Raw genomic sequence first — 72,089 nt, forward strand, 5'->3', positions numbered from 1 at the left:
ACCAACTTATAAAAAAAAATCAATTTTGAAGGTATGAGTGTCCCAGAGAATATTAGTTTAAATAAGCAGAGGAAATATATTTTAGTCTTTATAGAAATATAAATTCACAATTATTTCTTTCAAATCCATGCAAAATAAGCAGTTCATTGTGCCAAATGCCACCTCAGATTAGATCCCTAATTTATGTGTTCATCTAGCAAGCAGTTACTGAGAAGCAACTTGAAATCATATCTTATTCAACCCTGGATATACTTATTAAAGAGTAAAATCTATGCTTTATCTGCCAGTGAGGGCAAATTGATTTCATTTCAATAATTGCACATCTCTACGTTTTTGACTAATGGAGAACCTAAATTGTTCTATATGTGGAACCAAAAGAGTAACCCAGAATTCACCAATATTTATGCTCTGGGTAGATCAGCTTCTAATATGTCCTTAGATCCACGGGATTAATAGCCAAATGCTATGAGGTAGAGTTTAGTCCTTTTCTAACTCTCTCTAGGAATCCTGTGGGGGGCAGGCTGAGGTTTTCCAGGAGGTGCTCACATTTGTCCGTAGATAATCTGCTCGCTGCTCTGTAGCTCCTCTCTTCTGGCTCCTGCTCTCAGCACTGTGGGCAGCTTCTTCCTGCCCTGTTGTCTGACGTTCCTTCCATCTCAACTCTCAGTCTTCCCTCCACACTGTTATCCATCTCTTGTTTTTTTTTTTTCCTCATCTCTTGCTTTTTAAGGTATTCTTTGCATAATCATCTGTGGTGCACAGAATAATGCACACTCAAAGGTGTCCAAATCCTAATCCCCAGAACATGTGAATTTGTTACCTTACATGGCAAAGGAGAATTAAATCTAAATTGCAGATGCAATTAAGGTTGCTAATCAGCTGACCTTAAAAGAAGGAGATTATTCCAGATTATCCAGGTGAGCCCAATAAAACTATAAGGGTCCTTACAAATGGAAGAGAAAGGTAAGAGTAAGGCAATGTGAGAAGGACTTGACCTGGCTCTGAAGTTGGAGGAATCCAGGAAGTTCCAGGAATATGGGCAGCCTCCAGAAGCCTAAAAAGGGCAAGGAATGGATTCCTCCTTAGAGCCTTTGGCAAGATTGCAGCTCTGCCTACACACTGATTTTAGACCAGTGAGACCTGTGGTTTCCAATCTGCAGGACCATAAAATATTATGTTTGCAATGTTTTAAGCCACCATATTTCTGGTACTATGTCATGGCAGCCATAGAAAATGAGTACAGCAGCCCGATGGTGGAGATGTTCTGTCTGTCACAGCCTCAGGAAAAGGGGATCCCCACATTCTCCTGGAGCACTCACACTCTTCACATTGAATTTTAGATATTCCCTCTCTGCCGATAGAAAGACTTGTCAATCCTCCTCACAAGCATGCCAAATAGAAGGGAGCTGGTAGTTCCCACAGAGAAATGTTTGGACCCCTGACATACAAATTTATTTTTTAATTAGCCTCCTTATGTCTAGGGCACAGATATTCTGGACTGGTGTGGAGATGACTGATTGGGGGAATTGACCACACCTCTTCTCACTGATGTCTAAAACTACTACTCCCTTTCACACTAGGCCAAGTTGAGGACTCAGGCCCCATCTTCCAGACTTGTACTTTCTCCCGTGATTTTTCTTTCAAAGCCTCCATGGTTCTTTATTGAAGTTTGGCTCTTACTCCCATCTCCACCCCTTTTTCACATATGTCTGCAGATATAAACGCTAATGATGGACAGGTTTCCTGTTCTTTCCCATAGAGTCTTGGAACATCAGAAAAATCAGTCATATAGCCAGACCACTGATTTTGTGAGTCACCACATATTCTGTGATGGGTAATGAGTTTCCTGAGCATTCTAGTCCAAATAAAGAGCTATATATGCTTGACTCCATATGCTATCCTAATTCAGCTCCAGTAGAGCCAATATGCTCTGCGATGTAAAATTAAATAACACATAGACCTTGTCCTCAAGGAGCTTAGGTATTTGTGTCAGTCAAGGCTCTCAGAGAAACAGAATCAATGGGACATATATATTATATATTAAGAGATTGATTTTAAAGAATTGGCTCATGTGATTGCAGGACTTGGCAAGCCCAAAATTCACAGGGCAGGAAGTCAGGCTTGAAATTCAGAATGAAGTTGATGCTGTATTCTTAAATCCAAAATCCATAAGGGAGATTGGCTGATTGGAGACTCAAACAGGCATTGATACTTGAGACAGAATTTCTTCTAATCAGGGAAACTTCCATTTTTTTGTTCTTAAGACCTTCAACTAACTAGATGTATATTATTGAGGGTGATCTCCTTTACTTAAAGTCAACTGATTGTAGATGTTAATCACTTCTGCAAAATATGGCAACATCCAGATCAGTGTTTGACCAAACAACTGGGCACTATAGCCTAGCCAAGGTGGCAAACAAAATGAGCCATCCCAGTACTTATGGGAGAGACATATAAACCAGATCATCAAGCAGTAGATATTCAGCTGGGATGCACTGCTACTGCTGCATGGCTCGGTCTGCTCTGACTGGTCAGGGGCCCTGACTTGTTGAAGTTGAGCCTAACTCATTGTTACAGTGCAAATGGAAGGCTGTTGGGAGACCAGAGTCAAAGCCTTGAAGAATTAATAGAACCTACTATCAGGTGACAGAGAATTCCAGATTCTGAAGTGCTAAGTAAGGGCTTAGGGGAGACAGAGGACCTTAGACAATTTGGGTCTAAAGTAGTTTTGCCAAAAGGTTTAAAAAGCTGATCAAAATAACAGTTTGTTGATCAATATAATAATTTGCTTAATTGTTTTTTTTTTTTATTGTAGATGAAAATGAGTGTCTCTGGTCACACTTTTTTTTTCTCAAACTTTGTTCATTTTGGTGAATTCTGAAATGGTCTCTCATATGGCTTTAAGCATTTTTGATTTGTAAAATGGATTTTTAATTTTAATTTTTAATTTGAAATTTAAGTTAATTTTTGCATTTTGAATTAATTACTTGGTCATTTATTCCTTTCTTGTGCTGTTTGTAATAGTGTAATGCACGACCTAAACCATGAGTAGGAGGGAGGATCAGGCCTCCTTAAGAGCATTGCTTTGGACTCCGAGCAATGGACTCTGGAATGTTACTTAGGCTCTCTAAGTTTCAATTTTCCAATTTATTAAATGAGATTAGTGGTATCTTCCTTAAAGAATTATTGAGAATTAAAACTGAAATTTAGCACAGCATCTGCATGCAGTCAGTCCACACTAATTAAAAGATAGTTACCTTCAGCAACAGTTTCTGCTATTACCTTATCCTTATTGCAAAACTGAAATGAATTATTACTGCAGGAAAAAAAAACACTAAAAACAATGAAGCAAATACAAAGAACACCCTCATCTACCCATTCAAAGATAACTGCTATTAATACCTTGCTGAATGTTTTCTAGATTTTTTTATAATTTCTATATGTTCTTTGTCTTTATTTTGTAAAATGAGATCATGCCAGCTGCACTGCATTATAACCTACTATAATTAATTTAAGCAAACCACCATTTGATGGACATTTATGTTATTCCAAGTTTATGCTATAGAGTAGTGCAAAGCAAACTGAAAATGAATTATAAATTAAGAAGTACTAATGGGTCTAAAAATTTATGAAAACATTAAAATACATAAAAAGTAACAAAATAGTGCACAATTGCCAATGCCTTAAGAAACCAATTTTGTCATCACTTAAACAACATAATCATGTGGACCAAATTTCTTTCCATTAAGTGTTTCTTTAAAAAAAAAAAAGAAAGAAACTATTAGTAGAATTGATTTTGGCCAAGTTGTATGCTACCAGGTAAAACATGAAACTTCAGTGGCAGGAAGAGGTAAGGATGCCAAGGGCTTGTATGCCATGTTAAAGGACTTGACATGGAGAATCCAGAGCCTTTAAAGAATTTCAAAGCAGAGGCTGAGGAGGTTCCTTCCCCATTTTAGACTTTGCAAAAAGGAGACCCTGAGAAGTTTATTCAGGTACCTAAGAAACTTTCAGATGGAGGGTAAATATGAGTTAAACAGAAACTTGGAGCAAGTTGCTTTGAATCCTTTCCGGACAAAATTAAATACAAGTATATAAGGAAACAACTAGGTATTAACCATTCCAAATGGGTCATATCTCTTTTCTGCCATGTTGTGACTTAGAGGAATTCCTCTTTCTGTTGTAAAATGGGTTACATTAACAAACTCCCCATGTCTGTTGTCCACATTTGCTTCCTAAAGGCAAGAGGGAAAAATTAAATGAGCTATTATTCTATTTATGAATTGTACTGACTGCAAAAGGAAACGGTTAATTCCTCATGGCTTCAGGGAAGCACTGTATCTCAAGTGACATGTGTAAGAGTTTCTGTCCAGAGCAAATGCTTTCTCAGGCTGGTTCACGCTTGCACTTCACAGAGCTTCTGAATTGGGGAACTGTGCAGGATGTTTGTCTTCAGACTTGTTTAGTGATCTTGCAGATTTTGTTTTCATCCCATTCCTGAAAAGTATCTATATTTTTTTAAGTACCAGTATCTTTAAAAAATATGTCTCTTTGGCAACACATCTGATTGACCGACATTCAGGCCACAATAGCGCAAGAAAATTGTCAGTAATCAGTGCTGGGAATACACACGCCTACCTGATTCATCTGCTGGGCTCAGCTTGGTACCAGGGCTTTTGTTTTACATTCATTAAAATTCTTATCAGGACACAAAATGCTGAACATCACCCAAAACAAAACCAAACAAAACCAACCAACCAAAAAAAGAAGAGGAAAAAAAAAAGCCTCAGGCACAGATACAGCTACATTGCTCAGATGGAGGTACAAAAAAAAACATTTATATATTATGTTTTGCTTCTTCTTCTTTTGCTCATAAGATAATTTTTTTTAAAGACTGAAGTTTTCAGGCATTATAAAACCCCAAATATTGGTTTCTGCCTATTTAATTTGCCCTTTGCTTCAGAAAGAGTATTGGAAAACAAAACAAAACAAAAATTGAGTTTTGCTCTTTTACACTTAATATTTTCAAAAATAATGGGAATTACTGTTTTCCTTTCAAGTGACGTATTTTGGTCATTAATTTTTTTGGTCATTTTTTTAAATTCTAAAAATAAAACTTTGCTATATGCTAGTTTGGGAAGCACGTATGCGTTAAACTAGGTGTTTTGTTTCTATAAATAAAATAAGTCTATATCAACCCTAAGTTACATGAACAAGCAGGCATTTTGTTCTTTATTTAAAAAAAATATACAAATTCAAGTTACATCTAATTTTAGCAAATGCAATTATATCTTAAGGGAAAATCATAAACTATTCCAGGATAGAACTATCATTTGATAAAAACTGCTGGGTTTTATTATTTTTTTTAATTGAATACCTGTGCACCCACTAGTTTTGTACTTGCTTGCAGTAGGGAGCAATGAGACGGCACTTGCATAGTTCTGTTTTGAACAGATATCTGTGCTATGCTAGAGAAACGACCATTTTCAGTGAAGAAGGCAGCGGCTTCTGGTCATTCCCACAGGTCTGTTCTTCCTCTCTTCTGTGATAGCAGAAAACCCGATTTTTGATTCGGCAAATAACCATTGGAGTAAGGACCAAATTTCCCAAACACCCTTGCTAGGCATGAATCTGTGACATGTCCTGAACATGTATGTATATTCAACTTCTGGAACACTTCCTCCTTTTTCCCCTTGGAAAGTGAGTGTGATGGTTGGCTACTCATTTTGAACTTCAAGGATGAGAGGGTAAACTCTGATGGTGGGCTGGAAAACTGGAGGCAACCTGTGTTCCAAATCTGACTATGGAATCATCATGCCATCCATGAACCACTTGATTCTTGGCTTTTATGCAAAAAAGAAATGAAGATACTTTGTGTGTGTGTGTGTGTTTCTTGGCATGCACAGACTCTGGGAATCAAATCCGGGTCTCCAGCATGGCAGGTGAGAATTCTGCCACTGAGCCACCACCTTGATCCTTTGTGTTTTTGCTCCTGAAATTTAGGATCTCGCTATAAGCGGACAAATATATACCCAAAGAAATACAGACTTTGGCGCATAAACGTGGGGCATTGGCCATGACAGAATCTATAATACATGGTGATGGACTAGTTAGTTGACCAGAAGGTGCTGGGGACTCAAATAATGGAAGTCAATCAAGATGAAAACTCTTATTATGCAATGGCAAAATATTTCATGACCCTATTACCTGTGATATCTAAGAAAGTAGACCACAGGCTACGGCCATAGCATTAGAAAAAATTGTAGAAGAGATTTAGGATGTTGGATTATATTGGCTACTTCTTGCTGCATTGGTAGAGGTGAACACAGAGGTAAGCTAATCAATTTAATAGCATCCTGCATCCTGCAATACAGGTTGATCAAAAGTATAGCAAGCTTACTTTATTAAATTAACAATAACTACATATATATTGTGTTTACTTGATGTTTAATTAATATATTTTAAGTGACAAAATGAGGTAAATACTACTAGCTCGATTTCTAGGATGAGGAACTGAGAGGATAAGTGATTTCTAATTGTTCAGCTAATAAACTCAGAACCTATTCTGAACTAGGTCTGTATTCCTTACCTCTACACTGAACATTCAGAAATTAAGGTCTCATGGGGTAGAAAAATCTAATTGCTTTTGCTCCCCAGACTAAAGCAGTTAGAAGTAAAGGCTGCAAAGAGCAGCTTTTGTAGAAGATAAGACAGTGCCCTTGAGCCTTTTCCAATCATCTGCAGTTGAGAGTTGTCTGCCAGACAATGGGAACCAGCTCTGTAGCAAAGACCAGATGGAGATTGCTGTCTTCCACCTTATGGCTTTGTTTCAAGTGGCTTTCCAAGGGCCAGTCTAAAACATGAAGAAGGGACATGGGCACATCCCAAAAGCAATGAATAAAAGATGTTTGGTGTCTTAAAAACTCTACCTACCAGATCTTTTTATCGGTGATTATTAACATTTGGAACTTGCCAGAAACAAATAAACTGAAGCCCACTTCTTTTCCAAACAGGTATATTTGGTTGTTGTTGTTGTTTTGTGGTTATCTGGTTGGTACGGCAAGGTATTCTGGTGTGTTGGAACGCATAATCGGACCATGAGGGACTGGATTTGTCCCTCATGGACCTTTGGAAAGGCCCATATATAAACTCACAGATCCAACACTGAGGGTGCTGGGCTTTGGGTTTGTCTCTCTCTCTTGGGAAGGAACTAAGTGAAAGGGGCTATGTTGAAAGAAGGGTATATATGGGTATTTGGGTGGCCAAAGAAGCAGGCAGTAATATCCTTCTTATAATATCTCTTCTGCCCTTCTTTTACATAACTCTGAGAACATGATCAATTGGAAAAAAGCTTGAATTTCCAGACTGATTTACAGCTAAAGGTGACCATTTGGCGAATTTCTGGTGAATAGAATGTAAGAGAAAATCATGCAAGTAATTTTTAAAGACATGTCCTTAAAGGAAGATGGTGTGCCCTTTCTCTTTCTCTTTATCCATTCTTTTCTGGGAATAGGGATATTCTAGCTGGAGATCCATCCTAGACCCCAGAATGAAGACTGCGCCCTGGGAAAGGTGGAGTGGCAGTTTGGAAGAAGCAGCTAAGGTCCTAGATATTTGTGAAGCTGTTATTAGTAGTGCTGAAAAGACTCCTTCAAATTTTTACATATGGGAAAGTAATATACTTTTACTTTCTTTCAGTCATGATTATTTGGAGTTTCTGCCATAGACAGCAACCTGAAAACAACCAGAAATTATGTTGTTTATCTTTTGTCTCCAAAACAAGATATATTTAAATCATACAGAACAAAAATAGATGTCTGCCCTAGGGATAAAGTTTAATATAATATTTGCTATTGTCATTCATATAGTAATAGAAGGGAGGTAAGAAAAACATTTTCATCTGAGCTTGGCACCACTGTCCTCCGTGACTAGACTCGAGAAGATATGGGAATGATAGTTTTGCTGCAAAAGGTTTTATAATTCAGAGAGAAAGTATTTCAATGGTGTTAAAATAAGAATGTTACACCACTAATTTTATACTTTATGGCAAACAGAAAGAAATCATGTGCTTCTTGGACACATTGAATCATGATTAAAATAACTCACTCAGCCTTTGATCAGGATTTTATTCTTGTTAATTAGGGACTGTCTCATTGTCACAGGCTTTGTTTCCAATACAATCTGAGATTCATGTGTAGCAAATTATGATATCTCTGTAAACTTGCTTGTTTGCACATATAATGAGACTACTTACAAGTAATGCACCTTAATAATATAATGTAATAATGTATTCATATAATGTAATAATACAGTAAACACTAAATGAAATAAGGGTGTTGTAGAGTATCTGCCACGTTATAAAAATTCATTTATTGGAAGCTAATATTGGTTATTGCTGTTAGGATGAGACAATCCTATTAAGGAACTGGGAAAAGATGTAATAAGTATACATTTTGGTACAACTAACAGAAGGCAGTTTAGGAAGTCAAGTTTTATAACAATCCATGCCAACCAAAAGTTTGTTTCACACAAAATCACAGTCTGTGAAATATTTTTCCTGTTTAACTTTCAATTATCATGAGAATTTTATTTCTGTAAGGTGTGAATCATGAGACATGAAATATTCCTTTTGAAAGTAGTTAAGAAAATAAGATGATTAGTAGCTGTAGAGAGATAGGAGAGTGCAAGATAGAAGGGAAGGAAGGTTTTAGTAATGCAGCTTTGAGAAAGATGGAGAGCCTTTAGGTGCTGAGTCTGTGGGAAACAGGAGAGTTTAAGCATATGTGCAAGTAGCTGAGTGGGCTATGCAACATAGTTTGAAGGATGACATTGCTATGAGAAGTGCTAAACATATAATCCTTTGTAATGGGGTTAAGTTTGAGAAATAGTACTCAGTTAGCTGCAGATGGCTGGAATTTTTTTTACCCATTTCAAACATCTAAATTAGTTTGCATGTTTGGGACTTTGATCAAACAAAAATGAATACCAACAACTTTAGTTTAAAACTTCAGAAAGTCATTAACCTTTTAATTCAACTGAAGACCAAGAAGGAGGAATAGAAAGTTAACATATCTGAAATTTTTTATGTTCAGTTCATTAATATGCCCATCTCATTTAAGCCACACAAACTCTTGCTTCACTACTGTTAAGGAAATTACTCATGCAAGATCAAATACTTAATAATATTGACAAGGTAGGGATTTTAACTTACGTGTGTTAAATTAAAATCTGTGTTTCTTCCATTACGTCATGATGACAGCAGTCTTTGCCAATGGTACTGCTTTGCCTTCCTGATAAATTTTGGATTTTTTCCCCTTGATATTGTCTTCATAGAAGAAGGATAATATAAGTTTCTGACCTATATTAATTTTTCAGAAACATGAAGACAATTTGAAGCCTGTGCTCAATATTGTCTCCTCCTCTGTGCCATAACATTTCTCTTGAGAGTCCATTTAAGACCCTTCTAGTTTTCTTTTCTCTTCTGAAAGACCTTTTTCCAATGATACCACTTGTGTTAAATAATGATGCCTCCCAATGGGGTGAAAGATTTCAGTAAGGGTTGAAGCTAATACTAGATAAAGTTCTATGCAGATCAGGAATCACCTTAATCTCTTTCACTTCAACATGTCAAAGATGGGAGGGATGTTCCAGAATAAACAGTAAAGCAACTTCTATATAACCCAAGAGGGGAAGAAAAGATGGCACACTTCCAGTAATTCCAGACTGTGTAGGAAGGGAAAGTATAATCGACAGAGAGGAGATTGATTTGTAGATTAGAAATGCTTTCATGTAGCTTTGAGCTCTGATTGAACTTGTTGTTTCTGGACTCCAAGAAGTGTCTTTATAACTCAGGGTAATGTTTTTATTTGTTTAGCTTGTCTAATATATCCCAGTGCCTTGAGGAAGTAAATGGTGGCATTATCAATGTAAATGAAGAGTCAACTCTATGCTGTGGTGCTTTGGGGAAGGATACTCAATCCTGATGAGGAGTTATTGGAAAGAAACCATGTGGGTGTCATTTCAGTTACCCCTTAGTCAACTTGTTTTGGCAAGTATAGCAGGGTTTGGATTTTGTACTCCAGTGAAAGACATGCTCCTAATTTTAATCACTATTCCTGTGGGTGTGAAATCATCTGAATATAGAACCTTTTGAAGATGGTACTATCAATTAAGTTATGGCCAACTGAATCAGGGCAGGCTTTAATCCACATTACTGGAGTCCATTATAAGCCAAAGAAATTCAGATGCAGTCAGTCAGAGAAAGCAACAGGGAGGAGCCAGAAGTTGGAAGTCAGTAGAAACCAGAAGACCAGACACAAGGTGGGAGATTGCCATGTGATGGGAGGCAGAAATGCAAGCCAAGGAACCCAAGGATTGTGGCAAGCCAGCACCAGAATGTTAGAGATTTGGGAGAAAAAGTAAACCTTGCCAGTATCTTGATTTTGGACAACTTTTAGGTTCAGAACTGGGAGGCAAGAAATTCTTATTGTTTAAGCCAATAAACACTGTGTGGTATTTGTTGTAGCAGTTCTGGCAAACTGAGATATCAGTGAATATAATAACAAGAATTGTCTAGTTAAAGTATTTGTCCTTACTGAGGAAGGAGGGGAATTCCTGCATTCTTTTCTTGACATCTAATCTCCAAGGAGAGATAGAGATACCAAACAAACAGATTGGCTACCAAAGAGGGAGAAGCGATCTACCCCCAACCATGGGAGCAGCTTGTACCCAAAGGGGACAATGTAGTAGATGTCCTATGAGAACAAAGACTTCCTCTGGTTCAGGGTTGGTGCATGAACACTGGATTGTTAGGGGGGCTGGCAACAGATGGCTATGCATCTTCTGCCAACACAAGTCCTTTTCATTTGATAATAGTATCCAGAACTTAATAGAAAGCTGGGTAAATTTCCTAGGTTTCTGGGTGAGGACTCAAATCAATAAAACTATGACAGCTTTGAAAGATAATCTGGTTCTAGTTAACAGAGTTATCTGTGACACAGTGTTACATAATCTTATGTTTCTTTTTCTTTTTTGATCAAGATCTAGCAAGATCAAATACCCAAAACTATACTTGTCATGCCAGTTAGTGATATTTAAAAAATACAATTCTCCCTAAGATTACAGCAACTCAATATTTGAAATGATTTAGAACGAGATAGTTTATATTAAGTTGGCTGTGGTTTTAAATGTTCCTCTACTGTCTTCAGTTATATCAGTGAGCATGATACACAAATGCAGAGTGAAACATAAAAAAGAAAAAGAAAAACATTTCTAACAATGGAAGAAGTGGGGATCATAAAATCAAACACCAATATCATGTTGAAGTTTAGTTATACCTGTTATAATTAAATAAGATAAACTGAAAAGGACATTATTTTTAATTGAATTATTTGAGATAGAAATGTATAAATATATTTACACCCTATTTGGTTAATTCAGATTATTCTACCTGCAGCATATATGTATCTCAGACCGTAATCTTTGGTGTGAAGGACAAACAGTTATTAAAAAATAAGAAATCTTAAATTTATTTTTTAACCCCCCTTACTTAGTAGAGCAGTCAGCTTGTGTCCCTCCCTTTTCCAGGGTAAGGTTGCAACTATGTTCCAGGGGCATAAGAGAGGTACCTAGGTACACAGAACTTTACTGAGATAGACATCATCTCATCTGCTCCTCAGGAGGCTCTGAGCCTCTGAGGTACCTTTTATTTCCATACACAAGTTTCCTTCCGATGTGGCACTCTACTAGGCAGGCTTGGAGCACCCATACTATCTGCTGGTGCTTCTGCTGAGGCACACGAATTGTTGTCATTTCTTTGTGGTCCTACTTTTCCACAAACACTCAGTTCTTCCCTGTCTGTAGTCCTGCTATTTTCTGAGACAACATCTGCAAACTGGCAAGTAGAGGTGGAGGGAATGCATGTCTCTCTGAGAGCCTAAGGTTATCTCTGTTTTACTTGCTTTTCCCCATCCACCCTTTCTCCCTTGCCATCCAAATCAATAGTTTTCTAAACTGTGGTGAGGGAGAGATCTTAACACTTCTTCCATGTGTTCTTTGAACAGAACATTCACTGTTGCTCAAGCACTGGGTTTCTCAAACCCAGCACTATTGAAATTTTGGGCCAGAGAATATGTGGGAGACTGTCTAGTGCAATCTAGGATGTTTAGCAGCATCCCTGACTTCTACCTACCTGTTGCCAGTAGCATTTCCAGTCATGACAATGGAAAATTATCTGCAGACATGCTAAAAATCCCTGGGGGAGGGCAACTGTGCTGGTTTGAAAGGATGGATGTCTCCTAGAAAAGCCATATTTTAATCTAACTCCCATTTCATCAAGGCAGAACAATTCTTATTCAATATTGTGTGTTTGAAACTGTAATCAGATCATCTCCCTGGAGATGTGATTTAATCAAGAGTGTTTGTTAAGCTGGATTAGGTGACTACATGTCACCCGTTTGGGTGGGTCTTGATAAATTTCTGGAGTCCTATAAAAGAGGAAACATTTTGGAGATTATCTTTTGTGAGATTCAGAGAGAGCAGAGCAGAATGACATAGCCACGAGAAGCAGAGTCCACCAGCCAGCAATCTTTGGAGATGAAGAAGGAAAATGCCTTCCAGGGAGCCTCCTGAAACAGGAAGCCAGGAGAAGAAACTAGCAAATGATGTCATGTTGGACATATGCCCTTCCAGGTGACAGAGGACCGTGTTCACCATGTGCCTTTCCACATGAGAGAGAAACTCTGACCCTGTTCACCACGTGCCCTTCCACTTGAGAAAAAATCCCTGAACTTCATTGGCCTTCTTGAACCAAGGTATGGATGCCTTTGATTGGACATTTCTATAGACTTATTTTAATTGGGGCATTTTCTCAGCCTTAGAACTTTAAACTAACAACTTATTAAATTCCCCTTGTTAAAAGCCATTCCATTTCTAGTATATTGCATTCCAGCAGCTAGCAAACTAGAACAGTGGGAAATAGCCCTTAGTGGAGAACTACTGTTCTAAGAGCTTTTGGAAACCAAAGCCAGTAAGATTCCCTGGAGACAAGGAACAGGGGGCAAATGAGCCACAGAAGAGGTGGGCAAAAGAGAGGAAAGTGGGAGTTTATATTTTAACTTTTCATCCTACTTGACATATAGGAAAAGGAGACAGAAGTGCCTGGAGAGCTATACACAAACCCTCCCATATCAAAATGAGGTATTTAAATGTTGAAAGAGTTCTGACCTTTTTTTATGAGGTAATTGTGTTTTCCTTATCTTCCATAGCTCTTGCTTTTCTAACATAAGAAATTCCTTATATAAATATAACTAGCAGGATTATTTATGCAGACAAGATAAATTTCAAAAGCATGGACATTAAAATATGATTAGGTCTTTAAAATTGTATTCTCCTAAGACATTTACATTTTTCCTAGTATTAATTAATCAAACAGAGGCTATCACCAAGGGCACTGTGGTATCTCATTGGATAGAAAAAAAAAAACACTAAATATAGACTGTATTGTAGCATCAACTATACCACATTTCTTGAGGGAAAATAGCAAAAATAGTAAATTGTGAAGAGTTCCACTTCTGAGGCATCTTGAGTTTCTGAACTTCGAGGAAAAGAAGTCATTTACCTTGTATTTCCCCATGACTAGTCTATTACTGGTCAAATAGAAGTGTCAAAGTCTGTTGATGGAGAAAGAATAATGAGTGTACATTTATGACCTTTGTCAATAGCCCAGGGAGATCAGTTGCCCTGTTGACCAAGACCAAGTATTTCCTGCAAAGGATGAACCATGAAAAAAAAGATGTTTCCAGATATACTTCATATCCAGGGGTCAGGTTGGCCTTTTTGACACCTTCTTAATCACCTTTCCCCAGGCTAAGGAGATTTGAAAACCTGCAAAAATCAACTAGCTTGTGTTCTTCCAGCAATGTTTGATAAGTGGTGGATTGACAGTTGTGTTCATTCAAGTGGCCAGTAAATAGCTTGGGAAGTGCTGGGCAGTTACGTAGGAAGTTTACCATTGAAAACTAGTCCCTTTTTCTACTTGTAAGTTGGTCACTTAAAGAAAGAAACTAAACCATGCTGATGTTTGAACACAGTTCTTCCTTTTGAGGGTGACGGTTTTTAACTTGCCACATTTTTGAAGCTCTGCTTACCCTGGAAAAGAATCCACTTTTGTGAATATGCATCTAGTTATCCTAATGTGACAAACATTTTACTCTGAAATTATTTTACTTGAACACAGTACTGATGTCCGTGCTCCAAGGATGAAAATTTGAAGCTGGGATTTTATCTTTGTATTGAACACTTGGTTCCCCAACACCAACTAAAATGTTTTATATGTTATCAGATTTCATTTTATTTCTTTTGTTGGGTCTCAAAAATTACTGTCATTCACTAATCAATATGAATATCTTGGAATTGAAAGTTAATTGAATTGAATGTCAGCAAGAAATACATAAAAGGAAAAAGTATAGTTCATTAATGAATATAAAAAACGGTTAATTAGAAAATGACAAAATGCAAATTAAAATAGAAGCAAGCTACAGTTTTTTACTTATCATATTGACATAGATTAAGATTTTTAGAATATTCAGTGTTGGATATAGTGTATTGCTAGTGGGAGAGAGAAATATTACAACTTCTTTGTAAAACAATGTGTCATAAATAGAAAAGTTCTTAAAATTCCAAGCCTGGGACAGGTAATTTTAAATCTTGGAGTCTATCCAAAGAAAACAATTTTAAACACAGAAAAGTTTTGTGTACAGAAGTGCTCATTGTAGTACCATTTATAATAGAGAAAAGAAAAGAAGCAAAGTGTTCAACAATAAAAGAGTAAGTAAATGGTGGGGTATCCACTCTATGACTAAGTATATAACCATTTAAATGCTAATGAAGGTTTATAGTAACTGGAATAAATGAAAATACTCATAATATTTAGTAAATGAAGTACTATGCAAAATTATAGATATAAATTATGCACCAAAATCAATGAAATACTTAGAAAAAACCCTGAAAATATACAGTAAAATTTTAATATATGTATGTTTATACAGTGAGATTATGGGTGAATATTTATATAATGAGATTATGTGGGTGAATTTTAAGCTTAACTTAAAATTTTAGGTAAGCTTTCCAAACTTTCCAAATATTTATATTAATCGTTTATTATTTTGTATTTAGAATTAAACACATTTCTTTTACAAAATAATGAGTACACCTTTTTGTTACTCTGTGGCACTAATCTTCTCATGTAAAGTTCCTGAAGTTTACTTTTTTTTTTTCAAATCAGAAACTTCAGATCATAGCATAGGAAAAATGACACTAACCTCATATCCTAGGCACACCATATTTTTAGTTAGTTCAGTTTCATCTGTTTTTAGTAAAATTGATTATCCTTCTTTAAATAAGAATGCCTTCTTCCAATTCCTCTATATCATGAGTTAACTTTAAGTCCAGGACCTCATGCATCCGGTGAACTCTATTAGTGTATGGGGGCCATGGGATACTCTCTGAATCTATCAACAGGCTAAGTTCAGCTGTGGTTTATGTTTCTTTCTCTATTTGTTTCCTAGTACAATGCCTATCTCCTAGCTTGTATTTCAGGAAGCTCTCATTCCTCTGCTTGGTAAACAAGAAGGAAGCATCCCACCTGGAGACTTTCCTCCTTGGTTTTCTAAAGTTATAAGTATCCTGGGTGCTTGTGATGAGAGTTAATTGGACAGTGTTATTGTACCTGTCTTCAGTCACCAGCAATCACAGGATTCCTGGACTATGAAGCAATTTATACATCCTATGGCCTGGTGGGGTGGGAGTGGGGCAGGCTGAGTGATGGAGTAGACGTACCAGAAGAAAAGTGGAAAATACAAAATAAATTGTAAAACAAATGTTTAACGTAAAAAAATCTTAAATAATAAAATGGTTCTTAATGTGTGTTCCCCAAACAGTTTTTCTAACTTGTTAGAAGTGTAAATTCTCAGGCCCTTCGCAGACCTACTGAATCAGAATCCCTAGAAGTAGGATACAGCAATCCACGTGTTAAACAGCCCTCCAGAACACTCTAATACATACTAAACTCTGAGAACCCCTGCTTCAGGGGAAACAAAAAGAAAACTTCAAAATATGAAACCAAGTTTGTATAGCACACTTCAAATAGGATTGAGGTTAGCCAATTTTGGAGGAGATGAAAGATACTCTGAGTTAGGTTTTAGACCACAGGAGGCTGTGGGTTGGTAGAGAAAATGTAAGTGTATCTTTCTGGAGACGGGTGTGGCATGCATGAAGGAAAATGATGTTAGCACAGATGCAGGTGACATTATTTTATGCACATTTGTAGAAGTAGAAATTTACTCAATTTATTTCTCTCTTGGACTGTCATAGTTTTATCCATTTCTCTTCTTTAGTTCTTTGCTCTACATGGTCCATTCTTTTTTTTTTTTTTTTTTTTTAAATATTTTGGTTGCAAAATATCCGCTCACAGTCCAACCCATATTATACAAGCAATGGCTCACAATATCATCACATAGTTGTGTATTCTTCATTATGATCATTTTTAGAATATTTGCATAACTCTAGAAAAAGAAATACAAAGAAAAAAGAGCTCATACATTCTGTACACCTTACCCCTCCCTCTCATTGAGCCACAGTATTCTAATCTACCCAATTTTTATTCTTTATCTCCCCTTATTATTTATTTATCCATTTTTTTTTTACTTATGTGTCCATATGCTGGATAAAAGAAGCATCAGACACAAGGTTTTCACAATCACACACTCACACTGTAAAAGCTGTATAGTTAAACAGTCTTCTTCAAGAATCAAGGCTACTGGAGCACAGTTCAATAGCTTCAGGTACTTCCCTCCAGCCACTCCAATACACCATAAACTAAAAAAGGGATAACTATATAATGTGTGAGAATAACCTCCAGGAAAACCTCTCAATTCTGTTTGAAATCTCTCAGCCACTAAGACTTTATTTTGTCTCATTTCTCTCTTCCTCCCTTTGGTCAAGAAGGCTTTTTCAGTCCCATGATACCTGGTCCTGGCTTATTCCCAGAAGTCAGGTCCCACTTTGCCAGGGAGATTTACACCCCTGGGAGTCCTGTCCCACATAGCAGGGAAGGCAGTGAGTTCACCTGCCAAGTTGGCTTAGAGAGAGAGGCCACATCTGAGCAACAAAACAGGTTCTCTAGGGGTGACTCTTGGGCATAATTATAAGTAGGCTTAACTTCTCCTTTGCAGGAATAAGCTTCATAGGAGTGAGCCCCAAGATTCAGGGCTCAGTCTATTGAATTGCTTTTCCCCACTGTTTGTGAGAATATAAGGAATTCCCCAGATGGGGAAGTTGAATATTTCCTCCTTTCTCCCCAGTTCCCCAAGGGGACTTTGCAAATACTTTTTTTTTTCATTCTCTGCCCAAATTACTCTGGGATATATCAGGGCATCACATCTCATGCCCTATTCAAGATGCCATGTAATTATAGTGTTCAAGTAAACTGCGTATCATCCATTCTTACTGGCCTATATAATTTAAATAGCTTTTCTGGCTTTTAATAATGCCCTACTCATTAATGTCTTCCCCAGTCTGCCCTCAGTTCCAAGGATATTATTCTCCCATATCCTTTGTTATGTTTGCTGGAGCTCAGGGAACCCCTAGTTGATCTCCTTTCTGGTGAGCTTCACTCTCCTCCAGGCTGGTAGCTGAGGGCATTTGCTTATTTCATTTTAGAGGCTTCCTTCTGCTTTCTTCCTTCTCAGTTCAACTGAGGAATTCTGCTTGCACATCCAGTGCTAGTTACTTTTTGCTGGTAAGAACCTTGACATATCCTGAAGCTTTCTTTCTTATCTCACTGTTTCTGGCCTGGCTAATTTTTCTTTTTGGCCTCATAAGTAATAACACCTTGTTCCAGCCCAGCATGTCCCCAAGACCAAAGAACACACCAGGCAGAAAATTATCCATAAGTTTTAATTAGGGGTTTACAAATAGGAGAAAATTCTTTGCAATGGTGGCCAATTGGGAAATGAGAAGGAAGGAGTGTCAAGGTGGTTGCTTATAAAGTTTAACAGAGTTCCACGAGATTTGATTACAACAGGGTTTCAGTAGACCCTCATGAGGTTTCGTTCAGCAGAGTCTTGCAAAAGTAAATTGCCAACAGTGATTAGGGGAGGGGAATTTAATGAATGACATGTAGGCTGCTACATGCTTCCCTATGGTAGGGGGGTCTCCCTGGGTTGCCACATACCTCTTTCTTCAATCCCTTCGTAAGCCCTGTCTTTCCCTTTTTCTCTTTTCTAAGGCAGGTCTTTTGTGGTTAGATTCAGTGGGCCATCATGAGGCTCGTGTCTCCCACTCCTAGGTCCCAGGCAGCATCCATTCTAATAGTTGCCCACACCATATTTCCTGCCACTTATTGGGATGTGCTGAAGTAGTAGAAATCTCTAGATTTTCCTTTCCATATAATCTGGTTAGGACTGCCTTCATGGACTATATGCTGCTATTTCTTACTCTTCATATTTAAAACACTTCACCCTGTTACAAGCCAGGCCTACCTACACCTGTGGCAGATATGTGGCTTCCATAGGTACCCATATTAATAAAGAAAATACAAGATCATCTTTACTCCTCCCCTCATGATTCATCTCCTTAAAGTATTCTCCATTTAGAATATAAATCTCCATATATATTTTTTGCAGTTTTTTGCAGCTGTATCAAGTGTTCCTTTTTTTGATCAGTTTCATGGAAATGTCTAGAAAAAGAGCCTATAATTGTGATTCTGGATCTGTAAAATTGCATGCCTTCCCCAGCAAATCTGTATCTCAATTTCTGAACTAATGTTCCAGCATTCACGATCTGTTTTCAAAATCTGAAGCTTACCCTAACTCTTTTAGGCTTGGGCACTGTTTCAAGTGAATTATTTATTATTCTTTCCTCATAGTTTTTGCAGGATATTTTCCTATCTTTGTTCCATTCATCATATTCTGGCAACCAGAATGGATCTGCTGATAAAGAGGTAATGTGATTTAGATGATAGTAAGTGCCTTCCTTATTTGCATCACACGTGGCCTCTGTTTTAATTGGTATGATCTCTCTTCATATCTCTCCATATATCTTTAGCTTCTTGCTCAACATCAACCACGTGGTTCTGTGTGTTGTCTAACTCTAGAGCAGTGCTTATATAGAGCTTTATAATCACCTGGGTGAACTTGTTAAAACAGATTTCTGAGCCCCATCTCCAGACATTCTGATTCCATAGGTCCTGAGTAGGGCCATAGAATGTACACATCTAACAAGTTCCCAGGTGATGTTGATACTACACAGCTGAAGACAAAGTGTGTGGGGTAATTACTTTTTATATCATTCATTTGCTTGATTGTTTTGTGATTTACCTTTAATTTTTAAATGGGAGATAGACACTGTTGATGCCTCAGCCATCCAATAGTCATTCTCCCTTGTTCCTTAATCACATATCCTAATTCTACTCAAGGATTCACTGAAGTCCCTTGTTTTAGTAAAACCTGCCATCTGTCCAGTTCTAGGATTAGAATCTTGATAAGTTTAAGATAATTCAGGCAGCAATTTAAATTAATAGCAATTCTCTTCCCCTGTGCATGGCTTAGTAAGGAGTATGTGACCAAACCCTTGCCATTCTAAGACATGGAAGAAGTCTAACAGGGCTTTTGAGAAAAGTTTCTTATCTCTTAAGAAGATATACCTGGAAGATAGAACCCATTTTTCTGGTTCTGGGCTGATATAATGTGATTGTCAGAGTGCTATATCCAGTCTGTGACCATGAAGAGAGCTTGCCAAATGCCAAGGGCAGCAGGGTGGGAAAAATAAAAAGAAAGAAAAGAACCAGGTACTTAAAATGATAATGAACCAAAGAATTAATCAACCTGCAGCCACCTAGCCTTTTTTTTTTTTTATGTTTTTTTATTGGGAAATATAACATATACAAGAAGCCATAAATTTCCAATTTTATTTTAACAAGTAGGTACAGAACAGATTTTAACATTTGGTATGGATTACTGTTCCATGATTTTTCATTTTTTTCTTCTAGCTGCTCCAAGACACTGGAGAGCAAAAGAAAAGGACTTCTCATTATATGGAATGTGATAGTTTGCAAGCTGCCAGAATGCTCTATACCAGAACTAGGACAACTTCTAAAGAGGGGAATTTGATAACTTAAAAGTTTACAGTTCTAAGTCTATAAAAATTTCCAAACTAAAACATCCAAGGGAAGATACCTAATTCAAGGAAGACTGATGGTTCTAGGAACACTTTTGTCAGCTGGGTTATCACATGGCTGGTATCTGCTGGTCCCTTGTTCCTGGGCTCCATTCCTTTCAGTCTCTGTTCCTGTGGGAGTTCTTCACTTTGCTTCTCTGAGGCTGTCTTTCGTCTCTTGGCTTCCCTTGGCTCTCTCCAGATCCTAGCTGTTTAACATCTCATGATGGTATCTGCTGGGCTCCAACCATCTCCAAACATCCATGTCTCTGTTCTCCAAGTGTTGGCATCTGTGTCAGCTCTGCTCTGAAGTTTCTATCAGCTCTGTTGTTTTTGACTCTTTCCAAAATGCTTCCTCTTTTAAGGATTCTAGTAAACTAATGAAGACCCACCTGGAATCAGTGGAGTACATTTCCACCAAATCAAAAGTCACACCTACAATTGGGTATGCCACATTTCTATGGAGATAATCTAATCAAAAGTTTCATACTGCAGTGTTGAACCAGGATTAAAATGGCTGCTGCCACAATATTAGGTCAGAATTAAACCATGGCTTTGCTGGGGTACATAATGGATTCAAATCAGCACATGGAATTTCTGCTTCTTGTAGCTAAAAGCATATTAACTGATTTTATCCATCTGTCTCTTTTTCTTTTTCTTTCTCTTTCTTTCTTTTTTCTTTCTCCTTTTTTCTTTCTTTCTTCCTTCCTTCCTTCCTTCCTTCCTTCCTTCCTTCCTTCCTTCCTTCCTTCCTTCCTTCCTTCCTCCCTCCCTCCCTTCATTCCTTCCTTTCCATCTAGTCTTTAACTTGTCACTACAATTAGATTACATTTCCTTAATAAATATTTGATGGTCAGAAAAGATAGTTACAACACTATTAGGACAGTTATGTTTCTTGGGAATGCTAGCATGTGCTTATCGTTTCTCCCATTATGCATAGATTCAGAAGGAATATGATATAGTAAAGTGAAGTCTGATGCAGGGGCATAGGAGGACAAACATTTCATAATCTATTTAAGAAGTCAGGACTCAATAGGGGCACAAGAATGGGGATCTTAGTTTCTGTTTCACAGCAGGAAGCTACTGGGAGTCTCTGTTCAAAATATCCTTTCTCATATCCCCCTACACATTTTATACTCCAGTAATTCATTCTCCACCTTGCAGTCAATGTGATTTAAAAAATCTGATCATATCATTCTCACTAGAACCCTCTAAAGTCTTCCTGTTTTACTTAAAGCATCCTTAATCTTTAACTTGGCCTGAAAGGCCCTGCATGAGCTGACTCCTACTTATCTCTTAGCTTCGTCTACTAAATTATCCCTTACCTTTGTGCTTTTCTGCTCTGGCCTAAAGGCCTGCTTGCAATTTTTGTACACAGCATGTGCTTCCTACCTCATAATTTTTACATATAGCTTTTCCTTTCCTTGGGAAACGTCTCCCATGTCCTTGATACTTTCCCCTTCATCTGTTAATAATTTAATTGAAATGTCACTTTCATGAAAAAGACTTTCTTGAGACCCAACTAGGTCTTGTTCTGACCAGATTGTAAATTCTTTTAATACCATAATTCTCTTCTGTGGCACTTGTCACAATTTTAATAGCATAATTAAATGTGTAGTCAATTATTTAGTGTCTATCTTCCAAATCACCATGTGAGCCCTCTAGGGCAATAACACATCTGTTTAATACCATGTCTTCAGTGCCAGACACTAAACATACGTTGAAGCGATATCTTTTTCTATCAGTCCCCTTCTCCAATGACTGTCAGTGTCTGTCCACTCTTCCTTTATCAAACATTCAATAAGTAATAGTCAACTTGATTTTGTACATGACCTTTCTAATCACTACAGTAAAATTTGCAAAACCAGGCATTAATTTTCCTGTCTTACAGATCGGAGACTGAGGCCCAGAGAAATTAACTCACCTGCCTGTATTTTTCCATCCTTGTTGGTATTTTCACACAGGGGACCTGACACCCACTCCCTGACTTCTTGGACTCTGCAAACATCATCACTCAGCCTGCTCCAGCAAGAGCACGCTCATCCTTATACAGACTTCAGATCTGGCAAAATCTTTGCTTGCAAATACTTTTTGCATTCCTCTGCATCAGAATTCTATGCAGCTTACTCTTTGCCTGACTCATTTGTAGAACACACTGAACCTGAATCGAAACACACTAGCTCACCCAGGAATGTCCTTCCTTCTCTCTGGGCACAAAGAGTGAATAGAATATTCTAGCAATATCTTTGACTAAGAATATCTTCGAAAGGGAAGCAAGAGCTTGAGAAAGAACATTTCCCCCTAAACTCTTCACATTATTTGTCTGTAGAATATCTGGCATGTGCTTAAGTATAAAAGTCCTGGGAAAACATGAGAATGCGTAAATGTCCCTTTTGAAAGATGCATTACTGCAGTCATGAAAATTAGAATTCCTGCTGTGGCCCTGAATCTCTTAAAGGCAACTAAAAGACCTTATGTGCTAGTACTGAAGAGAAAACTAGCCGAGTGGTTTTACATTCACTTAAATGACAATTAGCTTTGGAGAGGCTCCTATAGAGGTCTTCTCTTCTTCCTCCTAAAACGCGACTGACAATAATAGCTCAAGGGTGAGATTCTTCAATATGGGCACTAATGGCTGCTTAAAGATTGCATGCCTTCACTTTTATGTGAGCAAACAGTGTAGTCCTTATCCAGGAAGTATGAAGACAAGGAAAGGACAAGGCACCAAATTAAAGAGGGAAAAAGATTCAGTATAGAAACCATTGGAGTGATTGGAAAAACTGCATTAAAAATATGGCATCAAAGTTATATGCCTCTCTTTATTATAAATGATAGTTGTTGTGTATCTGCTCTGAGTGCATGTGATAGGAATGGTCAGGAAATTCAAAAGACCAGTGAGGGAGGTGGGAAGGCAGAGTAGAAAGAACAAAGAATGGACGTGCTTTCAATCTATTATTTACCGCATAAACTTCCTTTGTGCTTGCATTTTACTTGTAAGACATAATAGTGTTGCCGACTTTGTAAGGAGGTTGTAAGACTTAGGGAAGAAAATAACATCAAAAACAAAGAAACAAACAACTGAGCTTAGCATTTTATTAGGTCTTTCATTCAGCTAATGTTTTTGAAGGCTGCAATGTACCTCAATGAATTTACCAAATTCAAATCCTCATCGAAAACGCCTACATATCCTTCGTAGTTCAAATCAACTGTTACTTCTGTTTCTGTCATTCCTTAAATAAATATCTTCTTTAAATAAATCTCAAATGCCCGAACTACATTGCTTTACTTTACATATCTGTTTACTTGTCCATACTGTACCCTCAAATATGATTTCCTCAAAGATAGAGACTACCATATTCACCCTCTGTGCCCACGATGCCCAGCGCAGCACCTAATACAGTTTATTTTTCATTAAATGATGGACTGAATGGTTGTATGAAAAATGAATGGATGCCACGTATGGGAACAGTCTGGCCTTGGAGGGGAAAATTAGCGCGAATGCAGGAAGACTGCCTTGACTGTAACAAAAGTGAGTTCTGACTTACAGAGGAAATAAAGTGAACAACTCCATTGCAGTCCCACAACGAGGGCCTGGAGGACTCTTGAGGAATTTGGATTTAATTTTATAAAATGTCAGAGTCGGTTATGAGTCCATTAGTAGAAACAGAGTATGGTCAAACTGTTATTATCCAGACATGAGAAAAAGTTCTTGTAACGGGAAGAAGTCTGTCCATAATCAATATCTTGATGCATGTTATTAGAACACCCCCAGGAGCCAAAGAGGGCTTTCCCATCCTGGCAGTTACTTTTCTGCTAATCCGTCACGTGAAGTTGTTAGAACACCACAGTATGTCTATTCAGAAACAACGTGGGTGAAGAAAATTATTATGAACACAAAATGTTGTTGACCGATGCTGCTATCAGAAGGATTTGAAGTAGGCTCATTTAAAAATGTGAACCTGGATTTTCTCAATCGGTTTCTTTTTCCGATTTTTACTGGTGATACGAAAAACTTTCTTGAGCAGAAAATGACAAAAGCAGCTTTAGTGTGGGCCACCTTTAATGTCATGATTATTCCTTAGAGATAAATGTGAGATAAAAACGTGTTCATTCAAACTATAAAGAATGTATTTTGTTACCAGAATTTTGTTTAGTATTTTTGTAATATTAAAGCACCCCTATGAACTGTGATGTATGAAGATTCCAAAATCAAGCAACATTTACAAGGAATAATTTTAAACAGCTAATCTAACTTATTGAATCCTTTGTCATAGACCCAAAATGTGCAACTATGTGAGTAGAAATCTTAATGTGAAGTGTTTGACCTCTCCAACATTGTTATCAGAAGTTAATATAGTAATTTCCGCATTATATGCATAAGCGTTCCTGGAAAGTTTTGAATCAAACGCTTTTAAGGGAATCCTTAAAATGTAAGAGAGGAGCATAGGAATCAGAACAGCAATAAATTCCTTGTGATATGAACAGACCTCTATGTTACATGCTTTATAGGATGGACATTTCTTGCGTCAGATTTTTGTAAAGTGAAATGTATGGTCATGAAACTGGGCTGCTTTTCTTGATATTATAAACAAGTTTACAAGATGCTGTTCTCAAGTACCATATGTCTTCCTTTCAATTGTAAAGAACCATTTCTAAAGACTTAACACAAGAGCAGATGAGCCACACTGACTGGATTTGGGGATAATTGGATTTGCTTTTCTCTTCACAAAAATTATGCATGCCTGGGAAGAACGGCAAGAATAAACTTCAACTGATGCCTACTAATTACCATCAGCTAGTGCCTGGCTTTTGAAATCTGATTTTAGGAAAAAAAAAATTAAATAAAACCACAGGCTTGGCTGACAGAAAACTGTATAATGTTGAAGCAACGATGGGGGAAGCCCAATGTTAAGCATGCTAGACTTTGGACCAAACCCAACTGATGTTTCTCATCCTTGTTTATTTTGTTACTTGACATGATTCAACTCATTAAAGATTTCAAAGGTCCAAGGGAAAGTACTTCTACTTTGCCAAGGCATCCTTAGTTGGAATTCCATTATCTCCCATGATCCGAGACAGGGATTTCCTCCTACTCAGTTCTGAGTAATTATGTGTAAGCAAACCCTTGGTGTTCTTGCAGAGTGACTGTACTGGGTTGATGGTTCACCATGAATCATTCATGCAGCAGGCATATTCAATGAGAGGGCAAGGAGGGCTAACACTGATTTGCAGTATTTAGATGAAGTATGGCTTTCTCATTCCTTTCATTTGCTTCATCAGAGTTGATGCTTATCCCTGTAAATCATATTCACTTCTAAAATGATTACAGGAAGAGGAGACAGAGCAAGCATATTCATTCAGCCTTTCTTTCTACAATGAGTCTAATTTAGATTGTGCCTTAGGAAATGTTTGCTTCCTTCTTTCAGAATTTGGGAATTAGTGTTCTCTATCTCTTTTTTTTTGTCTTTTGCCTTCTGTTCTCCCTCTTCTTCTCATTCCCCAACCAGTGAAACAAAATGGGTATAAAATAGGAAATGGGATACACATTTTTTAAAATTTGGCTTTATATACTTTCAAAGCTTCCCATTTGGGAGGTGTACGAATTTGTGATAAAAGCTTAGACCAACTCTTCCCAGAATAAACCAACTAACCACACATTCACAAAAACTGGCATAAATTTTAGGAGACTTGCAATCTGTGGTCTTTCAAAGATCCCTGTTTGCAAGTTGCCAGAATGTGACATACCTGAAGCAGAATGGTTTTTAAAAGGGGAATTTATTAAGTTGCAAGTTTACAGTTTACATGAAAATATCCAAATTAAGGCACCAACAAGAGTTTACCTTCACTCAAGAAAGGCCGATGGAGTTCAGGGTTTCTCTCAGCTGGAAGGGCACATGGCAAAGTCTGCTAGCTTTCTCTCCCAGCTTCTTGTTTCATGAAGCTTCCCCCCAGGCATTTTCCTTCTTCATCTCTAAAGGTCTCTGGCTGAATGGATTCTCGTGGCTCTTAAGCTTTTGTCAAAAAGGTTGCCTCTTAAAGGACTCAAGTGAGTAACCCCATCTTGAATGGGTAAAGACACATCTTCATGGAAACCATCTAAACAAAAGCTACCACCCACAACTGGGAGGGGGGAGGGGCCAATCTCCATCAAAAAGCTCCCACCCAGCAATACTGAATGAGGATTAAAGAACTTGGCTTTTCTGGGGTACACAACAGATTCTGGGGTACATAACCCCCAAGGACACCAACCGAACTTCTGTTCTAAAAGTACCAGGGATGTACCTTACTTGGATTTGAAGGTTTATTAGTCAGAGTTTTCTAGGGAAACAGAACTGAAAAGATATATCTATCTACACATATTGTGAGATTTTATAAAGATTATCTACATGACTGTGGGGATGCACAGGTTCAGATTCCACAGGGCAGGCTGCAAGCTGGGAACTCCAATGAGGGTATTTGATGAATTCCCCTGGAGAAATTGGTTGGCTGAAGTAGAGATGGAAATTCTCTCTCCTGACTGCTGAAATCATCACTTCTTGTAAAGCCTTAATTGGTTGGATGAGACATCTTTCATTGCTGAAGGTAATCTCCCCAGTTGATTGTAGATGTAATCAGCCATAGATGCAAACAATTTACTGCAGATTTAATGCCACAAAATGTCCTCACATTAGCAATCAGGTCAGTGCTTGCTTACTGAAACAACTGTACACCATCACCTGGCCAAACTGACACATGAACCTAACCATCACAGAATAGGACCTGAAGCCTTTCTTTCCCTTAATTTTATTTTCAGACTCTTTTCTGATTGGGCACAGTACAGGATTCAAGAGAAAATAGCTCAAAAGGGAACCTAGTAGAGTTCAGGACTCTGGGCCACACTGGTTCTAATGTGATTCTAAAAGCTTTTCAATATGTATGATTGTTTTGTAAAAGTGCAACTTCTCTAATAAAGAAAAAATGATTATTTTTAAAGGTTTTTAAAGTTTTCAAGGATAGGGTGCACAGGTGGTTCGGTGGTAGAATGCTCACCTTCCATGTGGGAGACCCCAGTTCGATTCCCAGACCATGCATCCCCCCAAAAAGAAGCTTCCAAGGATAAAACAAAAACACATCATACAAACTACCCTAGCAAGTCTTGTAACATTTCCCATTTTTTTTTAAGTAGCAGCTTTATTGAGAAATAGTTCACACATCATATAATTTACCCTTTTAAAGTGTACGAAACAATTCAGGAGTTTTTAGTATATCCAAAGAGTTATGCAAACATCACCACAATCAATTTTAGAACATTTTCAATATCCCATAAAGAAACCTTGTATTCATTAGCAATCACTCCCCATACCCTTACCCCACCCCCAGCCCTAAGCAACTACTCTTCCAATTTTTGTCCCTATGGATTTGCCTACCTCCAAATGAAACCTCACCTGGAATTTACACATTGTGTTACTCATATAGGATTTGTAGTAGATTGAATTACGCACCCAAATATAGATATGTTCTTAATCGTAATCAGCCTTCCTGTGGATGTGAAGCTATTGTCAACAGCATTTCTATCACTTGTATTTAAGGTATGGACACACTGATGAGAGTGGATCTTAATCCAGTTACTGAAGGCCTTATAAAAAGGACCAGAAGTCACAGAAGTTAGATAAGGAGAGGGCATTGCCATGTAATGGGACCAGATATTCAAGCCAAGGAAATGCAAGGTCTGCTGGCAGCCAGCACCAGAATGCTACTGACCCTAGAAAGCAAACCTTCTAGTTTCCAAAACTATGAGGCAATAAATTTCCACTGATTAAGCGAACCCATTGTGTGGTATTTGTCATAGCAGCCATGATGTCATGTTGCCCCAGATGAAATTCCCATAAAGCTACCTGTGCTGGTTTGAAGCTAATATGTACCCTCAAAAAGCCATGTCCTTTATCCTCATTCAATATTGCTTGGTGGGATCCTTTTTATTGTTTCTATAGAGATATGACCCACCCAATAGTGGGTGGTAACTTTAGATTAGATGGTTTCCATGGAGATGAGCCTCCACCCATTACAGGTAGGGTTGCTTACTGGAGCCTTTAAGAGGGAACCATTTTGGGCAAAGCTATAGAGCCCACAGAACCTAGACAGCCCACACAGCCAGAGACCTCTGGAAATACAGAAGGAAGGTGCCACTGGGGAAGCCTTATGAAATGAGGAGAGAAGGCTAACAGACATCACTGTGCGCCTTCACAGCTGAGAAAGGTGCCAGAACCCTAAGATCCCAGCAGATGCCAGCCATGTGATTTCCCAGCTGACAGAGCTGTTCCAGACAGTGTCAGCCTTTCTTGAGAGAAGGTAACCTCTTGTGCGTGTGCCTTAATTTGGACATTTCCATCCATGGCTTTAGAACTGTAAACTTGCAACTTATTAAATTCCCTTTTTAAAAGCCATTCCATTTCTGATATATTGCATTCTGGCAGCTTACTAACTAAAACATTATGCATTTGAATTAAACAATTCAGCATTCAGTTGTCTAATTTGAGTGAAGCATTCTGTTAGGCATGCAGAAATTTCAAAGGTGAGCTTTCAGTGTAATTATGGGGATTATCCTTAGAAGAAGTAATACGTGCCATGAAGGTGGTATCTAGTGCTATGGGATTTCAGGGAGCCCCACTCCACCTTGCCCTCTAAAGCTGGCAAGCCTAGTCCTCACCTATAACCCCAACATCCTCCAGGTATTTGCCATGTATGTTTCCAATTTTTGGTCAACATCCTGAACCAGTCACTCAACTCCCAAATGGTATCTGATGTTCTCAGATCCTGATCCTTGGAATTCTTTCTTGTTGATAGTCTCATGATATTCTTTTGGATCTTCTGGCAGAGATGGATTTGTCTCTCTAAATATGTTTTCTCATCTTCCTTAGCAATAGAACTCTCAATTTTTAGCTGAGCACCTAGCCACCTTACAGTTTCCCTTACAGCTATGTAAGGGTTGTGTTACAATTTCACAATTTCTCTTTGATCTTAAAGGAAAGAGGCTTGTCTTTCCTCATCCCTCTTCCTCCTCTCTTCTGATTGTAATTCAGACACTGACTAAAGCCAAAGACTCTTCTTCAGCCATTTTGAGCCATCTGGGGAAAGCTTCAAATTGAGGGTGGATGAGAAAATCCTTAGAAGAGTCCGGGGTCCCTATACTACTCACCTCTGGATTTTTAATAAGAAAGAGGAAAAATAGCTTTATTTGTTTAAACCATTGTTATTTGGGTTTTTCTGTCACACACAGAGGAATCTAGTCCTAACTGATAAAGTCTGGGGATCCTTTTAAAGTCCAACCTATTTTTCCTTCCATTATTGATACATTTCATCTCCTCCCTTTGAATATATTATTTCAGGACTCTCCAAAGAGATGCCCTTTTGTTATCCAACTCTAGGTATGCCAAAACTCTGGGAAGGCCTTTGAGGTATTTTTGTCCCAGTTTCTTAAACACGACTTGGACACTAAGAGTGGAACATTTATTTTTACTAATTAGAACCAGTAAAGGATCGTTTCATGAAAGACATGACTTTTAAGATAGTGGATGCGAACTAAAAAACAGAAACCTGGAGGCAGGGATATTTCCCAACAAAGGAAGCAAAGTGAGCAATAATATGAAGACCAAAAACAGGATGCATGTTTGAGAAACAACAATAATCTAACCCTCCTATGTAATAGACCTATGGAGTAGACTGACATTGGGCTGAAAAAATAGATTGAAGCCTATACTTGAAAGCCTTGATGATATTTATACCTCTCTGCCTAGGATAGCATCAAACCATTTGAATACTTTCCACCAGTCTCCACCAAAGAGCAGAAATAATGTTCCTGTAACACAAATCTGACCTTGTCTTCACTGTTTAAATGCCTTCAGTAGCTTCTCATCAGTCTTAAGGTAAAACCACAATTATTGGCCTCCAAGGTGGGTAGCTCTGGCTGTGCACCCTTTCCAACTTAGCCTCCCCCCGCCTTTCACTGCTTCCTGGTCATACTGCCATTTTGCATTCCTTTATCATGTCAAATTCCTCCTGAGTTCAGTGCCTTTGCCTGACTATTCTCTGCATTTTATGATTTCATTTGTTTCAACCATCATTCAAATCTTTGCTGAAAATGATGCTTCCTAGTCAGTCTAGGTCAGACAAGGTCAGGTTCCTCTGAAATATACTCTTAGAAAACTTTTTATTCATCTTTTTTCTCTCTTATATCAATAATCATTTAAACTATTTCTATAATCATGCATTAAATATCTGTTTTCCCCACTAGATAATGAGGATGATAATCATGGCTGGTTTTTTTCACCATTGTATAGCTTGAATTTAGAACACTGCCTGGACCAGATAAATTCTAATAAGTATTTGGGAATAAATGAAGGGCAGGGATAATATCAGAGCTGTGTCATAAAAAAATATATATACTAACACAATGCATGAAGATTAGAGTCAAACCATTCCTCAATCAAAAAAGTACTTGCATCTTATACTGAAATTCTGTGTTTATGTTTCTATTTCTGTCATTGGATAGAAAATTTCTCACAGGGATGAGTATATTTATCTTTAAATGTCTGGCACATAGTAGTCACTTATTGCAATATAAACAGCAGCTTGTGTTTCACGCTATTTATCTTTATCTATTTGACATCTACATGCTCTGTCCTTTGTCCTCTTATCCCTCCTCTCTCCGCAGGGGTTGGCACCCAGGTCCATGTACTTACAGACCATGTATAGGTGATGACTTCCCATACTGAAACCTTCTCCCAACCCCTGGTTTCACCCCTGAGCACCATGTTGTATATCCAAATGCCTGTCTTACTATCTCAAATTGAAGAGAATTATTAGTTCTGCCACTCCTCTATGCCTGCAAAGTGGTTTGCTCCATTTCCCCATTGTAGAAAGTGGCATCACCAACCCTCTAAGACCTGAGCTATAATCCTTGATCCCTGCCTTTCCCTCATGCCATATCTAAATCTTAAGCAAGTTCCGCAGTTCTACCTAAGAAATACACCTGGGATCCATTTGATTCCTTTTGCTTCTCTGTCATCACCCTCATTACCATTCTTGGCTACTCCAATCGCCTCCCCACTGGTTTTCCTGCTCTTTCTCTTGATCCTTTAATCCATTTCTACACAGAAAACAAGGTGATCTTCTAAAACTGCAAATTAAATCATTCCACTCCCCTGATTCAAACACTTCAGTAGCTTTTCATTGTCTGTTGAAAAACATCTGCACTCTTTCTCATGGCCTATGGCACTTGAGAAGATCTGTGCCTCAATATGGCTCTCGTCTTATCATCTTATCTAGGACCCTCGCCTGTCACCTATTGTGTTCCAGCCATATTGGTCTTTGCTCTTTTTCAAATACACTAGGTTTTTCTCCTCAAGGCTTTTGACCTTGTTGTTTACTCTGTCTGGGTAAGTTTCCATTAGACTTCTCTAAGCTAGATATATCTGATCTTTCTAGTGTTAACTCAAATGATTCCTCCTCCAGGAAGCTTATTTTAATCAAACCATGGAAAGGAGCCTCCAATTACTTTCTAATTCATTAGCCTGGTTATTTTATTCATCTATCACTATCAGAAATTATCCTGTCAGAAATTATCTTGTTTATCTATTTGTTTTCAAGTGTTTTACCACAGCACCTCAATAGACTATTAACTTTCTTGAGATAATTGATTTCTTTTTCTTTTAACTATTTTTTCCCAGTCCTTAGAACAGAACCTGCACCACAATGGGTCTTTAATAAATAAATATTTGTTGAATGAATAAATGAATGTACAAATGAGTGTTTGTTGGAGTCAGCTAAACTGAACAGGACGAATAAAGGCACATCTTTGGAAGAGAAACTGGTAAAGAAGGAAAACAAACAGCAAAAGGTAAAAATTAAATAAGAAGATTATGGGTGCTAAGTTTTAACAGGTTTGGGTCAGGCGTCCCTCTGCAAGTGTTATGAAATTATTTGGCACATAAAATCAGGGTGTTCCTTGGATACTGTGAATCTCATCCAAGATTTTCTCAGCAGAGGTCATGGCTGCCAGGATAAGAATTTCCAGAAGCTGATCAGTGACAACTTTATCTTTCCAAAGAACATTTCCTTCTAAAGTTCAGTGTCCATCTAATATTGCCACTTTTTTTGAAATCCAGTGACTAATCCAATCCCCTCCCCTTTAGATGGTTAGGAGTGAGAATTCCCAGTTGGTACTGTATTAACTCGGCAGAATTTTAGGCTAAGTAAAGCTGTGCAGACCACAATATGAAAAAAGAAATTGCCCCAAGAACCTATTTCCTGTAATTCCAGATATAACTGACTTCCCTAAGCCACTCTTTATAATTATAATTAAAATATCATCATTAAAATTTTCCAGGATCTATGCTGTGCTTATAGCTTCCAGCAAGACATAAATTATTGGCAAATACTGTGTGGATAGAGGGACATTAAAATGGACCCATAAGCCAAATATAATCTTTCCTTTGGATTAGTGCACAGGATAAGGAAATGTGTATCTTCAGAGCTACTCCTCTTCACACATAAAATAGTGTGTTGAAGCCACTAGAGTCCATCAAACCTCTTGCCTCCTGGATTACACTGGAATACTATCATGTTTTACCAAAGCTCCCTAGAAAACTACTTAACTGTACTGCCTCACTTTCACGGGACCTTGTCCAGGATAAGCAGGGAAACCTTTTTTCCCCCTATTTTATCTGATTTTGCATAAGGAACTGAAATCATCGCATACTGAGCCACATGCCATATGCAAGGCCCCTGATGAGCACAGAAAACTCTAAGGAATCGTTATTCAGTGACTCTTGCCATCTTCAGGTCTGTGGAATGCAGATGCCCACAGGAAAGTGTGGAGAGTTTTTTCCAGCCTCACCATATCAGCCATCTCACCAAAAGAACCTTCTGCTTGGGCTGAAATCCTTCTCTCAGACTCAGGCCATTCTTTAAGGCCTGACTTGAGTTTAAAAGGCCTGGTTTACATTCTGTTCGTGAAGTGTTTCTCGTTCACAGCCTCCTTTCCTTGTATCAGGAAAAACTCCCAAGTGGCTTTATTGCTTCGTATTCATGTTTGTTTTCAAGGGGAGGTAGGATGGTTGGACTTTGGGGACCATAAAACAGTTCTAGGTGTTTAAATTCAGGGAGTAGAGAAATTAATGATAATAAAGATAGCAACAGACACGGATAATGCAGTAAAGAAAATAAAACGAGTAGGATGGATGGTGCAGGAGGCGATTAAAGAGAGATGTGAATGAAGAGTGGGCAGTAATAGAAATTTCTGGTGAAGTCATAAAAGTTTTCGCAACAATCCCTTCCCATATCTGTGTGATGTGTGTTGCTAGAAGCTATGGTATTGTGGCAAAGAACAGAATGGAGAGGAAAATACTTCCAAAGTTTTCCCTTAAAACCCAGCCTCCTGGAACTATGAAAGCAGCCTCAGTACGTAAAACAGACTTGCATGCGTCCAGTTACAGAGGTGTAGGGAAGGGAATGATTTCGGTTACTGGAAACTAGTATTTGCGTTGGAGAACATTACTATTTGAATTGGATGGTGGAGGGAAAGGTGCATCTTAACTTTGTCAAAAATGTTACAGAGGTGATTAATTTATCCACTCAAAGGCTTTGTAGATAAAGGCTGGCAACATTTTTAAAACACAATATAAAATTACCATTAAGGTCAAGTATTACAAGTATACTCTTAAGCTTCTTAAGAATTCCGAGAATAATTTGTGTGCAAGTCAAAGACTGACACCTGCTATAGTCTACTGTTGATTTTTTTTTTTTAAAGTGAATATATAGCCTGCTACAGAAGCATGCCCTACCATTGATATGTACATAGGAGAATCAGAGAAACCTGTTTAATAAAATATTTTTCTCCTCTCCAAGAGAGAGGGTGAACATACAGTTTAGGGTGTGTTCATCTACCATGCAAAGTATCTTGTGTTTTAAGGTGGCATTCGCTGGATGTAAATATTGTTTAGTTCAGGTGACTCGGAAGGTGACTTTGAAAAATGACTCAGTTAAAAGCAAATGATACCTCCTCATCTAAATACAACAACCTCTGCATTAAAAGGACATGCTTTTCTAACTTTTCCTCCTCTTCCATTTTCAGCAGGTATATGGAGAGCGAGCTGCGCTCACTGAGGAAGACCACAGCGGGCCAGCCCTCGGCAGCTCCTTACCTTGGAGCAAGCCTGCCGGCCGCTCACCCACAAGTCACGCGCGCATCTCAGGGAGGAGGGTAAGCTGGGGGGTTGAGCGTTGGGGCGGGGAGGAGGCGGGAGGCGTTCCCGTGCTATTTTGGCTTCTTCTGCTGACTGGCTGCTCAGCTGTTCATGAGTCACCCTAACCTCAAAATCTGTCACTGAAACAGAAATAATGCTACCTCCTTTTTGTGTCTTACATGAATTGCATGAAGACAGTATTCATATTTCAATACATGTGGGAATTAGACAAGACTAGACATAAGGACAAGTCCAATAGAGTTGTTCTTAGGCTATGATCAATACGCTTTAATCATTTAGATCTTGAGATTTCTCGGTATTGAAAATTAAGAATGAGAGAGTCTATTTGAAATTGATAAGAGCTTTATTTGACACATTGTATCAAGAATAGAAATAGTTTAAAAAGATATGGCATTAAAATGTATTTATGTAGATAGCCATTTAATAAAATGTTGCTGAGTATATCGGCGTTGAGACACCTGGGACTTCAAGATGCCTCAGGTCCTCCCTTGAAAACAGGCACGTGCTGGAAAGAAGGGTGTAAATGATTCTAGGAAAATGCATACATGAGTCTGGGATTATCTATGAGATTTTCACTGTAGTATCATCTATACTAGTGTTTCTTGAAGCAGTAGTTAGGAGCTTCAGAGAGAAAGACCTCAGCTTAATGGCAAGAAAAAATTTATTAATCTTAAATACATTTTTTTGTACTGTTTGCCTTAGCTTATGTAGTTGTCCCTTTTCTAAGTTTGTGAGTTCAGTGCTTAATTAATTTGTATTTTTTATTTGTTCATGTTTAGAAATACAAATATTAAAGAGCATGAGTTTGTCTCTGGATACCATTTTCCCCATATTCCATATATTGTTACTATTTAGTGCTATCAGCTATTATCAGTATAGCTATATTAGGTGATCATAATAAAATTTATACATGATAAACTGGATTTTCTTTAATTTTTGCTCTTAATATTATCTAGCTTACATTAGCAGATTCATTTGTAAAGAGGTTTCTTTTGCCTTTGTTGTAAAGTTCTATTTCTGCATTTGGGATGTTGTATACTTGACTTCTAGACAAGGAAGAGGATTTTACAGAGGATCTATTTAATTCTTCCTGGTTCACTCCCACATAAGCCCTACAGACAAGCTTCTGCCAAACAAAGCAGTCTTTACGACAGGCCTCTGCAAACAATGTAAACTAGTTTATTTGGGCTTGGGGAATAAAGAAGAAATGGAACCAAATACCAGCCCTTCATCCTCTCATGCTAGGTCCAAGGGAAGATACTCTCACAATTGGCATTCTCCTTCTTGTGAGAAGTGGGAAGAATTCTGAGTGTATATGTTTCATCCCTCTTGGACTAGAGTTCAGCCTTGCTATTCTCCCGTTTCCTGTGCTTGTGATAGATGAAAGAGTAGCTTTGAGTCTAGGCAGCAGCATCCCAAGACTATGGTTAAAATCCCAAATTCTCTGCCTGAGACTATGGGCTGGACTCAGACCTTTTATCATGTCCCGCATCTCCTCCTGTGCAGAGCAGGCTCATCACTGGTCCTTCTCCAGCCTTCTGAGAGCAGATGTGGACTTTGGGAATGCTTCCTGTCCCTTTACCCTTAGAAACTGACCAATAGCTCAGGACAAGAGCGAAAGGGACAGGGTGTGAGTGTCCTTACTGAATAGTCCAGGATAATTGTACAAAGTCACAGGAGTATGGACTCACTGTGGATAGCTGAGTGTTTGGATTTTTATCCTTCTACTCTCCTGGATGATTGAATGATCTGAAAGATAGAGTACCATTCTGGTATTAGAAATCTGCCTATAGAGGTAGTAACCACAAATATGTTTTGGAGACATCTTCACCGTCCCTTAAGGATTTACTCCCCAAGAAAGAAGGAAAATGAGTTATTGTGCCAATTCAAAATGAGGTATTATGGGACTTTTCAGAGACCCATAAGAGGTTGTGGAATTAAAGGTCTCCAAAGCTGACCATGTGTTATTATCTGAGGAGACTGGACAGTGGAGCCTCTCAGCAAAGAGTAGTGACTTTCTACCCTTACCTCTGGGTGCTTCTCCTGAGAAATCACCTGAGAATGAACTTTGGGGAACTGTGGACTCTGGTGGAGGGCCATGGAATTGTTCGTCCTTGAGCTCTGAACCCTCTTTTAACCAGCCCTGCCAGAAGGAGAGAAGCAATCATAGTTTGGGAAAATGGTAAGAAATCACATCCTGATGAGTATATTTGTATGGCTTCAGATACCAGAGTTTTCTAAAACCAGAGATTTTGAGTGTGTATATATGGCTGTGTCTGGGTCAGATGAGAGCTCAGAGAAGAAGGAAAAGAACTCAGATGAGTGGTTGAGTGAACCCAGTCAGGGAAAGTAGTGATGGGGATATGAGGAACTCATTTTTTTCGACATTCGTTTTTCTCCTTCTTCCTTTAATCTGTGACAAGTTTCTCCATCTGCCCAGCTGAACATTGGTCCCATCTTGGGATCTCACCATCTGCCACCACCTTGGGGCTGAGTCTAACCTGACTCCACTGCTTATGGAGAACTAAGTCTCATTCATACCGTCATTTGACCACAATTTCCGAACCACAACCACAGCTAATATAGCTCTTTCTAGAAACACAATTTTTTGAGTACTGGAGACACATCCTTTCTAATACACAAGACAGATGGAAAAGGCAGACTATTACTGCTTGTCTGAGTCACCGACATTTAGAATGCTTCCTTTCAGCAGTGTCACGCTATGGGAAAAATGCATTACCATATTAGTGTGTGAAGGACGGGCAGTCATAGATTAAAAATCAGACACTCTCATGGCACAGCACACTCATGGATTAAAACCAAAAGTCAGAGATACAATCTCATTACGACAAACATATACTTATAAAATACATCTGTTAACTTATTTTTTTCCAGTGGCTGTTTGTCCCATATGTATTTTTTCCATAACCAGTTTTAACTACATGTTTGCAAGAGAGCAAAATTCAAGCTATGTGTTTAAAATGTCTTCTATGTGTGTAGAATGTTGCCATTTAAGAAATGATTTCTGGTGATTGTGATTGTATTCAAACTTTTAGCTTATAGGAACACGGAAGCAAAATAAAGTAGGTTGTATTAGCGGTATATCTTTTAAAATAATGTCATTATTTTAAATAATACTGATAAAAACTGATAAACCACAAGCGTGGAACATGGATTTAAGTGTAAGAGAAAGTGTATATTGCAGACAGTAACATCGAACTCTTAAGCTACACTCATTTACAAATCCCAATTACCTTATATACGAAAACTTACTCCAAGTGGCCTGAAATAAGATCATTATACCCTGATGCTTTCAAAACCTTCTCCTTTTCTTATTAACAAGTGCTCACTATTATGGGAAGAATGCCTGCCTTTTCTCTGCAGCTTTGCAGAGCTTTAAGGAAACAGCGTTTTTAATCACACCCTTCTTTTCTTACTTGCACTTCTAACTTCTCAAAGTTGGCAACAGAATTTTAAGTTCATCTCAAAGATAACATCGTTCCTTAATCTTGGACAGTTTAAAAGTCTCTACCAGGGCATTTGTAAGCATTTTATTGCTTTATTCCTTTATTCTCATGTCAAGGACAAGTGGACATAAGCCAAAAAAACTAAATTACAGCAGAGCCATTACTCTGTTTCTAGATCAGCTAAACCAATTAATACAATCTAATTAAAACTTATTTTCTTTCTTTTCTGCATAAGGGGCTCCAAGAACAGCTGTTGTGTTCGGGTTTTCAGTATGCGGTTGTGACTTTGTTGAACTCTTACTAGGACATTTTCAGTGTGAGATATGAGGCATGCGAAGCCACTAGTTGACCTCACCTTATAATTTCCATGTGGTACTCTGGCAAATTGCCTTTTTAAATTATATATTTTCTTCATCTGGAAAAGGAGAAAGTTGATTTCATTCATTCTTGTTTTTCTTGGGATTTAGAGTTTCAGTAGTACCTGTACTTACAATGAACTATTCATATTTGGCAGGTCTCAACCAATTCATTTGGACAAATGCAAAGTACACCTGCCACAGTGAGGAATGTCTTCTAATCATGTCACAGGATGTATTTTTACCTTGAACTGGAGTAAAAGTTCATAATGTTAATGCCCCCATTTTTCCCCTGTTATGTTTAGATTGAGTATTTCTGTAAATTATGCATATACTGGCAAAAGAATTTTTGATTCATTTGGGTGCAAGAGAAATACAAGTGCTTTCCTCTTCACGTGGATCTTCACGTTTATCTTAGGTTTCCTAAGTTCCTTCCTGGAATTCAGCCTGTGGCGGGGATAGAATTAAGGCTCCTTTTTCAAAAGTACACAGTTGTAACTTACTTTATTGCTGTTTTTCCTCTCCCCCTTGCCTAATTCATGAAATTGTTGAATTAGAGCACTAGTTACTCTAATTTGTATCTATTAGAACTGAGTTTGGCTATGCCTAACAGAAACTGGAAAACAACTTTTAACCAAGTGAGTGGTCTGTTTTGCTCTTATGGAAGTCTCAAATGACTGCACTTGACTGAAACAGTAGCCAAGGACTCCATATGGGATGCAGGCTCTTTCTTCTGTTCTGCCAAGCTTACTGGATAACCTTCAACCTCATGGACATAGAACAGTCCTAGGAAATCGCCACACTGAATCCAATTCAGTGTGGATGGATGAAGGGGGTGGAGGGAAAGGAAAAGGACAAAAGCCTTATGCCAGCAAAGTGTGTCCCACTTTTTAAAATTTTCCTGGAAGCTCCACCTAGAAATTTCTTCATGGTTCTTTTGGGATTCAACTAGGTACAGGAGAATCTTGGAAAGTGAGTTTTTTTTTTTGTTTTTTTTTTTTTATCTTGACACACTGATTCACCAAACAGAAGTATGGTTCTTGTAGTTAGAAAGAAGAGAGAAATATACATTGGATAGGCAATATCCAATTTGTATGAGCAATATAGAAATATGTATTGGATAGGCCACCCTTTGGCTCCCCAACATCCATACACACAATTCATTCCACTATTCTACCCCTTTAGCAGATGATAAAATATGTGGAAGCATTTTTAGTTGTTACAATGGCTACTAGCATTTAGTGTCTTGTGGCTAGTGATGTCAATTCTTCTGTAACATGTAGAACCCTACTAAAAAACAAAAATTACCTACCTAGAATCCTAATATTAGCTCCCGTTGAGAAACGTTGTCAAATGTAGAAGCACTGATCCTTTCCAAAGGGAGATTATATCCCAAATTCTTAAACATTCCTTTTCCAGGTCAACTCTTGAGTCTGTAGGACTGTGCAACTTTCACTAGATGTAGCATCTCATTAACCAGGAATCTAGTTATCAACTTATAAAACATCAAATACACCATAGTGGAGTAAGAATAGCTTTTGCTGCTATGCAATAAAAATTACCATTAGGAAAAGTGGAGTCAATGGCCCAGAGTAAATATTCAGTCCTGCTAACAAAAGTAGCTACAAACTCTTCACTGGCCAATCTGGCAGCCCTTATTTGGCTAGCCTGGAAGATCTCTCTGGTCTATTATCGTCTGCCATCACCTCTTAGTTGAATATTAAGATAAGAGCATATCTTCATGGTTGCATTTTCTCATGGTGCCAGTTTAGAGTCCAGAAATTGTCTGGGGGGTTGAGTAGTCAAAGGTTGACTTTGTCCTGTGCTGGGATTGTGTGTGTGTTTGTCTGTCTGTCTGTGTGTGTTGTATATATGACAATACAGATCCCTCAAAACTTAGGAAGCTTTCAGGTTATCTTCTTCAGTCAATCCTCTGAGTAACCACAACTGCAGATCCTGTGTGGACATAGTTTTATGCCCTAGAGTCTTTTACCTGTTGGCTTCTGTGAGCTCTCAATTTTCCTAAACTCATAATGGTCAGTACCTTGGACTAATTAGAAACAATCTTAGATGGGAAATAAGGTTTAATCTGAGGTTTAATAAGGTTTCCTTTTTTTTTTCTGCAAAAAAACATGCATACGATGGAAATCATGAATGGCAAGTTCAAGATAAATTCCTTTGGTTAGCATTAGAAATGCAAAAACCCCACAACCCTTGAAAGAGGTAGAGCTGAACTGGGAGTTGCTCAGCCAAGCTTCTGACTCTTGTACTGCCAAAGACTATGGTGATCTTGGGCATATTATTCAACCTGGACTCAGTGTTGCCGTAGCTGGTTTCAATGCTATCCAGGCTGTCTTCCTCTTCTAAATTTCTGTGACATTACATGAATGTCCATGGATTGAGGGAAGAGCGAAGGAAGTGAAAGAAGTGACTTTTAGGAGAAAGTAGTAAAATCACAACACAAAGTGATCATCAGAGGTTGAGGTGAATAATAGTGAAAAATTACATGAACTCCCCATGTGCAAGGAAATGTTCCAAAGGATTTAAATATATTAGCTATCTTCACAATAGCTCCAAGAAGTCAATACTAAAACTGTGTTTTTGGAGGAGACTGAGGCACAGAGCGGTGAAGAAACTCGCCTGCCTACGTGGTAGAACTGATGCTGGTACCCAGAGAGTCAGCCTGGAAGGCCCACACTCCTAGACGCTGCATTCTACTCCTTAAGGTGGGAACACATTCCACTGATACTCAAATTGATAACCTTCCAGTTTAGTACGGTGTCAAATCAAATTAACTTTTAGTGGTTCTGGCAATACACTGATATATATCCAGAAGATCTTTTATTGAGGTATAATTTGCACAATAAAATATATGCATTTAAAAAATAATAATTTGTATTGATTCAACAACATACAAGCACATGCATTCTTAACATACAATCATTCCATACATGGTGTACAATCAACAACTCACAGTATCGTCACATAGTTGTACTATTCAGCAATGGCCCCTTAATATTGAACTTGTCCAGAATCTCAGCAAAATATTGAAGGCCCATAGTGTTTGGCTTGTGGCTATGTCTCAAACTTTGCCTCTCACTACTCCCCAGCATGGATTCTAGGCTCTCATATTAGCCAATTCCTGAACATATGCCTGGAATGCCAGTTTCTACTCAAAATGACATTCTAACAAATATCTACTCTTCCTTCTGGACTTTAAAAATTCTCTTTCCCTTTTAATAAGCCTTTTTTGATCTACCCTTAGGCAAAGTTGGAGGTTTACTCTTGCCTTCCTGCATAATCCTCTGCACGCACCTTTATTAAAGCACTTATATGATAAAGGGCAGGACCTCTGTTCTCTTAACCTTTGTAGAACAATGACTGTTACTTAGTAGGTTCTCAATAAATATTTGAGGAATGAATGACTGAGTGAATAAGTGAATAATGAAAACAGTTGGAATGAACTGAAACTTCTGTACTTATTTGATACCTATCTGCAGGATTCTTCCTGAAAAAAAGGCTTTTGGAAGAGTATTGTTTATTTTTGTTTGCTTATTTTTCCTTAGGATGGTCAAGACTCAAACTTTACTCAACTATTGCTCTTCATTAGCTGCACAGGAAAACGTTATCTGGTAACTTCTTATCAGAGTAGAGTCTATAAATCACTAAAGCAATCACTAACTAAAGCTGATCCCAAAGTTATACCCCTTGATTCCTCTACAATCATTCTGCTTGTGGCAGTATAAATAAAATATAAGTAGGGAAAATGACTGGCACCTTTCAGTCTCTTATAAAATAACCTTTATCTGATCTTAACCAACAGTGGCAATTTTATTTTGTAATTTGTAAAATTTATTTTTAAATTTATTTTCTATTTTCTTTATTATAGCTACAAGAAAGAACAAACTGGAAAAGAAACAAAAAAGAAATTCAAAAAAACAAACAAACCGTCACTATAATACACAGAAGCAATCAAGAAAATGCAAAGCTTATCAAACTAATTGAATCCTGGGGGAGAAAAAGCTCTGTTATTCCCAGTTAAGCTAAGCCTTGGGGGAAGTTAATACTTCTTCAACAATTGTACTCAGAACATTAAAAATACTTTTGCCAAGGAAGGGTATCAACATTTTAATCTCCCTTACATTGATAAAAAGAAAAACACGTAGCAGGGAGGAGGCAGGGGCAGGTTTTCATAGAGCCATAGAAGGTAGAAACAAAATGTCCTTTGTTTGGAGAATGTTGCACCTGCATTAAATTTACTGCTGACATCTCTTCGCAGAGATTGGTTTTTTGCTCATTCCCCCACCTTTTATTGTTTTCAACACTGAGGAATGTGAGGCATGCCAGTTGTCTTCCTTGTCACTGCAATGTTTCTGTCTTCAACTGTGAAAAGGAATAGGGCTGCCTCCCTGCCTTTGCCATCAGCACGTCACCTCAGCAATGCACCTGCACCGTAACACTACCCTGAACCTCGCAGAGCTTCATACTTCTGTGACAGACTCAAGAGATCAATTTCCTGCTGATCGGCCTCAGAGTCAGTGCCCTGTTCCAACAAGGAATGTCTCTTTCAAATAATCTGAACTTTATACAGGCAGTTCGGACACACAGATGCAAAAGTTTCAGAAGATATCAACATCAGAAAGGAAAGCTCCATAGCCAAAGGCACAATGGCTCTGAGATAGTTTGTTTTTGTTTTTTTATTTTCGTTTTCTTCAAAGTGTAAAAAAAAAAAATTCTCCATGTCAATATAGTGAGGTGCCTCTGACATTTTATATATGTTCTCTGAACATTCCGTGTCGTTGCTAAAGGAGAGAGTGGGAGTGGAATGAATAGAACAGAACACGAATTTTGTAAATAAATTGCTTTAGTCATGAAAGAGTTTTATGTTCTAGATTAGTTCATCCTGACTACGTATACTTAAGCCCTTCAAGCTTTTTCTGAGCCATTGTAAAGGCAGAGTTTATCCCACCTCTGAACCTTGTGCTCCCCAGTAATTGCACCAGTAACTCAGAAAGGCAATCATTTAACTATCATCTCCTCTCTGTGACTGAGACTGCCCTAAAATAGAGCTGGGCTGTATCCCTTATATTCCCAGGGTCCTCAGTGCCAAACCCAGACAAATCCCTACTAAATACTGGGTTTTTATTGAGTTAATGGATTGTTAATTAGATCAGTCACGTCCCAGGGGATCCTTCAGGTACAAGAACACTTCTTGCTGAAACTATGTAAATTTGACCTTGACCTAGAGCTCAAACAATCTGTCTTGAGTAAATTGTGAAAGGAAAGAAAGAAGAAGAGGAGAAGAAGGAATAGACAAAGGTAAAGTGTTGTCATAGTCAGAAGACCTGGGTGCCAAACAGGGCTCTAAGACCTATAAATTGTGTGACTTTCAGCAATTTATTTAATATGTAAAATGGGGATAACAATACAATTTAGAGGATTAAATGAAAAAAATGCTTACAGTGATTGCTCTAGAAGATGAACCCAAGAAATAGTTATAGTTAGTACTAGAAAAGTAAGACAAAATTTTGCCTTCAGTTTATCACAGTTATTATCTTCCTATCATATTTTTAAAGTAACTTCCAGAAAGGCAGCGGCACATTTAGGGAGCCTTCCATTAAAAGATGTGCCATAGATCAACAGCTTTTCCTAGCCATTCAGAAATCATTAGGAAGTGTTTGGTTTCTCCACTGTTATTTGCTTTATGAATACCTATAAACCTCTCTTTGTAACTAAAAATGTGCCAGAGGTTGATTTACTTTAGACCAGGGGGCAAAATTTAAATAGAAGCCTTTTAGATGTCTTTTCTCAGATTAAGACTACACCACTCAGTTTTCCTTCTTTTACCATTTAACCTTTAACATGAGAGTACTCTGAAGTAATTTTAAGCACCACCCACACACTTGGCTATAATCATTTAGTTTACAATGGTCCATAAAAGCTCATATCGCTCCACATTCCATGACCTTTTCCAATTTTCACTTCATCTGTGAGATGCAAAATTAACATCGGTTCTTAAATAAACTACCCCATTGTAAATATTTTAAAGCTTTCAGATATTTTCCCTAGATTTTCTTTTTTATTAGAAAGTCAGCAAAGGGAACCTAATGTTTAGCCTCAAAGTTTTCCTTTGCTTTTTTGTAACTTTGAATTTAGTACTTACTGGCTTTTACCTAAATACGCCCCATTTCATTAGTTTATGAGGTCACTCTTTAATCATCAGATCAGAGTGGGTTGAGCCTGATCACATATGAGTCTTGGAAGTTAAGCTTTTTGGCCAACTTTCCTTTTTTCTAATTCTCAAATGTTTCTGGTTTAGGAAGGCCTTCATATTCCCCTTGTTTCAAATCTGCCTTGTTTGTTAATCAACCCTCATGCAATCGTCTTTTCCGTTGAAGGTGACAAAACCTTCCTGCCATCTTAAGCCCAGCTTCTTTCAGTTGGTCTCTGCTTTTCCCTGTAGCAGCTCATCCTCTAGTCAGTGCACAGACCATTGGCCCGAACCCCCACAGGGATATCTGAGACCTGACCATAACTTATTAAAGTCTTAAGGATAACAAAAGGATCTTGAAGCTGGTCATCATATATGGTTCTCAGGGTCTGTAGGCCAAGTCTTTTCAGAGTTGCCCCCTGCTGGATGCCTTCTGCCTAGATGCGGTCTTGCCACCATGTTGCTGAGATGGGCTTATTCCCACCTCCTCTCCTCATGGTGGCATTCCCAATGAACATGTCTCCCTTACTCCATTACAAGTCCCCTGATGGGGAGTGTTAATTCCTCGAACCCTGGAGGAACGAAAGGACATTTCTGCCTTTATACCAGTCCAAAGCCTGCCTCCCAAATCATCATTTTCCCTCAAGGTATCCTCTGGCATTCCTTTTGAGGGAAAGCCATTTTTAGGGGTATTGATAGACTTGTGTTTAAACCCTTCAAAACATGTGTGTCTGTCCCATGTACATGTTATGTATAATGTGTGTTATTCAACTCCAACAGTTCAGTTTAGGGTGATGAGCGTGTGATGAAGGTCATGTCTCTGTGCCCTCCTGCCATCCTCTGAGACTCTACTCTCAAAGAAGTCCGAGAACAAAAACACGAAACTGCTAAGAGCTACCATTACATTTTAGACCCAGTGTATTACAAATCCATATTTAGACAATACATACTTTTCTGAAGTAGATGGTCTCTGGGGATTGAGTTTTGTCCACTGGGAAGGCAAAGTTTCATATGAAGCAAAGTTATGTGACTTTTGGATCCACATTGTCATAAATCTAAACATTCCAGAATAAAATCTTAAAGTAACACTTGCACTAACAAAAGGCCTATGGAGATGTTGTTTCTAAGATAAAATAGAAATTTGCTCCCCAGAGTAAATGCAAGAATCCACTTCTATAGAAACAAAACAAAACAAAAATACTGCTTCAACTTTAAAATTAATTTTTCCTATTTCTAGGCAAAAATACATACATATATATATATGTTCCAACATTATGGGGGTCTAGTCTCAGTCAGAATACTTGCAGAACCACATACCAGGATATTGTGTCAAGGTCATTTTTAGAGCTATCAATTGGTAGGGTTTTGTCTGAATAAGCCAAGGTAGCAAGGCCCTTTGCATTTTTTTTTTACATCAGGGGTATTTACAGAGTAGAAGCTAAAATCTTTGATAAAAGCCTGACCTCAATGATTATTTCAAGTATCTGGGAGTGCGACGAGAGAGATAAACATTTCACTTTGATGGTAAAAAAGAGAAAAGGGAGAGAGATGTTCCCTAGAGATCTGAGTACGTCCCCAGAGCATGGGAATCTTCATGTCACCTTCTTCACACCAGACCCCAGACAGATGAAAGCACTCAGAGAGGATAACTTCTCCCAGGCATAGCAGCTTGCTACCTCCCCAGAGACACCCAAACCTGAGAGACCAAGGCTGGGAGGGCGTTAACTGTAGAGGCAATCAGTGTAGACCAGTGATGGGTATAGCTGCCCTCTTATTTGGAAACTTTGTGGCACCCTGGCACATTTGCCGATTTACAAAGATTTAAAGAAAAAGAAAAGAATTGGGAAATTTTTTCTTACATCTGAAATTGTGAATTAAGATTCTTACTTTCCTTGCACGAAGGGTGTTTTTAGGCTCCCCATTTCATAATTAAAGAAGCACAGGCCCAGAGTGAGATTCACTCACATGTGTTCTAATTTATCATGGATAGGAGCTGACAGAGCAGAGATTTAGCCAGACCTCTCTGGCTTTCAGGTTGATCTAAAGATGGAGAATATAGTTAACTTTACGGTGGAGAAATCTGGCAGACCCAAGACTATCAAGTAATCAAGGTAAACATCACTGCATATCAGCACCATGAACTCCTTGATGTGAAGCTCTGAAAAGGATACAATGTAATTTTTAAAAATATTGTTTTCAAAAATGCATAAACTCTGACAAAACATGAGAAAACATTAGACAAATCTAAATGTAGAGACATTCTACAGAAAATAAATTCTTCATAAGAGTGAAAGTCCCATAAGACAAGGAAAGATAGAGGAACTACTGCAGGCAGGAGGAGACTAAGGAAAAAGATTTAAATGCAATGTGGAATTTGGGGGTGGGTCTTGGAACAGAAAAGGACTATAAAGTTATTTGATAAAATTCAAATAACATATGCAGTTCAGTTATTGATATTAATATCCTGTTCTGGACAATTAAACTGTAATTATCTAGGATCCTAACATTACAAGATGTGAAGTGATAGATATAAGAGAACTATATATATATATTTTTTTCTTTCTTTCTTTCTTCCTTCCTTCCTTCCTTCCTTCCTTCCTTCCTTCCTTCCTTCCTTCCTCCCTCCCTCCCTCCCTCCCTCCCTCCCTCCCTCCTTCCCTCCCTCCCTCCCTCCCTCCCTCCCTCCCTCCCTCCCTTCCTTCCTTCCTTCCTTCCTTCCTTCCTTTCTTTTCTTTCTGTCTTTCTGTCTTTACTTATTTTTGCATGGGCAGGCACTGGGAATCAAACCCAGGGGATATAAGAGAACTCTTACATCAACTCTTGTACTACGTCTAAAGTTAATGCAAAAGAAAAAGTTATGAAATAAACTGGGAAACAATCTTCATCAAATCCTGGAGATGATATCAATAGATGCTATATGAACAGTTCCCAAAGCACTTGCTATAAAGATTGGACAACTGGGCTCACTCTAAGAAGTCCTGGGGACAGTATCTCTGTGCATGTAAAATTGTAGAGCATTTACCATGTCCTTGAGATATACTTTTTTCTTTCGGAGAAAGGTAATTATGATGCCAAAAATTAAGAGTAAGGCAAGGATCAGAAAGAGCAAAATAAACAAACGAATGAACAAATAGTGCTCAAAAACTTTTGGAGACCTTGCCAATAAATTGTGGAAGACATAAGTTTGAAGCAGATATTTGATTGGGTAGATATAATTAAGATTCTCACACAGATAGGTCAGAGTAAATCCTTCCTCATGTAAGTGCTATTTAATAAAAGAAATGCTTCATACTTTATAGTTTCCAGTGAGTAAGCCTACAAGCCAAACAAACAACTATTTGTGTTGTTAAACAATCCAAAGATATAATTTACATCCAATAAACATCATCAATCATGGAGCAAGTATACACTGAGCAAGCACTATGTGGGAATATGAATCTCTAGATCTGGAATATGATGAGATCAGCTCTGTGTTGTGGAAATATTACTTTGGTGAAGGTAGAGCTGTGGGATTAGAAAAGGGAGAGACTGAAGATAGAATTATGAGGTTACTACAGAATATAGATAACATAAAATAAGGGCCTTATCTCAAGCAAAGTTAAGAAGGATAAAGATGGCACGGAATTTAGAGATAAGATCACTGCCAAGAGAAGAACAAAGGGGTGTGATGATCTGCCTCAAATGTTTTGTAGAATATGGAAATGAAGAAAGGAGGAGAGATAGAATGAGAAGACAATGAATGTGGTGGGGAGATAACGAAAGGAGTGGGGTAGGTAGAAAGGACAAGCTGATGGGAGAAAAAGAGAGAGACGACTAATTTTTTTTTAGGAAAAGTAAAAAAAGGCTCACTCAAAATATTTTCCATAACCTTTATCCAAGTGCCCCTGAAAGACCGCTGCAATGCCCAGACAGATGCCGCCTTAATTCCGGGCAATACTGGCCTCAGGCATTAACATCACATCTAATATGGTTCAGTCTGTGGGGAACTCTTGTCGCTTTTTTCCTGAGAAAGTTATCGGAAGCAGTAAGTTATCAGAAAACAATGTCTTTCCTTAGTTACCGGATGTCTATAGGAACTCAGATATTCTCAGGCACCAATAAATAAACAAAAGGGGCCAAGTTACACTGATAAGGGTTAAACTAATGTTGCATTTTCTCTGTAACACTGGTGAGTGGCCATGAAGCAAATTACTGACAATGATGAAACTGGGTAGACTCCATCTGCACCCACACTAAGGATGCAGGAAACAGAAAGATACATTTATTACTTTATTCAGGAAATACTTATAAAGCTCTACTATGCATCAGGCAATATTCCAGATTCTAATGATATAGTCGTAACATAAAATATGAAATCTTTGCTCAGAAAAAAATAAAAGATCATTTGCACCATGATAAATATTGCACAGAAAACAAAACATGCTAAACAGAACTTGACCTGTCTGAGCAGAGATGGAGGTGTAGGGAGAGGAGTGTTACTTGACTTAGTTGATGAGTGAATAATTCCCCAAGGAACTAATATATGAGCAGAGATCTGACTGAAGAGAAAAGTCAGCTGTTAGAAACTTTATAGAGGGTGGGGGTGGGAGTAAGTTCCAGGTAAAGACACACTTGGTGGTTTCAAGTACAAAGTCTGGAGTTAGATTCTCTGAGTTAGATTCATGGCTCTTCCACTTGCCGTATATGTAACATAATATTTCCCATTTCAACCTCTTTCGAGAATACAATTCAGTGGTGTTAATTACACTCACAATGTTGTGCAACCATCAACACTATCCATTACCAAACTTTTTCCATCACCCCAAGCAGAAAGTCTATGCCTATTAACATTAACTCCCCATTCCCCACCTCTGGAATCTTCTAATCTACTTTCTTTCTCTATGCTTTTGTATATGCTAGTTATTTCATATAACTGAGAGATCATACAATATTTGCCTTTTTGTGTCAGGCTTACCACTCAACTTGATGTCTTCAAGATTCATTCATGTTTTTGCTTGTATCCAAACTTCATTCCTTTTTATCACTGAATAATATTCCATTGTATGTATATACCACATTTTGCTTATTCATTTATCCATTGATAGACATTAATGTTGCTTCCATCTTTTGTCAATGATGAATAATACTGCTATGAATTCTGTTGTATAAATTTCTATTTGAATCCTCACTTTTAATTCCTTGAGGTATATATCTAGAAGTAGCATTCCTGGGCTATATGGTGATTCTATACGTAACTTTTTGAAGAACAGCCAAACAGTTTTTCACAGTGGCTGCACCATTTTACATTTCCACCATGCAAAATGGTTCCTGTTCCTCCACATCCTTGCTAATATGTGTTTGTTAAATAATAGTCATTGTAGGAGGCATAAAATTGTATCTCTTTGTGGTTTTGTTTTGCATTTCCCTAATAGCTAATGATGTTGAAGTTCTTTCAATGTGCTTATTGGCCATTGGTATAATTTCTCTGGAGAAATGTCTGTTCAAGTCTTTGGCCTATTTATTAAATGAGTTGTTTGTCACAAGAAAATGAAAATACAGCCTACATAAGGGGATAAAATATTTGTAAACCATATGTCTAAGGGTTTACTATCCAAAATATATTCAGCTGTTTGATCCTGGCCATGTTACTTAAACTCTCTGTGTCTCAGTTTCCTCATCTGTAAAATAGAAATAGTAAGAGGACTAAATGCATAGAATACTTAGAATAAAGTACTTTCTGTGTTGATTTATTTAATTAATTCTGCCTGGAGTTGCAGTCAGGAATAGTAGGTAAAGTAAACTTTTAAGGGTGCAATGGTTACACCATGACTAGAAGTTGGGAGCAGACAGCCTCTAAAGCAGAGGGAGGAATAGATGGGAAAGATGTTTACAAATGGTTTCAAGGGATTGGGACTGAATGAAGAGCACAGGGATGTCAGGGGAACATTTTGGCTATTTATTGCTTTATAAAAATCTACTCCCAAAATAAGGAGCTTAAAACAACAATTTATTATTATCTATCATAATTCTGGGTATTAATGAGCTCAAATGAGCCCTTCTTCCTTCGAGTCTCTCCTAAAATTGCAATAAGTTGGTATTCAGGATTGGTTTCATCTGAAGAGTCCTTTACTCACAGTCTAGTTCTTGGACTGGAATGCTGGAATAGCCAGCGGCATGCCAAGCATTTCTCTTCCATATGTTATAACTGAAGGTAAGATTAAATGATTTCCTTTCTTCTAAAGTTATGATGAAAACATGAGAATCATACTGGGAGAGTTAGATATGGGGGAATTGAGTATTGCTCTTTATCTGAAAGTTCACAATTTTCTCTAGTAATACTTCCCTGGAGAGAAATTCTTTAATGGCCACGAAAAGATCCTAAGGAATCAAGATATGCAATTTGTGACCAGGGTGCGTTGTAGAGAAGAGGTGAGTCTGGAGAAGGTCGTTTGCCTAATCCTCACAATTTCTCATTTTGTTTTGTTGCTTTGAACACAGTTGCCATTTGGGGGTTGAGAGAGATAACCTCTCTTGGGAGTGAAGGGTGTTGCCTTTTTATATAGCTGCAGGAGTAGCAGCTCCCCTTAGAAAAGCTAATCTGATTCTGCAATAATTCTTTAGCAAGTAGTTCTATGGAGTATAGACATAGCCCATTTCCTACACATGTTTACATAAACATTGACATCTTCTTCCCCTCACTGTCTTTTTTTAAGATTAGGGCCTAAATTACTCACAGAAGGAGCATTTATATAGTTATGAAACGTAAAGCAATCTGACTTTCATCAATGAAATCACTTCTGGGAATGCCATATGTGGGATTTCTGGGCTAAATGGAAGAATTCTTATTTTTTGTGTAAGTTTGCATCAATAATGAAGTGGATATCTAGTATGGGTAACATGTCACTTTCTCCACCATGAAAATGAACAATGTACCTCAAAATAGTTTGTTCTCTAGCCATTTTCCCAAGGCACAGGGCTTTGTTTATTTAACAAGCACTTGCATCCTGCTTATTATGTTCCAGGCACTATTCTAAGTACTGTATAAATAATAACTTATTTCCTCCTCATTGCACCTACCCTGGGAGGTGAGTGTGGATGTGATAATCTCAGGTTTCCAGATGAGGCAGAGCGCTGTTAGAGCACAGCAAATAAGTGACAGTGCTGAGATTTTTACCCAGAGTCCATATTCTCAAACACTGTGCTCAACTGCTCCTTTTTTGCCTTTAATGTCACTCTTTTAGCTTCCATGAAACTCTGTTACTGCACTTATAACTCCCTGGGAGCAGATTTGTTGACTTACTCTTCTGTGTATCTATCGTGTACTATATTTAGCATTGTACTTGCAAATAGTAGGTCCTTGATAAATGTTTTTGCCTAAATGAATGAAGCTGGACTAAAATAGGAGGTATGATTGATTCGTAAACCTGCTGACCTGACCTTCCATAAGGCTGTAATATCCAACAATTATGATGTCTACATGTGCTTTTCATTTTTAATCACATTGGCATTCTTATATTTATCCCTTTTCTGCTTTCTCCTGTATGCCTAAGCACTCACATTTTATTACTCTCTAGAAAGATTCATAGTGAAGTCTTACAACTGAAATTTGATTCCAAGGCAAAGGTTAATTGACAGAGATTGCACAAGCACTAAATATTGTACATGAATAAGAAGGTAAGATGGCAATTCTGAGCCTGAATAGCTCTTATCACAATGAAATTTTAAAGAAATGACATCTTGCACACTAACTAATGGTTTTAGTCCTATTCAGACATCATTTTTTAACGTCAGTTGGTTAATCATAATTGATGCTTGTGAACTATAAACTGCTAAGCAATATAATCTAATTGAAGGCTTTGTTGACAAAATACTTGTAATATAGTCAGGGTCACTGAATATACAGCACTTGCCAATGTATCATGGGCATTGGAAAGTGTACAAGGTTCAGCAAATATTACTTATTCATTCATTTAGTTTTTGCTAGCTTTTTATGATAGTTTGATGTCATCTGATAGACAAAGCTTTACTTTAATAATTGAAGTACATGCACTTGATTTTAAAACAAGCCTCTTAAAAAACAAAATTAAAAAAAATTATTTTGATAAAAGGGCAAGTTTGTGAAAGTCACAGTTATAATCCCAGTTTCCTAAATTTATTGATTTATTGATTAGAATGAGCCGAAAACAACACGCGCATACATAAGCATATATATGTGTATATATATATATATATATGAAATCTTCCAATATTTGAAAAATACTTCCTCTAAAAATTTTTAGTAACAAATGCTGTTTTAAATCTTTGCTGAAATGTTTTTTAATGTGAATCATTTCATACTGTAGAATTCATGTACATGATATTTCTTATATTTATTCCAAAAACTGAAACAAAACCATTTTTACAAAACCAAACAAACTCAGAGACTCTGAAAAAATAAACATATGAAAGGCTAAGAAAGAGAATTCCAATATTGTTTTAATAAAAGCATGTTTTTTTAATGAAAGTTTTGGGATGGATTTAAGATGCAGCACGAACCAGGGATATTATAACTGGGACAACACACAATCTGCAGCTTAGTGAAACTGCAGACCTTGAGGCTCTATCTCCCATTACAATGTTACTTACACTCCAAAGAGGATGTATAAGTCTACCTTGTCAGCTATCTGCATTGAACCAAAAAAAGACCGTCCTTTACATCACTTCTCGTTTTTAAATCCATGCAGGAGGGTAGAGACAGCACGGAAAATTGCTTTGCTGCATGAAATGGTATGTTGTAGGAAATGAGCTCTGATTTTTGTTTTTTCTTCTTCAACTAGGAAATAATTAACTATAATGGAAGTTCTCATAGCAACCAAGGCTAATCAAATAGTGCTGAGTGAAGCTGGGGAGTTAGTTACTAAAAGCACCAATGAGATGCGCTTAAAAGGCAAAAGAGTTTAGGACATGCTGAGAAATTAGCAACTAAATACTTGACAACTAAAATGCTCTAATACGAGATGACTTTTTGCATAGTAATTGATACATGAAAATATCAAATACACAATCTTTTTTTCACATTATCGGATACTGAGATTTCCTATTTCCAGATTTGAAGCAAATTCATGCCCTGCCAAATAGAAAGCTCAGCTACTAATCTCATGTCTGCTTTCACTGATTTTTCCAGAGACATCAGGCAGGGAATAGGAATCATTTATGGAATAGAAGCCTGGAAGATATCTTTAAGTTCATCGGATCATCTCCTCCCTCCCCTTTCTTTTGTTTAACATGTGTATGGTAAAATAATTACTATGAAATTATCACAAAGGCAAGGCAAGGGTTAATCATATGTGAAAAATTGCTGAAATAATTTCAGTTGAAATCTCTTCCTACATTTTAACTTATGCTATTACTCAATGATGTTTCAGTTTTAGGCATAGGAATCCAGTTACTGGTCCTATTATTAAGTCATGGGGTGTCACGAAGCAAGACACCAGGTAAATGAGTCCACATCCACGACTTGCCTTTCACAACACCACACTTTGCTCAGAGACTTCCTCATAAACCTGAAGATAACAGAACTTGGATTCATGCAGACGAGGAAGATCGAGGTTGATGCTGTAAAGCACAGATCCTGGAAAGTGAGTTATCTTTTTTCTCTGTACAACTAGGCAGCAGTGCTTCAGAAATTTGAGAGAGGACAGACCTGTGGGAGTCCTTCCAGAGCTGAGGGTTTACTACTGTTTATAACACATTATTTAGGACACTGCCTGCTGTCAGGATATTTTGCCAAAGAGCCGGATTGTAACACTGCACGATTTCTGAAATCCCTTGTGCTTTTTGAATTTAATATGAGACCGTCTATGTCAGGAGAATAAAAAGAAAAGATAGGTTTTTATCAAAGATAAACATTTAAGAGCCTGTTTATTCAAATATCCTTCTGAGCAGGAATCCATGCATTCATTTCTCTTCCTTTAAAGCAAAACAAAGAAACAATCACTCCAATACATTGGATATATCTTTTAACCCAGTGCTGAAATTTGACATGAAGTGGAAGGATAAATGCAGTAACTGCAGCAGAATATAGAGGAGCTTTACAGTCATAACACAGCTACTGTTTGCACATGCTACCTTTGGAAAGGTATGAGGGTCAGGTATTGAGTTGTTAGTACGCATAGGTGAAGGCAAATGAATTGACCACAGAAGTCCATGTTGCTAGATCAGATGATTTCAGCCTCCAAGAGCTGAAATAACACATGACAGACCACACTGATCCATTATGGTTTTAGGGCCTTTATACCCTGTGGACATGAAATGGAGTATTGTGAACCTGTGGATTTGTGGTGTTCTGTCTGAAGTTGATGCTACAGTACATCCTGCCACCATTGACACCAGCATGCACTGCTCTTATCTGAAGCTTTAATGTCCTATTTGATCAAATTCAGACCCTATAACCTGAGCTCAAGCCAAACAACAACCAAATCATAATACTTCCTAAGCCTCCACCATCTTGGAAATTTCAAATTCGAGTTTAGGGGGTGGGGGTGGTTGAGTGGAGGGGAGCGAGAAATGACTATATAGGGAATACACCAAGTCCGTTTTAATGAATTTTGCATCTGGTCCTTATGTGAGGCCATCAATCCACTAGCTGTAAATTAAACATCTCGATTAATATTTCATTATCACATGACTGGTGGAAACAAAATTGTGTCTTCATGCACCAGGCATACCAAAATATCCTAAACGCCTTTGAGTTTTAAGGTGCTAAATGTAGTGCTCTCTAGCCACTTAGAAAGTTTCTGAAGTCTGCTTGAAATTAAGCATAAAAAATAAACCTGAGAAGAAGGGATGTTTTTATACACTCAGCTATTAGGACCTGCTAGAGCAAGGACTGCTTTGGCAGCCCCGGTCGGACCTCCCCAGTGTCTGAGGAATTGTATGCTCATTCCAAATCCTTTCGGAAATTGCCAGTTTGATAGAATAACATTGCAGGAAACCACTCAAATTGAACATATTTCTTGTTTTATGTTCTGCCAGGCAAATGTCAGAACAAAGCCAGGAGACCGGAGTGGGTCCGAATTGGAAGGAGAAGGTAGGGGAAGTGAAGAGACAGCAACAGGAGCAAAAAAGACAATGAAAATAGAATAAAAAGTTACTCGAATGAGGGATTTTTAAGGCAGAAAACAAACTCCTGCTTTGGGGAATTCAAAGCAAAATCCACTGCGTCGCCTCGGTTGTTCTGCGGGCAACAGCATGACATCCAATATGACAACTCTGTTGTAGAATTTAATTATTGTGGTTAACAATATTCTGGTAAATCTCTATCCACGGGTCAAATATGTCGCCAGCAATGAAGTCTAGACGGCTCCCTAAGAATACTCGCTCATGAAGCCTTATTCTTACACTTTGATTCCATTTATCTCGAATGTCACTCTATTTTACTACTGGGACATTTTTTTCACTTTGCCTTTTTCAGTAACACTGAGAGCCACATAAATCACTTTTGTTAATTAGGAACAGCAATTCACCATAACCATGTCTTTGATCTCATGTCTGAAGTCCTAGTGAAACAGGTTTTTTTTTCCAGGTCTGACTGTATCATAGAACTTACTGGTAGTCATTCCGAATAGTCCTGGAGTAATTTATCTTTCCAGAAAGACCGACATGGGGAAATGCTGCTGCATGAACGACTGTGTGAGCTTTGCTTTTTTATTTTCCCCAGTGACGGACTTATAAATTAGGAACTTGATGCCCTCTCCCTGGTTTTGGATGGTTTCCTAATAAGCAGAGGGGGGGGGGGACTTTATTTATTTACCAATGTTGTGGATTCAAACCCTTGATAACACTTAACACCTTACTGACTGTGGTAATACTAGCATTACAGCACACAGTGTTGCTTTGATTACTAGCAAAAACTTTTTGCCTCATCTCCACTGAAGTATTGAACTCAGAGCCAAACACATGCTGCCCTGTTTTTGCCAGATTATCATTGCATTTTAGCACATTGAACAAATTTGATACTGATTAAAATGGAATGTTATTGATCTACTTTATTTTCCACATCAGTTTTTAAAAAAAAAGAACAAAAGCTCTTGTTTCCTTTCTAAAATATTTAAGTTACATGTGTTTTGGCAGCAGCCTAATAGTGAAAACACATTTTCAAATGTGCAAAAACACATCCAGTAAATTTTTTTAAAAATCAGAATTTGGGTTAATCAGTCATTTCTTTGGGAAATATTAATGTTTGCTCTTAGATACATATTCACCTTCTAGTTGCTCTAATAATGAAGATTTCCTTTTGACATGCATGTCAAAATATTTTGTGTGCTTTCCTAATGATAACTATGGATACTATGATATTATGCTCACTTATAGGTAGAAACAGAGATTCAGTTGGAAGTGAAGTGACTTTTCCAACGTCACAAAAAAATTATACCAATACAGTTTATGAACTACTAGGACTTATGGCCAGGCATTGCTAAATAAACACACACTTGTGATCAAAACACACAAGTTTTTCTTGCACTGATGTGAACTGCTTTGCCAAAGTAGCGGGAGATTAAGGAAATGATTTGCTGCTTTCACAGGACTTTGGGCCAGTGGAATAAAGTGAGACTTACTCTCAGCATATATAGAGTCAGCCAGTCCTCCTGGTAGGCAAGAGTAGGTGGTCACATATGTTGTGTGTGTTGAGAAATACAGAGTGTTCTCCCTGTTATATATGCTGAGCTGTTTTATTTAAGTTAGATGACCTCAACAAAGTGTGAACTACCTTCATGCACATTTTTCTATTACTCCTCAGTGAACATCACGTAAGAGAGCTCTTGAATGCCTAGTAAGTTTCTGGCAAATAACGGGGCCCAATAAATAACCATTAAACAAATGCACAAACTAAAGGGTTTATCAAGTAACTCAGCAGTCAGCAGTTCTTTGGGAGAGTGAGCATGGGAAATAACTTTGTCTGCAAGGGACAGAATATCAAACAGGGCATGCTTAGATGACCCATAAGTGACAAAGGCCCTGGGGAGACAGGGAGATCACAAGATGACCATGGGCAAAGTCAGTGCATAAAGATTAGAAGAAAGAAAGCAAAGGGAAAGGGACTGGAGGAGGAAATAGAAAACAGAATTCCCTAATCACAGTTCTACCCAAGATTTATTTATCACTACTCTCAACTCCCCTTGGTCCCTTCTTTTCGTGGCTCCACTCCACCTGAGCATATATGTGGCAGCCATGAGAAGCCTGATTGATTGGGGAAAGGCAATCCAACACATTGGTCTCACAGGACCTTTAGCCACACTCTCCTTGTGACCTGGGGTGCGTTTTCCTTTTCTTATCCCTATGGAAAACCATCCATTTCAGGATTCTGCTCTGCATCCACTCCCTGTGAGACAGTGCCTGAATCCCTCAAGGAGAAGCAGTTCATTCATCTCCTACTTACTGTGCCATGCTGTAAAATTTTTTGTTTGCTCCACTCTTTACCTACCTCATTGCTACCCTTATTGGTAGATGCCACGTAAAATTAAACTACTTCGGTGGAGAGCTAAGAGAGGATGTCAAACTAGAAATGGTCTGGTAGCAGATATTGAGCAAAGAACAGAGCCAGGGGTTGAGGGACTTGAGGATGGAATAAGTCATTTGTTCTTTTGTAATGATTGAGTGGTCTGAAATTGTACCCCAAGGGGACCTCAATCATCATAAGCATAGGGTTAATATTAAAATTTGACAAGGATTTTGGTGTATAAACCTCCGTTTATTTCTCTACATCTCATTGGATTTAATTGATTAGGTTACAACTGGGGGTCATGACAATTGCAAGCACGGGCTTGGGAATCAGAGAAATATTCTGAGACTCAGAGGGTTCTTATTAGAGAGTTGATAAGACTTTTGTAGCAGGTGGTTATAGAATTTTGTTTTAAGCAGAGAAAAAATGTCCATCCCTTCACCAAACACTGATCATTGTGTGTGTGTGTGTGTGTGTGTGTGTGTGTGTGTGCTCACGTGCATGCTTTTGTCCATGTGCATATATGTAGAGACATGAATCTACACAAACATATATACTCTGAGGAAGTTTTTCTTAGGAAGGAGAGTGAGAAAAGTAGGAAAGACCTGGGTGGCCTCTGCCAAAGAATATATACAAAACTTTGCTCCATTGCTATGAAAATAGAAATCTCTTCCGGCCCCATTAGCCTTCACTTTGGAGTATACACAGAATGTCGTATCTATACTTCATCTACTGTGTGTAAGCTAGGGAAATCCAACACTGATGGGAAACTAAAGTGATCATTCCTTGAACAAAACCTGTTTTCCCTTTCCATTCTGTATACATCAATTAAGATAAATTTGAAAAGCAACTTTCAACTTAATGAAATAATAATCATTCAGTTGAACACCTGTAATATGTCAGATGCTTTGCTATCTTTGGGGGTTACAAAGATGAATGAGATATATTTCTTGTCTTCAGTATCTCACTTTGATATACCATTATGACCATTGACTTTTGTAAGTTATGCTCATGAGAGAAATTTATATGTGATTTCACTGAGGTTTCTTTTTAAAGGTGTTCACAATTAGCAATGATAAAAAATCCATTTATAAGCATATGTATACAGGAGATAGAGAATACTTGCTTACATAGAAGTGATTCGTATGTGAACTCGAGTTTATATGGCTGGAACTAAAACTTCATTATGAAATATGTTAATGAAACCATTGCTGTTTTCCATCTCATTTACTTGTAACTGTAAACTGAGTTATATGAATACTCTCTCACTCAGCTTAATCCTACCTCCCTTTCTTAATTAAGTCAAAGTAAAAGCAAGTAGCTTTAAACTTAAAAAAGACCTCCACATCCATAGAGGTATAAGACTGAATTTTCTAAATTGCTTTTTGCAACACTGGGATCTGTAGAAAAGTTTTCAGCGTGCCAACATCAAAAAAGTCTAAATGAATTATCACCTAGTTTTTTAGTTTTTACTCTTCTGAATTTATTTATTGTGGAAACATTGTAAACTGGGCATCTTCACTGAGATCCCAATTAATTCCAACTCTCCTGTCTTTGCCTTCTCAGCTCACTGGAAGGAAACAAGTTTACATTTCACCAGTTTCCTGCTTCTCCTTCTCATGCATGCCTCTGAGAGGTTGAATCAGAGCATCTTCTGAGTATATACATGCAATCTGGGTACTCTTGTCTCTTCCTAATAGCCTGAGGGCAGCTAAACAGAGAGGTTGAGAAAGGCAGCAGCAGCAGCAGCAGCAGGGTTTTATTCTGCTTCTTGTTTGTGAAGCCAGATGCCATTTGGGGCCTCTCTTCCCTCAGAGAGGCAGCTAAAGTTAATTTGAACATCTCAATCTTTATTCCAAGCTCCAGGCTTTCTCCTTCTTGCTGGTTCCCTTTTTCTGCGTTTGTCTCCCGCCTCAATCCTCACCTTCTACCCATTTTTCTGTGAACCCTAAATACGTTGTCTCTATTACCTAAAGTGCTTCAGCTCTCCCCAGCTCCTTTCCCCAAATATACATGATGTGAACAGTCAAATACTCAACAGAGAAAAGGACTTTGCATTTGATATGATGTGTTCTTTTTCTTAAGTTATAAATATCTTTTCTGGTATACTAAGACCAATATATAGTATTTCACATTACTCTCTTCCTGTGAAAAATGATCATAAGAGTGTGATAATCTCCATAGATGAATTCAAATTCTCCTACTGCATCCTTATTTTTTATATAAATGAAATGCTATGTGGATTTATATTTCAGAGTCAGGTCTCTATTACACTATCCAGAAATATTGATTTCAAGGCATTTTAATGGGCAGTTAGTTACTTAAGTAATTTTGTAAAAATTAGTTATGGTGAGTAATTTTACTATTTTCCAAAAATCCATTTTTATACTACTGCATCCAGAGTGAATTTTAAAGAAACGGAATATGATCACTGCTATTAAAACATTTCAGTAGTTTATGTTGCACTCATGGCAAACCTGTGAAAATCCTTAATTTGGCCATAAAGTTCCATTAAGCTCTAACCCAGGCTTACCTCCCTAACTTCATCTCAGCGCTCTCTTGAATCTAGCCACAATAAAATAAAGTTTTATTGGAATATGCTATTGTTTACTTGTTGTCTATGGCTTCCTTCATGGCATAACAACAGAGTAGATAGCTACAATATTGTATGTGGCACATAAAGCTCAAAATATTTACTATCTGGCCCTTTACGGACGAATTTTACATATAAAGTTTGCCAGCCTGTGTCCATGAGTCCTTAATCAAGTAAACTGGTGCCCATTAGATGATTCCACTGCAATGTGATGGTTTAAATGTTTGTCTTCTCTACCAGAGTTTAAGTTTCGTGGGAGCAAGCCTCTCTTGTTCAGTGCAGTATCTCCAGCATGCAATATATGCTCAGTAATGAGATGTCAAATATATTAGCCTTTCCTAAGAATGTCTTCTTTTACAAAAGATTTTTTAAATAATGAGATTCATACTGCATTTTTACTTTATCAGTATGTTAAAAAACTGAATATAATGTATTACTTCATGTCATAGTCATTAATAATATAATATTATTTGTTGTTTATCCACCTGTTGAAAATCATTTTGCAGGCAACTCTGCTCCTGGCTTAAAAACTGAAAACTAGTAAGAAGGTAGACAGCGATTAAACAAGAACCATTACCTAAGAGTGGATCTGTTTCCTATCAATGTAACAAAAACAGGGTTACTATTAGGTCTAGGATTTTTTTTCATTTATTCCATCTACTCATAATTTCAGAAGAACTAGAATTTAGTGTTATAATTTATATTTAGCTATCTGTGGAAATATTCTAATAAATGGTATTTATTTTAAAGAATTAGTTCACACCAATTGTGGGGAATGGCAAGTCTGTAATTTGTAGTGCAGGCCAGCAGACGGGAACCTCAGGCAGGATTTTTATTCTTCATTCTTGAGGCAGAAATAATAGTCCTGGACACTACAACTTTTCTGGATTCATAGCTAACAATGTTACTGCAACGCACATGAAAAAAAAGAGGTATGTGGTATGTAATTTGCAGAGATGGTTAAGTGGCCACAGATAGAGAAAATTCAAGATGATAGATAACCACTAAAATGTCCAAGAAGATCTCTAGAGATAAATTTTCATGCTCCCAAAAAGAACACTAAATAAGCCATGTTCAAATTCCATCACTTGGGATAGCAACATTTATAGTGATGAAGAAATATATCTTGGAACATGATATGAAATGAAAATCTCTCTGTTCCTTAATTCAAGCTTATAGTTTTTGTTCGTATTTCTCCTCCCAACTCAAATAATTGATTCTCTAGGTGGCATCCTAAGTAAACGTAATAGAAACCTAAGAACAAGAATGATTTCATATCACTTCCGAGTAGTGTATCTAATGAACTTTAGTCCCATGGTGAGATAATTTAATTCAGTTTATTCAGTTATTTAGCTGTTGTAATATGTCTTGCTGATTCTCATAAGGTAGTGATAGAGAGGGACTTGCAAATAGCTATCTGCTTCTAATACCTGGTGGCATTGGTGATTTGCAGTATAGATTTTTTTCTAGAAGGTGGGTTTTTTCCTTTTTTTCCTCTGTTCTTCACTCCCTTGGGTACAAGTGAGCCAGTGGCCCCGGGGCTTAGGCCTGAATTGGACTGAATGATTATAGTATAAACTCAGAACATTCTGAACAACTTTGACTTACTAACATTGCTTCTTGTGCTACCAAAAATTGACATTGATTTCTGAAAGTGAACCTTCCTGTTTCCCATAATTCACAGTTATTTTCATGACTAGCTTAGCTAAGCTTGAAACCTGTATCTAAATATTTTAGCTTTTGAAAGCCTGGATGTTTTTTTTTGGAGGGGGGGGTGTCCTTATTTTTTCACTCATCTGTCAATACCTGGATAAAGGGAGTGTCAGCCTCAAGGTTTTCACAATCTCACAGTCCCATATCAAAAGTTATATAGTTACACAATTGCCCTCAAGAATCAAGGCTACTCGCTTCTCCAGAATATCAGCTAGTTCTTTTCCCCATCCCATGTTATTGACAGCCCTTTCCAACATGAAAAAGTTAGAAAGTGCATAGCCCAAATGAATACTCCTGAAGATTGGGGGAAAGATCACAGGAGAAGGTGGAGTTATAAAAGAGAAGAAAGGATTTAATAAGTATGATTACTAAATCATTACATTGGTATTTCTTTTTAGTCCCCAGTGTCTTAGAGCAGATAGAAGGAAATACCTGAAATTGTGGCACTGTAACCCATACCAACCTCTGAAATCCATTCTATAACTAATTATTATAGTTTGCTTTAAAAGTTATTGCTTTTTGTTTATATGTTATTTTTCACAATTAATGCTCTGACAAGATCTTCAGTTAAAAAAAAAGAGAGAATCAAGGCTCCTGGAATACAGTTCAACAGTTTCAGGGACCTCCCTCTAGCCACTCCAATACACTATAAACTAAAAAAAAAGATATCTATGTAATGCATAAGAATAACCTCCAGGATAACCTCTTGGTTCTGTTTGAAATCTCTCAGCCACTGAAACTTTGCTTTGTCTCATGTTTCTCTTCCCCCTTTTGGTCAAAATGCCTTTCTCAATCCCATGATGCCAGGTCCGAGCTGATCCTGGGAGTCATGTCCCACATTGCTAGGGAGATTTACACCCCCTGGAGTCATGTCCCACGTAGATGGGGAGGACAGTGAATTCACCTGCTGAGTTAAGCCTGGGTGTTTTAAAGGTTGCTTCTGTCCATCTCTTTCCTAAAAAAAAAAAAAAAAAATCTATGCTTTTATGCTTCTCTTTCTTTCTCTCAATTTGGTGGGACTGCCCTAAAATAGTTCATAAAAAGATAAAATCTAAAGTGTAGACATTTTAGCAGAACTCTATGATGGACAGATTTTTACTTCCACCCAGAAACCACTCATTGGTGTCTCAGTGTTCCAAATGAATTTTCTTTCTACCTCATTCCTACCTTTTTGCTCCTCATTCTTCTTTTAGGCAAGTTAAAAACAAACAAGCCAGCAAAATCTGTGTTTCTTTTTTCAGTTCATTGTTATTTCATTTAATGATTCTAACATGTAATTAAAATATGCAAAGAGAAAAATTAAAAATTCTCACATGTGGTTAGGATAGAAGCCAGTTAGAATTTTGGCACTCAGTGGGATGAAGGGTGAGGAATGGGACTTAAGCTCAATAACATTTTCTATTTTTGAAAAGAGAGTAATCTGACTTTCTCAAAATATGGCAAAATATGCTGCCTGCTTAATCTATGTGCCTGTTATATTCTGTATGTTTCTCTAGCTTTGAGACTTTTGGAGTAGAGAGTTGAGTTGTCTTCTCCATTCTCTTCTCTCTCCTTGCCTTTGAACCATCTTCAAATTCTCTCAGTCTATGCTGCTGCTGGACTGAATGAGTGATCAGTCTGTTTGGGCTTTCCTGTGAGTTGTTCTTTTTTTCTTTTGGTCATCAATAATTCTGCCAATGACAACATTTTGTCTTTTAAATAGAGAGAGAAGGGTTTACTGAGAGACAGGGTGGAGATGGTAAAGCCAGAGGAGGCGATTATTTCTCATAGAGCCAGTGTTGGCCACCAACAGTTATCTTCAGTTCTAATGGTGAATCATGAAGGTTTTCTAATATTGACTCAAGAATAATCCCTCTTTGTTACACAATATTTGAGGTGGAAACTGTGAGCATGAAGTTCGTTCCACAACAAACATTTCTCCCTCCAGAACCTACAGAAGCCCTTCCTTTGTGGCCTTACCTGGAACCTTCCTTGCAGTTTTTGGTTCTTCCCCCTCGTTCTTTGGTGTGCCATTCTCAACAGCCCTCTGTGCACTTCCTTCTCCCCTAACTTCTTTGAGTGTTCTTACCATAATATATGGCTGCAATTTGTTATTAATTCATACCCAACAGACTAAAAGTTTGTGAACGTGATGTTAATAACTAAACAAAGAGAAGGTATGGAAACTTTTTAAAAGTTTTTAATTATGCAGGCATAATTAAAATGGGCAGATGAATTGAAAAATTCTCCAGGCTTTACAAATTGGGCTTAGGAGATGGAGCCCTAACTGACTGATATTCTTAGTTATATTACAAATATTATATTACTTAAAAAATATTCTGAGTGGATATCAGAAATTCATTAATTTTCAGTCAATTGATAATTCAGTTCGCCATTATTTCTTTAGTTTCTTGACTAAGATGGTGTGGAACATATACATGTAATCTCAGTACATTCATATGTTTAACTTAGAAAGCTTACTTTAAAATTTCTTCTATATCCAAAGTTTCACCTAAGGTTAAGCCAGAAGTACTATTATAAAACAAACAAACAAAAAAATCTAAAAACAGAATTTAAAATTTTGTTGGTAAATAATTTTAATTTGTACAAATGCCATCTTAAATGATCAAATAGTGCAATGTATTTACCTAGAAATGTTTCATTTTTATTCAGATGATAATTGTAGAAGAAAATTTTGTTTCTGTTAGGCAATCAAAAGTTGAAGCATGAAGAAAATGTGCACTTTTAAAGAGTTCTCTTCAAGAAAGCATAAAATAGAAAATGAACAGACAGATTTCATGGTTACATTTATAACACTTTTTATTGTGAAATATAACATTTATACAAAAAAGCAATAAATTTCAAAGTACATTTTAGCAGGTAGTTATAGAACAGATTTCAAAGTTTGGTATGGGTTACAGTTCCACAATTTCAAGTTTTTCCTTCTAGATGCTCCAAGACACTGGAGACTAAAAATAAATATCAATATAATGATTCAATAGTCATACTCATTTGTTAAACCATAACTTCTCTGTTATAACTCTTCTTTCTCCTTTGATCCTTCTCTCAGTGTTTAGTGCTATTTGGGTTATGCCCATTCTAGCTTTTTTTGTGTTGAAAAGGGGTGTTGAGTTGACAATATGAGATGGGGGTATGGAATTGGTCTTGGAGAGAATGGCAATTCTAAGTTTCAGTACATATCTTGCCAAGGAACTATCTGAAGGTTTTGGGTTTCTGAAAAGTAAACTTGGTGTGTGCAACTTTTTCTGGACCTCAGATAGAACCCTGGGTCTTCTTTAGGTTTAACAGAAATGATGTTGGCTGGGGTTGGCAAACTTTGGCGGTTAGCAATATCTAGCGGAAGCTTGCATAAGAATAGCCTCCAAATAGCCCCTCAATTCTATTTGCACTCTCTTAGGCGCTGATACCTTATTTTGTTAAATTTTCTTTTCCCCTTTTGATCTAGAAAGTGTTGTTGATCCCAGAGTACCAGGGCCAAGTTCACCCCTGGACATCATGTCCACATTGCCAGGGAGGGTAATGATTTTGTCTGCAGAATTTGGCTTAGAAAGAGAGAGGCCACATCTGAGCAACAAAAGAAGTTATCTGGAAGTATCTCTTAGGTATAATTATAGGTAAGCTTAGCTTCTCCACTACAGAAATAAGTTTCGTAAGATTTCGTAAGAGCAAGCCTCAAGATCTAGGGCTTGGCCTATGAGCTTTGGAGTACTCAGCGTTTGAAAGACAATCAGGGGTTTCCCCGGTGGGAAAGTTTAATAGTTCCATGTTTTTTCTCCAGTCCCTCAAGGGGCTCTCCCAATACTTCTTAATTATCTGCCCAACATACTCTGGAATGTGTCTAGTATCACATTAAGTTATATAGAATTACAAGTCCTCATTCCCATTCTGGGATCCATGTATTTGGGTTGTTTAAACTAATTAGATTTCTTGATTACATTATTGGCCCATGTGGAGTTACATCTTGTTTTTACTGAATTAGTCTCCTTAATAATCTGACATTAAAAACCATGGCAAAGGCTTTTTAAATTTTCGTTTATAATGGATTGTGACATGGAAACTGAAATAAAAGCTTTTCTTCATAGCCCCTGAAGCTTGAAGCTAGAATAGAATTCAGACTTATTCGCTGAACTCTCAGTGCTTGTTCATAGGAGATTATATTCATTCAGTTTATGATTTTAGCAAGCTTGAGTTCACTCAAGAACTTTTCAAAATCAATATCCATTTGAAGAAAAAATCTGTCACGTGTTTTATCTTTCATTTGTGTGGTTTCTTAGTGTTTGTAATGGTATGAGTAACCAGCACAGTGCTGTCCTGTTGAAGATGTATAGCTCTCTCCCATCACTCTTCTGTCTACTGCATTGAATATAGCTCAAATCTGCATATCTTATGTACCTAAAATCTATTACACTCTGAACCAAAGTAAGGTCACCTTCATTTTGTTTTTACTATTGCATATTAAAATTATGAATTGTAAGGAAGGGATTGTAGAAATAAATATAACAAATATGTGTAAACCTATCACATAGTGTTATGGATTGGGTCACGTCCCCCACAAAGACATGTTTGTTTCATAACCCCAGGTCCTGTGAATATGAACCCATTTCTAAATAGGATCTTTGAAAATCCTATTAAGGCGACACCAAACTGAATCAGCGTAGACTTTAACCCAACTTGACTGGAGTGCTTATAGATAAAGGAATTTTGAAATAGGAGGAGGAGGAGATAGATGGTCAAATGACAATGGCAGAAGTTGAATCATGGATTTTGACAACCCATCACCAGGAGGCTACAGACATTAGAGGAAACATGGCTCGCCAAAACCTTGATTTTGGACTTCTGGCATCAATAAATCCCTGCTGTTTAAGCCAAGTAGTCTTTAGTATTTGTTACAGTAGCCCTGGCAAACAAAGACTGCCTAGCATTTACAAATCTTAACATTTAAAAATATTTAAATATTTTTAAACTTATCATTCAGAATTCTAATATATGTTTTTGCTTTATATATATATATTAGTAAAACAATATATACAATCTTTCATTTTAAATTTTTATATAGATTCATGCTATATATAGCTTAATATGACCTGATTTCTTTAAAAAAATGTGATTGACATAACTATAATTCATTCATTGCCACTTTTATAATATTGCATTGTATAAATAAAGCACAGATTAATTTGAGCCATTATTCTACTGATGGTCATTTAAGTAATTTATAATTTTTGTGATTAAAGCAGTACCATTGCAAAAAACTTTTATGCCTGTCTGTTTTGAGCATTTCTGGGGGGAGAGGTATTGCTTTCCTATAAGTGGAATTGAGGAATTCTTTATCAAAGATTGCAAATTTTTTCCATAGTAATTGTAACAATTTCCATTCCAAGAAGCAACTTTTGAAAAATATCATTTTAAAATATTCTTGCCAACATTTGAAAGTGGAGGATTTTAAAGAATCTATATATTATAAAGATGTTAAGTTATCTTTATATTATTTCTATCTGCACTGGCCTGATTACTCATGACTTTAAGAATCATATTTTATTAAGCCTAAGAGTCACCCGCAGATAACCTTTTTTGTTGCTCAGATGTGGCCTCTCTCTCTCTCAGCCAACCTGACAAGCAAACTCACTGCCTTCCCCCCTCTACATGGGACATGACTCCCAGGGATGTGAACCTTTCTGGCAATGTGGGACAGAAATCCTAGAATGAGCTGGGACTCAACAACAAGGGATTGAGAAAAACTTCTTGGCAGAAAGGGGGAAGAGAAAAATGAGACAAAGTAAAGTGTCAATGGCTAAAAGATTTCAAACAGAATCAAGAGGTTATTTTTGCTCATTATATAGATATCACCTTTTTAGTTAAGGTATAATGGAGAGGCTGGAGGGAAGTGCCTGAAAATGTGGCGCTGTGTTCCAGTAGTCATGTTTCTTGAAGATGATTGTATAATGACTTAGCTTTCACAATGTGACTATGTGATTGTGAAAACCTTGTGTCTGATGCTCCTTTTATCTATGGTATGGACAGATGAGTAAAATATATGAATTAAAAATAAATAAATAATAGGGGGAACAAATGTTAAAATAAATTTAGTAGATTGAAATGCTAGTGATCAATGAAAGGGAGTGATAAGGGGTATAGAAAAAAACAGGGGAAGCAACGTCTAAAATACATTGGGTAGCTAGAAATACTAGGAGTCAATGAAAGGGAGGGGTAAGGTATATTTCTTTTTCTGAATTTATGCAAATGTTCTAAGAAACGATCATGGGGAAGAATATGCAAATATGTGATGATATTGTGAGTTATTGATTATATACCAAGAATGGAATGATCATATGGTAAGAATATTCATGTTTTTATGTTATGTTTGAAGAAATTTAAAAAAAGGAATCATATTTCACATATGTAAGCATCCAAGTTTTTATTTCTATGAACTACACCTATTCAAAACATTGTTCATTTTATTGTCATTTGTGTACAGGTATTTTACGTATTCCTTATCTATCCAGTACATGAATCCTTTACTTACAACCATTTTTTTCTCAGTTATTGTTTTTCTACTTTGCTGGTAGTTTCTTTTGCTGTTCAAAATATTCTTTTATTTCAACATATATCAGTCAGGGTTCTCCAGAGAAGCATGTATAAGTGTGTATAGATATATATGTATATATATGTGTGTGTGTGTAAGTATTAACATGTATAAGTACACATATAAATAAGTAATAAAAGATTTATTATAGGAATTGGTTTACATAACTGTGGGGATTGGCAAATCTGAATTCCATTGGGCAGGTCATTTTGAAAAAGGCGATGTTGAAATCTGGCATGTCTGACCTCTGTAGTGCAGGCTGCAAGCTGGAAACTTCAGTGAAGATGAAGTTGTATCCTCCAGGAGAAGCTGGCTGGCTGAAGAAAAGACTTCTGTAGTCCTCAGTTGTCACTTTAAAATCTCTGTCTGATTGGAGAAGGAGATTCCCCTCATGCAATCAGCTGTATGGGCAATCAAGTAATATAACTTCATCTATGAAATACCCTTACAGTAACAATCCGACTTGTGCTTACTTGACCAAACAACTAGGCACCATAGCTAACCAAGTTGATATATGAAATTAACAATCACAAACGGTATGAAAGTTATTAATATTCCCCTTAATCTTTGAGCTTTTGTGAATTTTCAAAGAAATCTTTACCCAGCCCAATATTTTCTTCTAAACGATTTAAATTTTAGTTTTTCACATTTATGTGTTAAAATCACTTGGAATCAAATTTTTTTTTTTTTTAATTCCTGGGCAGGCAACGGAAATAGAATCCGGGTTTCTGACATGTCAGGCAAGAACTCTGCCTGCTGAGCCACCATTATACCACCCTGAAACAGTGTTTTAATTTATAATTTTCCCTATATGATAATATGACTATTAATGGTATGTCTGCCATATATCAAATTACATATGTGCATTTATACTTGGATCTGTTTTTGAGTGCTTAAAAGGAAGCTACTATAAGCTAAGGTCCTGAAATTTAATCATTTATTTCCAGGTAGTTGATTTTGTGGCTGGATTGTTTGGCATTAATTTCCTCATGTGTTTCTATATACCACCTTCTTCTGTTTCTGATCCTTGAGTATCTTATTTTAGAGCTCCATTAAGTCCACGTAATATTTTCCTTTCATATTTTTATTCATTACTATGACTCGGAAAGCTTGCATTTGCTATTAATACTCAAATTATAATAACTTGGGTGGGCCACGGTGGCGCAGCAGGTAAGAGTGCTTGCCTGCCATGCCCAAGGACCCGGGTTCGATTCCTGGTGCCTGCCCATGTAAAAAAAAAAAAAAAAATTATAATGACTTGGGGCTAATCCCCAGATGAGGCCTGTCATGTGTTAACCTCAGCTTTTTCTGCAAGAACATTGAAAAAAATGTTCAGGAATACCCATGTGTCCTTCTGTCTGTCCTTCCTGTTGTACTTCTACACTGCTGTCTGTGCTCTGACTTCCTTCTGTGATATCAGTGCTTTGCTAGACATGTTATTTTCTGCTAATGACTATCCAGCCATCACCACTCTCTTCCTGGAGGAATGGACTAAAAATAGTGCTTTCTTGTTGCCAAGAATGCCTTAATTTCTCACTGAACAGCAAAGACGAGTCTATTATGATTAATGACATTCTCCCAAAGGTTCCAAGATAAGAAAAGGGACCTTCATAAGCATGTCTCGAGATCTCTTGTCAGACCATGTCCCTGCGTCACTCTGGGCCTGACACTATGAGACAAGGGCTGTTTATTCTCCACCACAGAGAGTGCTATGCTTGTCTCCATGCCGTGGACTTCAGGACAAGAGCTCTGACCTGCAGGGAGAAGAAAAATCTGCAGTCTCAAACTTGTTGCAGAAATCCTCTTTTCCTATCCCATGATTGATTCTTTTCAGGGATGATTGATCTTGGTTGCATCCACTGCCACTGAGATGTATTAGTTCTGTATTGCTACTGTAACAAATCACTAACAAGACTTAGTGGTTTAAAACAATGTAAATTTATTATCTTACAGTTTTAGAAGTCATAAATCCAAAATGGGACTCACTGGGCTAAAATCAAGGTCTGCATCCCCCCCTGGAGGATCTAACAGAGAATCTGTTCCCTTGCCTCCCCCGGCTTCTAAAGGCAGCCTGCATTCCCTGGTCATGGTCCTCTTCCATCCTCAAAGCCATTCTGTCCTCAATATCCTGTTGAGTCTTTCTCACATTTCTTCTCTCTGGCACTGCTTCTGTTGTCACATCTCCCAACTCTTCTGCATCCCTCTTCCACATTTAAAGAACCTTTTTGATTATATTAGTCCCACCCAGATAATCCAGAATAATCATTTTATTTTAGGTTCAGCTGATTAACAGCCTTAATTTCATCTGCAATTCCAACATATTCACAAATTCCATGGATTAGGATGTGGCTGTCTTTGGGGAGCCATTATTCTCCCTGCCACAGAGACAAACTCGGCTTTATGCCTGCAGTTGTTAATGTTCTAAGGAGGCATCAGATTACAATAGTTTAGTATCTGTATGTTCACCAAATTCCAGGTCATTGTCTCAAACATTTCTATATGTGGGACTTCCTTAGTTCTGTCAAGGGAGGGCTGATAAATCTGTCTTTCTCCTATGGCATGTGCCATAGGATGAAGTCAGGTCTTCGTGTATTTTTTTCAGATATCAGAACCCCTTTGCCCATTACCTGTAGGCAGCTGTTTAGGGGAGAGAACACACACATCTCTCCTAACAGCAAGGCACAAAACACACACAAAAGCACTCTTAGGAAAAGACACGTCTCTATCAGAAATGAGATTGACGGAGAATCATATTTACTAAACAACACACTAATATACAATGCTAAACTGCCCCTATAGTCACTCTGTACTATTTTTTATTTAGTTTAGTTTAACTCCTTGCATCTAGCTCTTCCCTAAGAACTTGAGTAGTTCCTTGTTCTCTCTTTTTCTCCCCCACCCCCATCACTCTTTCTCTCTCTCTCCCTCTTCCCCAATCTCTGAATGTGAAATCTAAAATGGTCACTTCCAGTGTGGTCATTTTACAAAACAAAGGGAAAATATTTTCCAAAATTAATTTAAGTCTCCAAATCAGAGTTAGAGTTCTGAAGCTATGAGAAGCAGTGTTATCTGATACAGCAACTGTTGAAACAGTTGAAAATGTGATCACACTTCAACTAGAGATATGAATGAAGCTAATCTGGATAGAACCAAGGTAAATCAGAAACAGGCGAAGGATGATATAGACTATTTTAAAGTTTCAATTTCTGTGTGAGACCAAAGGAAGGGATATTTATTTGGTGCAAAATTT

At 37.6% G+C, this 72,089-nt stretch overlaps 1 long non-coding RNA gene across 1 annotated transcript; it reads left to right on the forward strand.

Moving 5' to 3' along the window:
- Nucleotides 1–31,921: 31,921 nt before the first annotated feature.
- LOC143679428 (uncharacterized) lies at nt 31,922–42,611 on the forward strand. The gene is made up of 4 exons (XR_013173746.1): nt 31,922–32,089; nt 34,325–34,453; nt 40,888–41,006; nt 42,170–42,611. It is a non-coding gene; the product is annotated as an uncharacterized LOC143679428 (long non-coding RNA).
- Nucleotides 42,612–72,089: the final 29,478 nt, after the last annotated feature.

The sequence above is a fragment of the Tamandua tetradactyla genome, chromosome 4 (assembly GCF_023851605.1).
Source record: "Tamandua tetradactyla isolate mTamTet1 chromosome 4, mTamTet1.pri, whole genome shotgun sequence".
Classification (NCBI taxonomy): Eukaryota; Metazoa; Chordata; class Mammalia; order Pilosa; family Myrmecophagidae; genus Tamandua; species Tamandua tetradactyla.